Here is a 72,089-nt window from a genome sequence, read left to right as displayed (position 1 = left end):
GGCATAGACATACAAACGAACCTGTAATCCACATTTTAATTCTATTCACTTTGAACTGGCCCTGTAAAAACAAAGGTTTGCAAAGGTATTCTCCACTGATTTCACCAAGTAATCTGAAAACATCAGTTGCAGTAACTTTACCAGGATACATATTGCAGAAACCTAAAACAATTGCATGCTTATGAATGGCGTACTATGAAAACTAAAGGTCCAGACACCCCCAAACAAGCCATAAATTTGAGTTACCTGAGAACTGGGATCTGCCAGTTCAATTATAGTACATAATGGAAACAGTTACAGTATACTATATTTTGAAGAACATTTTAATTTTGTACACCGTAAAATATATAGGATAGATAGATAGATAGATAGATAGATAGATAGATAGATAGATAGATAGATAGATAGATAGATAGATAGATAGATAGATAGATAGATAGAAGCTCGAGGCCCGTACAGCCACCCTAACATAGACAGGCTGAGACACAAATTCCCACACACCACACCTTTATTTACATGAGGGGATGCTTCCTTCACACCCCACAAAAACCACAATGTCCAGAGGAAACAGCACAGTATAAATCAGAAAAGCATAGTCCTTTTTGCCTCCACTCCTCCTCACAAGCTTTGTCCTTCTTCCTTCCAACTCTCTGGCTCCCTCTTGTGAGGTAGCCAGCTCCTTTTGAACTGCACCCGGGAAAACTCCAGGTGGCTCGTTAGTGAGACCCGGAATTACTCCCAGGTGTGGTGGAAGCCCAAAGTAGGTCTCTGCAGCTCCTGTAGCTCCCACAGCTCCCTCTGGTGACATCCTGAAACCCAACAGGGCTGATACCAAGCCCCATATACAGGGCTGTCTTAACAGCATCATAGGCCCCCCGGGCAAAGTAGAACACTGGGGCTCCAGTTTTGATAGCAAAACAGAAACATACATAGGCATCAGAAAAAACGTGTGACGCTATGCTAAAGCCCAGCATGCCCATGCGTTAAGACAGCCCTGCCCACATAGCCCTGTGGGACTCCGAGGGGCTGTTACACCCCACGGGGAATGTAAAACAGCAGTTTGAGGGAGATAATGCCCTTCATCTCCCCCTGTCCATCTATTATGGAGACGTCTGGGTTGGGTAATGGCACCAGCCACCATCCGTCACAATAGATAGATAGATAGATAGATAGATAGATAGATAGATAGATAGATAGATAGATAGATAGATAGATAGATAGATAGATAGATAGATAGATAGATAGATAGATAGATCTGATTACTTCTTTAATTCACTCAGTTCAATTTACTTATCAAGCTATACCTAATATTTTACACATTTAGGAACTGACTATAATTGTAGACCATCTAGGAAAGCTTGGGTCACTTCTATAAAAGGTGGCAGCTTAGCTATTAGCTAAACACATAAGCTTGATGGACTGAATGGGCTCCTTCTTGTTTGTCAACTTTCTTTTGTTCTTATGTTCTTCTGAAGTCCTGACTATCTGTGGTCATAAAAAATCCCTGAGTGTCTTTTGAAAAGATTGGTGTGTTCTCCAATGCCCTGGCTAAGTTGCTCATCATGACCTTCTCCATTCTCGCCCCCTAATCATCCCCCTTACTGGCTAACTCTCTCTCTCTCTCTCTCACTCCTTCACTGCTTAATAGCTGATGTGTGGTGAGTGTTTTGGCACAAAAATGTCTGCCGTTGCATCATCCAGGATTGGTAGTGGTTGAAGTGGTTCCTCAGTGTCTCTGTAAAGCATTTTGAGTGGGTTAGAAGAGTGCTATATAAATATAACTAATTATTACTATTATTACAATACACCTACAAAAAACATTGCAATTGTTCTTAGTATGAAAGGTGCTATATATACCTAATACAAGGCAGACTCGTTACTCACCTTGATTAACTGGTGGACCTTAGCAATTTATAAATCTATAAAGATATGAAAACAGCGTGCAGAACATTGTAACTATGCTGATACGATAAGGCACTATATTAAAAGAAATGGTTACCCGTTCAATGCACACCACTGACTCAGTGAATTCCTTAGCATTGGCTGTGCTCAAGGTGTTACATATGAAATCAAGAAGATGAAGATTCAGTATCTACCTCTGAATGATGTTATTGAACCTGCCAGTCCTTATAGTGTACAAATATGGGAACACTTGTACTGTACTGCATTTGTAAAGAACAATGCAATTGGCCTCACTGTGAAGAATGCTATATAATTTGAAAGGGAATCAATTTATTATCCGCCACTAACTCACTTCATGATCTGAATGATTTATTTAACTTGCCAGTGGTAAAATTGTACAAATATAAGCACACTTGTTCTATTTTGCACTTCTGAATAATATTACAATTACATTTACTATGTAAGGTGCTATATACAAATAAAATTTGTGAGAAGGAATATGAGTATGTCCTGTCACCCCAATGCTGTCAGGATAGGCACTGACTCTAAATCAACGTAGGTGGATCCAGAAAATAGCCAGGTGGACAGTTTCACTAACAGACTCACCATAATTTTGGTACCGAATGTAAGCTGCTTTTCTATACCAATAGTCACCAGTGCTGCCTATTTATCAATGTAACCACCTAATAATGTTTGGAGGAGGCACGGTGGTGCAGTGCTTAGTGCTGCTGCACTGCAGTTCCAGCCTCCTGGGTCTGAATTCCATCCCCGTCATGCTCTGTGCATGTTCTTCTTGTGTCTTCTTGGTTCTTTACATATAGTATGCAGTTTTTCTCCTGGGTCATAAGCTTGTTCATGTTTGGTCAATTTTGGGTGTGGGGTGTGAATGTGCTCTGTGATGGCCTGGCAACCCATATTGAGGATTAATTCAATTTCCTGTATGGCTCTGAATTCGATCAAGTAGGATCTAGTACACTAATTTTTAATACACATCAATCTTTATTGTCTTGTCTTAGGAAAATAACACTTGAAACGCTTCATGGCTTGGTATCCTCCAAGCCAAAATGTCTTTTAAGTGTTGTGAGAAGGAATGGCGACATTACAAAGTGGTAAATGCTTTACCACCCCAACTTTTTTTTGGAATGTGTTGCAGGACTGAAATGCAGGAATGGATGTATATTAAGAAGTGAAATTAAGTTGACCAGACAAAACATGAAATATCTTGGGTTCAAATAAAAGTCAAAATAAATTTAAGAATCAACTGAATTTTTTTTTTTTTTTTTTGTTATTTGCATTTTCCATGCTCTCACATCTTTTTTCTGATTTGGGGTGGTATTCATGGCTATTTGTAGACCCTGTCACAGATCTAAATACATAAAGGTTCTTTCTGGAGCCTTCATTTGGATGTTTTTTTTGGGGGGAACCAAAAATGATTCCTGTATGACATCGCTCTGAGGAACTGCTTCGGCACCTTTATTTTTAAGAGTGCTATAGGATGCTGGATAAACGAGGCACCAGGACTAACCACTGTGTTGCCAAGTTCCCCGAAAGACATTCTTCAGATTGAAACATGCATACCGTATATACTCGCAGATGAGTTCTCCCGCATATAAGTCCGTACTTATAAGTCGGTACTTATTTTACTGTATACTTTCTGGTATTTTATAATGTCGTTGTATAAGTCAAATGCGGAAAACTCATGCTATTGATCCAAGAGATTATGATATGCTAACACCCACCTGAGAGAGTAACCACGGAGCACACCGCCTTTTTTCTATGTATTGTGCCTACGTGACCACATGGTAATACCCGAACTATTCCGAAGCGACATTTGCACTGTTTTGTGCTTTTTGTATCTCACATCCTGCATACACCTTTATTGTAAGAGCATCCCTTATTCTACGATGGAGCGTTCAATTAGAAGAAAATATGAAGCTGGTTTTAAATTAAAAGACATTGAAGTGGCGAAAGAAAGTGGTAATTGTGCTGCTGCAACAAAATTCGATGCGTTTGAGAAACTGATGTGAAACTGGAGGAGGCAAGAAGATGTAAAATAAAAATGTAAGTGTTGTATTTTTGAACGGTCATATAAGTCGGGGTCTGATTTTATGATCGATTTTTCAGGTTTCAAGACCCGACTTATACGTGAGTATATAAGGTACTTTCATTCTGTACTGGGAAAATTTAAGAGTTATTAGCTCACAGAAGAAGGGCCACATTTCACTAAATATTTTTGCACATGGGTAGCACAGTTTGCGTTGCGTGTCCTACCTATGTGGAGTTTGCATGTTTTCCCTGTACTCCAGTTTCCCTTCACAGTCTAAAGACATACAGGTTAGGTGGATTGGCTATGCTAACTGGCGAGGAAGGCAGGCTCTATTGTAGGCACGGAGCTGGTCAGTTTGACATCCGTGGCAGAGCGACGGGCGCTCAGCAGGCTCCTATCAATAATGGAGAATCCACTGCATCCACTGAACAGTATCATCTCCAGACAGAGGAGGCTTCAGCGACAGACTGCTGTCAATGTCCTGCTTCACTGACAGACTGAGGAGATCGTTCCTCCCCCACATTATGCGACTCTTCAGTTCCACTCAGGGGGGTAAACGTTAACATTATACAAAGTTACTGTCTGTTATACTTGCATTTTTATCACTTTTTAATTTAATATTTTTTTTTTATTAGTATGCTGCTGCTGGAGTATGTGAACTTCCCCTTGGGATTAATAAAGTATCTATCTATCTATCTATCTATCTATCTATCTATCTATCTATCTATCTATCTATCTATCTATCTATCTATCTATCTATCTATCTATCTATCTATCTAACTTGGCCTGTGTGTGTGGGTGTGCGTGTGTGTGTGTGTAATTGTATTCCAACGTAACACACACCCAGTCCAGAGATTTTCCGTGCCTAATGACCAATGCATACTGGGATGGGCTCCAGCTCTCTGCCACCCTGCTCAGGATTAAGCATTCCTAGAAAATGCTATGTTTTTCTTTTTTTTTTGCACATACCTATTTATATCTTGATATCAAGGCAGTTCTTTTATATCTATAAAGCAAATTAAGATTAGTGCAACCAGAGAATGCAAAGATTATACTTCAGTACCAAAGGTGAAATGTATGAGAAGTTTAATTGAGTGTGTGTTATGTTTGAACACAGGTTATGAACTTACCTTGTGAAAAGAAATAGAAAGTTTAACAATATCCTGACGCTTCAAATATTTTTCTTCTTCACTCTTTAGTGATTTTTTTTTTCCCTGTCACATAGCATTGTGTGTGTCTCCAGCATTCCTCGCCATCACACCCTCTACATGTAAGCACAGGCAACAGTATGACAATGACCTTATCCTGCAGGTCCAGAATCATACAACAAATTGTTTGGCACCTCCATCTGATGGCTTTTATTGCTCTGCTGTGAACGTCATTTTATAGCAGCAGGGAAAATGGCTTTTTTTTTTTTTTTTCAATCACTGTGTACATTTCATTTTGAAAACTGCCCCTTAAATTGGTATGCAGTTTCAATTTGGGGGAAAAAAATGACTTTTTAAGAGAAATTAAAAAAAAAGGAGATGGGTGTCGACCATGTCTACTTATCAGCTCGTTTGAAAATGAAAGCTTTAAATGCAGAAGTAATAAGGAGGCAGCACCGAGTGGCATTGGGTGGTCACCGTTAAGTTCATTGGGCTGTTTCAAGCAGGGGGGTATGTGTGATTGATCACAACTGATCCAACTCTTCTTTATTTGTGAGTCATCTTTCACATCACGACATGGAAGATCACTTGGAGTGGAGTGCCAAAGAAAGAAAGAAAGAAAGAAAGAAAGAAAGAAAGAAAGAAAGAAAGAAAGAAAGAAAGAAACCCATGCAATTGGCATCTTGTTTAACAAGACTGATATTTCCCTGCTCTTTCCCTTTTTATTTAAAGCTCTGGTGTTACAAAAAGGCAAAGATGAATCTCTACAGTGGCCTCTGTATTCTTCATCACTGTCTGGGCCTTAGTGGTGGTCTGCCACTTTGCTTAAAGCTGAATACCAGCTGCTAGCCAGAATTATTTTTCATGGAATTCCTTTCGCTTTAAATAAATTGTGGCTTCAACTACTGTGAAGTGCCCTCTCATTCGTCTTCAGGAGACAAGGAATACATAAACCTGCACATGCTGCCATCTTATTATTGTCTTTTCATATTTAGAGTAAGGATTTCTTTAAAGCACATGTTTCTTTTGATGACATATTTATTATTAACCATTTAATACTATATGCACAGTTAAGGGATAACCCCACATACTGTAGCAAGCATTTGGATGTCAGATGTTGATTTTTTTCAGATGACACTTTCATCCAAAGCAACATACAAATCACAGCAGAGTTATTTCTCATTCAAGGTCACATCATTTGCACCCTTGTAAGTTTTATGTCCAATGTATTGGCAAATATGTAGACAAAATATAAATGTGAAAGAACAATAAGAAACAAGAAACAGTTGGAAAAAACCTGAATGCGTGTGTGTGTGTGTTTTAAGCCATGCATGTAAGGATGCATTTTAATTACTTAAATGACTCAAATCATCACCTATATAAATTGCCTATGTCAATGAGCAATACAATGAGCCAATATTGAAATAATTGAATTTTCTCAGAACAATCCTTATATTGCTGATTAACACATTGTAAGTATAGCAATATCAGATGCTAATAATTTCTCTCTAACTAAACTCATAGACAAAATTCATAATAACATTAGTATGTGGTTCTAACAGCCTTTAATTGGATGTTGTGCTTTGGCATTCGCCCAAATGCTGTCAGCTTATTTTGAACAGTTCTGCTAAGCAAAAATTTGTTATTTGTGGAATAAACAGCGTAGAACTAAAAGGGAGAAAGGCACAATGGCATTTTACAGCTTATTATAACATTTAAAGGTTCAGTTTGTGTGCAAATATCATTTTTGTTAATGAGCATTATTTGTGTTTATCATTTGTCTAATGGCAGCAAAGTAATTATTTACATAAATTATAGTAGTCTGCTCTTGAGGTCTTTAAAGGCAATACCATTTTGCCTCTCAAGGCAGTTCTTTACTGCAATTTCCTTATTAATGAACTTTAGTAAAGGGCTTCTCAATAATTGTTTATATGGACCCCAAAGACAGAAGTAGCGTAAGTCATATTGCATTGGGTGTCATTTAATAAAGCTCTTCTAACTGCATTAATAGATTAGCAAATATACTCTCATGTTTGTCTTATTTTACAGGCATAATCACAAAATATAAAACCAAATAGAACTTATTAATTGCATGCATTAATTAACATTGAATATCTGTCTGTTACATAGCACCTGTCTGCAGTATTAATCTAGCTATCTATTATATATTGCAATTACTATCTACCTATTGCTAATTATTTCCAAAGATATCCTCATGAATAAAGTACTAAAATGATGGAAACCAGTTCTATAGATTTTTCTCCTTTGAGATTTGCATTAATTAAATGTAACAAAAGAACATAATGAGAGTGTTGTGTAAAAGGAAACACACACACACACACAAGATTTAAGAAAGAAGATCCTTAATTAGAATTGTAACATATGAAACACATGCATATGCATAAATATATCCATCTACAAGTCTTAGAAAATATTGATTTGATTAAACATCATCTTGCAATAATGAGTTTTTTATAATAGAGATAGATAGATAGATAGATAGATAGATAGATAGATAGATAGATAGATAGATAGATAGATAGATAGATAGATAGATAGATAGATAGATAGATAGATAGGAAAGACACTATATAATAGATAGATAGATAGATAGATAGATAGATAGATAGATAGATAGATAGATAGATAGATAGATAGATAGATAGATAGATAGATAGATAGATAGATAGATAGATAGATAGATAGATAGATAGATAGATCTTTATTTGTCCCCCATGGAGAATTTGTATTTTTACCAAAGCTCTTTAAATAAATAAATACATAAACAGTTAGATAAATGAGTAAATGCATAAATAAACACACACAACCTTTGCTCTGAACATACACTGGAGTTACTATAAAGAAAGAAAATTTCAAAAAAAGAAATGTTCAGACTTGGCAGTCACAGTCACAGTGAATATAATATAAAAGAATAGAATATAATATAATATAACCTGCTTACTGCGGTGGGCTGGTGCCCTGCCCGGGGTTTGTTTCCTGCCTTGTGCCCTGTGTTGGCTGGGATTGGCTCCAGCAGACCCCCGTGACCCTGTAGTTAGGATACAGCGGGTTGGATAATGGATGGATGGATGGATAACCTGTTTATCTAGGGCAGGGTTGTGAGGCAACTGGATTCCATCCCAGCAATCATAGGGCACAAGGCAGGAAAAACACCTGGACAGGGCACCAGTAATAATATAACATGCAATACCCATTTATACATTCATCTGTCTTTCCACATTTATTTAATGTTCATTGTGCAATGATCTTTTAAGTATAATAATATAATATAATATAATATAATATAATATAATATAATATAATATAATATAATATAATATAATATAATATAGTCTTTACAATTATGCACTGCTTTTCTCACTATTCTGCACACTCCACACAGGGAGAACCCAGGACATGAATTGCACTACCACTGCACCAATTAATATAATATATAAGTTTCTATTCTTTCTTAATCCTGAGCAGGCTTGGGGGCTGGAGCCTATCCCAACAAGCATAGGGTAAACAACAGTAACAGTCCCTGGACAGGGTGTCAGTTCATCGCAGTAATCTAATTTAATCTAATGTAATATTCTTGTGACCCTTAATTCAATTAGGTAGTTCTGAGAGCAGATGAGAGAGAAAGATATTATATTTTATTATAATATAATATAATATAATATAATATAATATAATATAATATAATATAATATAATATACCTGTCTGTGTGTCCGTCTGATTACTATGTTTCTGTCATTCCAATAGATGGCGCATCACCAACATTAGAACTGCTTTCATGGATACTAAATGGCATTTAACAGCCGTGTGTATTGCATGGTGCACTGCAAATGTTAACGCTGAGGTCTGCATTGATTACTTACATTTCAGATAGCACAGCTATTATATTATATTATATTATATTATATTATATTATATTATATTATATTATATTATATTATATTATATTAGCATAAATCATGAACAATATAATAAATTACCTGTCTCATTTGCAACTCTTTTATGCTCTTAAAGCCAATTTTCTTATACTTTTAATCCCACTACCTGCAGCCTTTACCGACATAAAAGTGATTTCCAGAGAAGGCATCGACCAGACTTGTTCATTTCTTGTCTTTGGTGTTGTGTTCCAACTAAAACATAATGTACAAGTATTAAACCTGTTTAGTCCAGTTCAGGGTTGCTGGGGAGTGGAGTCTCTCCAAGGAGCACTGGGGTACAAGGCAGGAAATAGCTGTAGACAGGGCAGCAGTCCATCCCGGGTCCACTGCCACACACAGACACACACACACACACCCACACTCACTCACACACTCTGGATCTATTTGGACTCGCCAGTTAACGTAATCTGCATGTGTCTGGAGACGCTGGAAAAACAGTGCCAGGAATACAACCTGCACACAAACAGGAGGAATATCAGAACTCCACTTGCGCCCAGGACGCTGGATCCAAAAGGTGACAGCAGTAAGCACTGCACCTCCATGCAACCCCAACTCAAACATAACTCTTTTTATTATTAGTAGAAAGCATGGCATTTTCATATGCAAAACAATGCATATGGAATTTTGTAAGGCGACATGTTGCCAAATAAACCAGACTTTAGCATCCTTTTTTTAATGGTTTAGTTCCTTTTAGGTCATTCATTTAAGAAAATGTTATGTTTAATGAGCTCTGAAATGTGGTACTTTAATTGCATAAGTTGATTAACTCAAATTCTTGTATTCTCAATCTTTCAACACATAGATTACAGATAATGATACCTGAAAATAGACAGTGAAGAAGAATTTAAATATAGCCTGGTTTGTTAAGATCATGGAGTAAGCTAAATGATATTTTGCTATAAGCAATGCTTGTTGGTTTCTCTTTATGCTGCTCTAATGAAAGCAATATGTGAAATTGTTAGGAAAGAAGAAAGTACCTGACTGCCTTCTGAACAATAAAGGATCAGTTACACATTTTCTTGTTTTTTATTTTTGTTTTTAAATAAACTATACCAAAGGAAAAAAACAAGTAATTTTGCTTGAAGCATATTTAATGGAATGCACAATTAGATTACTTGCCAGCAGCAAGGAAATTTACATCTAATTGACCATGGTTAGAATTGTACCTTAAAATAAAGGAATACTCCCACAGGAGATATAAAATTCAGTCTCAGATGGGCCCCCTACATGAAATGTACGTGCTTTTGTATGCACAGGCCACTTATTCAATTTACCAAATCTCCATTGATGCACGTTTTGTTTTATGGCAGAAGAGAATGCAACAAGAGATGCCCGCTATTAAGTTAAATTAAAGGAATATGGATTCAGACAGTATTAAAATTAATAAGTAATCTGAAAGCTTCGAGTCTCTGAAAAAATGAACCCACCTGGAATACTAGTTGATTAGAAGTTAAATAAGATGACCTAAAATCTAGACTTATGTCAAACGCTTTAACAAGGAGTGAAAAAAAAAAAGATTCAGTATTTTTTGTTCTTTTTTTCTGTTGTCTTTCATGGAAGCCAATACTTTATTCAGTTATAGCAACTTTGCTGGGCTTTTTTTTTCTTGTTAAGTTGTGCTAATTGTACATTTGCTCAGATCTGTTCTTCTGGCTTTATCTGGCAATTTGTAGAAGCGCTGCCTATCACCGGTGAAGAGTGACGTCAACGTCCCCAGAGACAGCAGTGAGAGAATCACCAGAAGAGAAAGAGGACGGCTCCAGGAGGATGAGCTTGGCCCTGGGGGGCTGTTGCAGGGTTGTGTCCCAGAGGAGGGTATAATATGTGGTGAGTGTTGGCAGGAGCCTGTTAGAACAGTTAATACATTTTTACAATGTGCACTCTTTACTCTTAAAGATTAACAATACTCAAACAAAGAGGATCCTCGCATCCTCAAATTCTTTTCTCTTCCAACAAACTTAAATGTATAAGGCACTAGCAAAATACCTGCGCTTCGTAGCGGAGAAGTAGTGTGTTATAGATTTAAAAATGTGTTAAACATTTTAAAAATAACGTAATATGATTGTCAATGTAATTGTTGTACATTTATTTTAGTATTAAGAGTGAATTTGATGATTGAAAAGAGTTTAATTTATGATTGTAAATGTTGTGTATGAGAAATGCATATTTTTAGGATGTAAGGATCTCTTTGTAAACGACGCTTGCAGTTCTGCCCTCGGGCTGTAAAATGACCAAGCTGTCTGCTGAGCTTACTCTTGAGCATGCAACATACAGTTGGCCATGTGAGAAGCAAGGCGAACAATAACAGGCTTGAAGCGGTGGATTAAAGAAGAAGGGAGCAGTGAGCACAACAAACAGCTGAGGAAAGTAAAGAAGTGAGTGAGGAGGCACATGAGCACGGGATGTTGTTAATATATATAGACAGGGAGCCAACCATGTGGTAGGTGCGCAGACTGCGGCCATGCGGAAAAAGGAAGGGGGACTGAGGGCAGCCCTTGTGTGTGTCTGCCGTGAAATAAATCCTCTGTTAACGGAAATAAGGAATGAAACCGCCAAAAGAAGAGGTCAGTTCCGAAAGTTCCTTACAGCATAATGGTGGGAACCGCCAAAAAGAAGACATTATTTCGAAAGTCCGTTACAAGGCATGGTGTGAAATGAAACATACATAAAGTATGTAAGAACATTGTAAAGGATGAGCATGGGAAATTTGGGCTTCCTATGTACATTGGAAGTCACAGAAATAGTGAGGAGTGGTTTCCCCTATCTATATATACTATTTAGAAGTTTCCCCATCTTGGGTCTTGCAACAGGACATGAAACATATACTGCAAGGAATGAGCACACGAAATTTCAGCCTTCCCACCTATACGGAAAGTGGGAGACTTAGTGATGAGTCAGTGAGGGCTTTGCCTTTTATATGTATAGATATTGCTTAAAAGGAAAAAGACCAATTCATAATAATTTTACACAATAAACACAGAACTGTTCAGCCTGGTGACATTGACTTGGACCTGCTGCATGTGGCTGGCAGGCTGGCTGTATGTCTGTAATTTCTTTTGTTTTTAATGAAGAGCGCAAGAAGGGTTAGGCATTTAGTCATCTAGGACATTTACATTAGTTCACCAATGATGTTCTCTATGTAGAGTTTGCATACTTTCCCCATGTCCGGGTTCCTGCCCCCGAAGTATTTTGGTTTGCTGCACAATAAGAACAACAACTTATTGCTTGTATAGCCCAAAATCACACAAGGAATGCCTCAGTCAATTTTATCAGCCACTGTTTTTGACAGCCCGCTGGCTTTGACTCCTTAACAAGACAGGTAGGTTGGCCATGCTATGGGTGTCAAAAAATGGGGTAAATACAATAAACAAAAAAAAAACAGAACACAGGTAATCCTCTTCATAGAGCTACATGGCCAATCTGTCATGGCCTCCTCAGAAAGACAACACAATAGCAGAAACTACTTTGTTCTTGCACAGCACTACTCACCAAGTGCAGGTGCAGTGTGCCGCAACAACTCTCAAGGCAAAATGCAAGAACAAACGATACCACTCACTAAATACAGAACTTGTATATGCCGAAAATTATTCACTCACTTGTGTGCTAAGCACACGGGGCAGTACCATAAATTGTGAGGGTGAAAGTTCTGTGCATGTTTGTCACAACCTCAGCAAGTAATGCAAATCAGATTGTGACATCCCCATTGACTGCTGAAGCACTGTGAGGTAATGCTGAACTTTTGTGCTGGGAACAAATAATTTGCCTATTTATCTTGGAAAAATTTGGCGAACAAGGTCACCAACAAATCCAGCAAATTTCCCATGAAAAACGCTGACCAATATTAGTTAGGGGCACCAGAGAATAAAGTATAAAGTGTATTTCTAGCCTGGCTTCACATATACACTATCACCTAACGTAGCTACAAGTTGAGCCTTGAAGTGACCCCTGAAGTGACAGGGGTTTTCCAATTCATAATAGACAGGGGACTAGCATACAGTATGTTGATACAGCAGAACCATTTTAAATTATATATAAATAAATTTTTGGTCTTGTTTTGGAACACTATTAGAGCCTTTCATTTTATTTTACGTGTATTAATTTTGAGTGAGACACAATAACTAAATAAAAACTATTCCCCATACTATTGCAGTCATGAACATGCTATCTGCCTGGTTTAGAAGGGGCTGGAAGAATGCTTATTCTATAGGACCACAAAGCCCTCCAGAGAGGCCCAAAGCCTTGTCAGGATCAGATCTACACTGTCAGACATGGCACCACAGTGTAAAAGAAATGCGTGAAGCTGATGTTTCCTAAAATGGATTTTCTAGACCTAGCAGGTTTTCATTTTATTGGTTTTTAAAATGCCCATTTTTATGAATAAACACTCATAATGTGTATTTCATGATTTACCTGAGCACTGGCAAATAAGCAGCAGTAAGATTTCAGCAGGCAGAGATCACAGAAAGTAAGAAGTCATTGTCACTGAAACCATACTGACCAGTGCTAACTGGTGGCTCCTTTGTGAATTATTAGTGGTGAAGTTAAAATTTTATTATGCGTCTCTTGAGGTATAAAAGAGAATACTGTGTAGTGTGTGACATGGTAGAACTCGATCAATCAGGTGGACAGATAATCTTTAAAATTTGAGGGGTTTACACTCTACTATATCTTCTCTGCAGCAATGGGCCTGAAAAATCACAGGCTGAAAGTTTGGAAGTGAGTCCAATCACATGAACTGTAAAGTAAGGTGCTACATGCAGATAGGTTATGTATTCCTTGAAAATTTAAGATGAATAGATCTTTTATCACAAGACACAGTGGAATTTACTTTAAAGCCAAAAGATTTAATCAACTCTGAATATTCCAGCAAAAAATCAGTGATAAGAAGTCACCAGTGTAACAACCCGTGACCACAATTAACATTTTTTTAGAAGGTAAAAATGTATTATCAGCTTTGGTAAAATATACAGTGTGACCAGTAAGGAGCATTGCAGCACCCCAAACGCCAGATAAAACCACCACAGCGCAAGTCCCATTACAATAAAAAAGGTTTATTTTCACTAACACCTTAAAAAAGGCTTTGAAAATCACAACATCAACACAGTTCTTCTTCTTCTTCTTCTTCTTCTTCTTCTTCTTCTTCTTCTTCTTCTTCTTCTCTTTTTCTCTCTCCTTCCATTCCTCCAGGCAAGCCTTGTCCCTCTTCCACCTGTCTCCAACTCAACTGGAAGAATTCAAGTGGCTTCTTTTATGTTGCACCGAATGGCGGAAGCACTTCCAGGTCACATGGAAATCCCACGAAACAGGGAGTTCTCCCTGCAGCACCTTCTGGTGGCAACCACGTATGATGACAGGGTTGTCTCTCAGGACTATTAATCTCATGGATCTCTGCGGGTGCCAATACTGGGGCCATGCCAGAGGAGCACTGCAATCTGTTGTACAGGGGAAGGAACTTACCTTGACAGACAACCTCCTTCAGTCCATCCATTAATCTTCCACCATAACTGAAATAATAATCAAGCACTATCATGGCTGGGTTATACCTCCTTCTATAGTGTCCCTCCATGTTTGTCTCCCGAGTAGGTCAGGAATTGCCCTTCATCTCAGTCTGGGTGCCAGTCCATCCCTTAGGGCACTTGCAACAGTATATAGGATTACCTTAAATATACTGGAATGCACGATAAACACATTCTGTTTCTTCTCTTTTTTAAGAACTCCACTGGGCAGATTATACTTTGATGTATGTGATCCCTTGAAAAAAATAACCCGGAAATGCTCATGCAAATAGAAAAAACACTTTGGGCACTTGGGATTTCAGCAGGATAAAAAAAATGGGGGATGTCTGAGTGTGATATTGTGCAGAAGGTCTGGCCATCCCTTTAAGAGAGCCTGAGGACCTCAGAGAAATGATCCGGGCTCATAAGAAAGCATGGCCTCCCGTGGGACTGCATTTTACCGATGAGGAAACAATTCTGCAAATACGGTACCTCTAAAGACACTTGCACTCACATAGCTTCATTTTATGATCTCCTGAGAATTCTGTAAGTTTAACCGTTTCTCAGGGAAATTGTTTTAAGCTCTTTAAGATGAAGTGTACTAATGGACTAAAGCAACTCTTTGAAATATGAGTTCTAACAAAGGCATTTAGAATTGACTGTGAGGGCTCCTTGTGCTTTATTATTATCACTTTCCAAGAAATCATAATTTTATAAAAGTGTAATGATCACAGGCTATTTTTTATTTTTTTCGGCACAAACTATCCTTACATGCTCATCTTATTCCTAGTATCAAAATTAGTTAAATTGTTTGATTGATTGATCAATATTTTAATTCAAGCAATAGGCCAAATATACACTACGCCACACAGATAAAGCATTCAGTTTAACTCCTTCTGTCCAACTTCTTTTCAAATGTGCAGAATATTGTCAGGTGACAAAGCATCTGCCCAGTGGTAAAGAGATGGATGCATTTAAAGCCAAAAACGGGTGCAGCTCAATTTGAAGAAATAGCATCAGACCTCCTCCAAGGGGCACTAGAGTTACCATAATACTGATGCATTTCAGCAATATGGCAAACTCGGGTGATCCCTGAACAACAGGCCTGGACTACAGCAATAAGGCAATGTCACTTCACATACAGAATCTTTGTAACTTCTTTATGTTCAGTTGCTTGAGTGTTGCTGTTTGGTTCAAGTGAATTAACAGTAGCATAACATAACCTTCTCAGGTCTACTTAATCCTATTCAGAGTCATGTAGGACTGAAGTCTACCCTGATAGCCCTGGGCACAAGGAAAGAACCAGACAGGGTCCAGTCAAGGACATCACTATACTTTGCTCAAAAGAGACAAGACCTTGTCCACATTAACAAAGACGTATTTTAACTATCCAATCTACACTGAAACTGCATTTAAACCAACGCAAATAATCATTTCAAAACCTCTGCAAAGTGCATAAACTTGGGTCTTGTGTAGAAGTGTGGGTGGGAAAAAACAGAGCTTTACCGAGGTGTTCATAAGATCAGGTGGTGACGTCAGTTTTGTCCCCTTTACTACAGGGATTGTCCTATTCTAACTTCTCCATATTGGTGGGCAGGTCCTATGGCTGGATCCTTTTCAATATTTGGCTGTATTTATTTTGACAGGACTGACAATCTTGCTTTTCCAAGGCTTTGGCAACCTTATACTCATTTGTACCTCTTAAAAGCAATTATGCTAAAGAAGTCCTTTTTGTTTCTCGTTTTAAATTCACCATTTTGATTTACATCAGGTTTGCTATGCAAACACACTCTCTTCTTGGCTTATATACCATGTATTTCATTTACACTATTGCTTGTTCCTTCATAAACAGTTCTAAATCTGGATTGTCCTAAACTACACCCCCAGTTCCTTAGTTTGAACAACCCTTAACTAACCTACTGATATAGAGAACAGCTCCTGTTGTCGACTTGGTTCATTTACATATACTGTAGCAGCTAGTAAAATATTTCAATCCCACCAATGGGCACTCAGACAAAGGGTACCCCTCTGACATTAAATAACATCTAAAGGTCCCAATGTAGTTAATCATTAAAAGTCTTGTCTAAACATTTGGTTTACAGAATACGACTTCTTATATATAAACTGATATCACAGAACAAAGCACAAAGTTAAATGTTACATATGATCTCATTTCCTAATTTAAAGTGTGCTGGTACAAATAAAGTCAGGATGTCCAAGTTTAACAGGCAGACATTTCCAAGCACTGTTTTTTCTTACAGGAGTGCGAGAGTATGCATGTGTTTGTGCATGTGTTCCCATTCAATCTAACGGAGCTTGAGAGGATCTCCCAGGAAGAACAGGAAAAACTGTCCAAATTCAGAAGTGAAAAGCTTGTAGAGACTTACCCAAGAAGACTCAAAGCTACAAAGGGTCTGAATGCTTATATGAAAGAAAGATTTAGGTTCTTAAAACTATTTGCAAACCTTTCTGAAAACATGTGTTTAGTTTGTCATTATGGGTTACTGGGTGTATATTTATGGACAACATTTTAAATTAAATCTACAATACAGTAAATTGCATAGAAAGTGAAGGGGTCTAAATATTTGCTGAATCCACTGTATGGTGACCAAACTTGAGATTCAAACCAAGGATGCTGAACCAGCTGTTTCAGCATATATCAAGTATAATGCTAATAGTAATTAAGACTTGTAGTTTGCAGGCCATTTCATATTTGTCACAGAGTGCATCACACGACTATCATGATAGTACTTCTAGGAACAGAGACGTTTAAAGAATACAGTAATCCCTCCTCCATTGCGGGGGTTGCGTTCCAGAGCCACCCGCGAAATAAGAAAATCCGCGAAGTAGAAACCATATGTTTATATGGTTATTTTTATATTGTCATGCTTGGGTCACAGATTTGCGCAGAAACACAGGAGGTTGTAGAGAGACAGGAACGTTATTCAAACACTGCAAACAAACATTTGTCTCTTTTTCAAAAGTTTAAACTGTGCTCCATGACAAGACAGAGATGACAGTTCTGTCTCACAATTAAAAGAATGCAAACATATCTTCCTCTTCAAAGGAGTGTGCGTCAGGAGAGAGAGAGAGAGAACAAAGCAAGCAGTCAAAAATCAATAGGGCTGTTTGGCTTTTAAGTATGTGAAGCACCGCCGGTACAAAGCTGTTGAAGGCGGCAGCTCACACCCCCTCCGTCAGGAGCAGGGAGAGAGAGAGACAGAGAAAAACAAAGTCAAAAATCAATACGTGCCCTTTGAGCTTTTAAGTATGCGAAGCACCGTGCAGCATGTCGCTTCAGGAAGCAGCTGCACACAGAAGGTAGCAACGTGAAGATAATCTTTCAGCATTTTTAGACGAGCGTCCCTATCGTCTAGGTGTGCGAACAGCCCCCCTGCTCACACCCCCCTACGTCAGCGCAAGAGAGAGAGAGAGAGAAAGTAAGTTGGGTAGCTTCTCAGCCATCTGCCAATAGCGTCCCTTGTATGAAATCAACTGGGCAAACCAACTGAGGAAGCATGTACCAGAAATTAAAAGACCCATTGTCCTCAGAAATCCGCGAACCAGCAAAAAATCCGCGATATATATTTAAATATGCTTACATATAAAATCTACGATAGAGTGAAGCTGCGAAAGGCGAAGCGCGATATAGCGAGGGATCACTGTAGTAATGATGTATTTATGAACTGGAGAGATCATTTTAAACTTTCAGCAAAATAAATGTGCAGGAGACAAAACAGACCTAATAAAGGATAGATGGTAATGGTTCTAATTTTGGAGATTACTAATGTAATCAGTTTAAATTGCAGAAGAAGGCAATAGAAAGCTTAAAGGAAATCAAAAGACATTACAGTAGAACCTCAGGTCACGACCGTAATTCGTTCCAAAACTCTGGTCGTAACCCGATTTGGTCGTGACCCAAAGTAATTTCCCCCATAGAATTGTATGTAAATACAATTAATCCGTCCCAGACCGTACGAGCTGTATGTAAGTACATATATATATACGCTCACTCCCGCTCTCTCTCTCTCTCACTCACTCGCTCTCTCTCTCTCTCTCTCACTCGCTCGTGCTCTCTCTCTCTTTCTCTCACTCGCTCGCGCTCTCTCTCTCTCTCGCTTGCTACACAGGGAATGCACAGGGAGAGACTGAACACTTGCGGAAATCATCGGCGCATACAAACCGGAAGGGAAACTGGCTTGTTCGTCACCTGAGTGTGTGGTCGTAAACAGACGCAAAAGTTTGGCAAACTTTTTGGTTGTAACCCGAGTTGTACATGGTCCGAGATGTTCGTGACCCGAGGTTCCATAGGTTATATTATGTTTTCAGGGACTAAAATAACATAAAATAATTCACATCTTAACAGTACATAAGAAACAGATAAATGATGTGAATATCTTAAAATCTTAAAGTTTTTACAACAATGTGAGATAATATTTCTATTATGATAACAGATCATTTTAGAGCAATGCATGATTTTTGATACTACTTACAAATTGTTGAATTATTGTCATTCATCTGCATATATTTTTGTATACAAAACATAAATAATATGAAAAAAATGTAAAAAACATATAGGTGGGCTTCAAACTGTTGCTGACTTGCTACCATCTGCACTTCTCTGTATCCACTACTGACTGGTAATCATCAATCAGTGTGGTGTAGTGGTTAAGGAGTCGGACTTCAGTCCCTGAGGTTGTGGGTTCGTATCCTGCTACTGACACTATGTGACCCTGAGCAAGTCACTTGACCTGCCTAGGATCCAATTGCAAAACCAAAAGGAAATGTAAGCACTTGTATTCTAAATGTTGTAAATCACCTTGGATAAAGGCATCAGCCAAATAATTTAATGTAAATTTTGGTTTTCTCCAATTTTTTTTCAAGTAAATTGAACTTTTCTTTGGCGCGGTAAGATATCTCTGGAATATTCTGATTTCAAAACTCTGCTGTCTTGTGAAAAAACATGAAAAGTGACTGTTTTCACAAGGGAATAGCAGCTTGATGGACAAAAGGTCTGTGTTCTCATTTGTTCAGAAAAAAGAGGACAAAATCTGAGTTAATGAGGACATAATATTTGGGGAAATGCAGGAAGCATCTTGGGAGAGTCCTGCCAACTGGTGATAAGGGTATCACTTTTTTGTCTGCCCAATCCACAACCAAGAAGCTGTCAGCTGAGAAGTTGAATTAAGATCTAACAACATCTACTCTGTAATAAAACACTAAATTAACGTATTCAGTCCCTCACAGCAATCTGATCGGTAAGTTCAGCCCTGGTGTGACTGGTCAGTTTGGCTTTGGTGGCACAATCAAAAAAGGAAATACAAGTTTGAGACCATGCTGTTGGGTAGCATTTTGGTGAAAGGAAATGGGAGACTTGAGAGGCTTGACATAAAGTTGATCAAAACAAAGTACAGAGATACCCTTAATGAAAATCTACTCCAGAGCACTCCTGGACCTCAGACTGGAACAAAAGTCCCCCTTCCAGAAGTACAATAACCCTAAGCACAAAGCAGGCACACACAAGAGTGACTTAGGAAAACCCTGGAAATGTCCTTGAGGGGTCCAGCCAATGCTCAGACTTGAACCTTCAAACATCTCTGGAGGGACATGAAAACAGCTGTCCGCTGATGGTCTCCATCTAACCAGATCAAGTTTTAAAGGATCTGTAGAGAAGAATGGAAGATAATCCACTAAGTGTGCAAAGCTCATTGTGTCAAACCCTAGAAGCCTTCAGGCTGGATTTGCTGCCAAAGGGGCTTCAATAAAGTACTGAGTAAAGGGACTGAATACTTGTGACAGTGAGATATTTCATTGTTTTTATTTTTTAGAAACTTGCAAAAATTCCTAAAATTTTGTATAAACTTGTGGAGAAAAAATTAATTTAAACGATTTTAGCACACCATAACAAAATGTGTACAAAGTGAAGAAGCTGGAGTACTTTCTAAATAGTACCCCAACTCTTTAAATGTGTTTTTGTGCCTACTTTACAACAGTTGGATATTGATGGCATTTTTTTTCAATGCTTTTATTCTATAAAAGTGCTCACTTTAAAATATGCAAATTAAAATAAGAATCCAATTCTAGTTTAATCACTTGATTAAATAAAAATGAAAAGCATAAATCGATATTCATGCAATACTGAATTAGACCATTTAGAAAACACACATTAATCCTTTGAATTCTAACAGCCTTTGAATTTAGGCTCCTTTAAAGTATTTACATTGTCATATAAAGACAGTTTTAAATTATGTTTATAAGAATGAGAGGTAAGTTTTAAAGAAGAATATATTTTAATTACATCTGCAATCATGCAATTTCCAAAGTTTGCCCCACAATAATAATAAAACAAAACTTTATAATGAAAAACGAAATGGATTGCTGGTAGTTCAAAGTAATTGAAAACATGCAGTATCTGAAGAGTTAGCATACCCTTCAAATAGGGTATATTTTATAAAAAAAACCCAAAAAAACATTTAGTCTAAATGTCTGTCAGATGTTTGTAAAAGACATAATAAATAGAGTCATGGGAAAACGGTAAATCTACCCTCTTTAAATTCGGTGGTTTTAAATAGCAGGAAGTAATTAAGAGTCAAAGTCCAAACATTTCTAAATCTAACCCAGGGTGACAAACAGCACAGAATAGTTTTTAATATGTCATTAGACAGTATATTCCACCAAGAATAACCCACCATGAAGAGGCCAAGTGTGAAGAAGAAAGTACCCTCTGCAAGTTCCGTATGAACGAAGAAGGTAACTGGACCCAAGTACTGCTTTTTGAGTAGGTGGCACTTTTGGTTACCATCTTGATGTAGAAGCAGAACCTTTGGGAGTTTGATCTGGTGTTTTCACCCTTGTGATGAAAAAAAAATTCAGAAGCGATTGCTGCTACTCTTCAGTCCAGGAAATCACTGGTACAGTAAATTATTTAAATCCCACAGTTCAACAGTATGAAGAATTATTTACAAACAGAGAAGCCTCAAGACAGTTGCCAATCTTCCCACCACCACCACCAACAACTACTTTTATCCAAATATGAGACTGCAGGATGCTACAGCAAATCACAAATATCCCTAAAAGCATGTCAAGTGATCCATAAGCCTCTGGTAACATGCTAAATTTCAAATTTCATGACACAACAATCAGAAATAAGACTGAAAATGCATGGATGCCATTGAAGGGTAAAATGATTAAAGGCCCTTACCCCCCAAAAACAAGATGACTGAAGCAACAATCTCTAGAAAGTTGACACCAAAATGGAGTTGTGTGGTCTTTATGTCCAACACAGTGTGTGTTAGTTATTGTATATTACATGTGATGACGTAGAATTTTCTTCCTGAACAGTTTTGGCTATATCTTATGGATTGTGGCCTGATGATCACAAATATTGCCTTTTAACTTTCCTATCATGTATACTGTAGATTTTATTGCAATATATATTTGTAATTTCCTGTCATACTATAAGTATACATATACAACAGCTACAACTGGAACATCCGTGATGATGGCACTGCTACTTGGAATGCAGCTCGGATATAATGAGACCTGTTGTTTAATTTTTAGCTGTGCTAAGGGGTCTCATCACACATTAAAAAAAACGGGCCTATCCATAAGCATTTGGCTCCTGGGCAGTAAAGTGTGGCACATAAACCACTTGTCGCCCCATCAAAGATATTTTTGCCTTTTCTTCATATAAAACACGGACTGATAAAAAATTTTGTGAAGCAATAAACAAGGGTGAAGGATTTTGATAATTTTTACACAAATAAATGATGCCAAGATATGTTGCTGAAAATACTTACTAAATAAAAAAAAGATTCTTGAGCCATTGCTATATATAAGAACTCCAAAAAGGGGATGTCATTAATTTACACCAATAGGTGGAGCACCCACCTGCCTTGTTCAATGCATCATGGCAGACAGAAGACATCTAACAGAAAGCTTCCTTTTATCAGGTAGGTTTTTTTGATATATAACTAGCCTTCTACCGTAAAACAGAACAAAGTTTACAAATCAATAAACAAACAGATATCGCTAGCTAAGCGGAGGCAAGATACACACAGAAACGTGGCCAGAGATAGACCGACTCGAACGGAGGATGGCTCATGAGTGAGGAGGGCCCTGCCCGGCTCCCCACTGCTGACGTCACGCTTACCCCTCCCCTCGGCCCGCAGCCGTTCTCTTGGCATAAAAAAACCCAATCTAAATCTTTTAAGTAGTTCCCTCGTGAAAAGCGAACAGACATACAGACAGATAGACATTTGAATATATATATATATATATATATATATATATATATATATATATATATATATATATATATATATATATATATATATACAGAGAGAGAGAGAGAGATGGCTACAAAGCATTTCAAACATAACAATCAGCATACAGATAAATGGTGTAATCCAGACACACACTCTTCCATTAAGTATTATGTCAAGTCCCAAACTAGTTAAACATATTAAAAGTCATGAGTGGATACTTGGTTAAATGAAATACGATTTTTCATATATAAACTGTTATCAGGGATCTAAATATAAAGTTAAATATTATATATGATCACTCTGAGGTGCACTGGTATCTGGAAGGTTGCTGGTTCAAATCCCATTACTGCCTGGAGGGGTCCTACTCCGTTGGGTCCTTCAGCAAGGCTCATAACCTGAAAGTTGCTCCATGGGTGTTCCCTGCACTCTGATCCCCAAAGGTGTGAAAAGACAATTTCCCCTTAATAAATAAATAGAATTCCCCAAAAATTTTCTAATTTAAATGTACTGATGCAATGTAGCCCGGATGACCTAGTTAAACAGGTAAGCAGTTTCAAAAACAGTTTCTCTTAACCTTTTTTGTTGGTCAACAAATAAGACACATCATCAATGACAAGCAGTTTGAAGATCTCCTAATGGGGCTGGAGGAAATCACATGGAAGGCACTCAAGTATGTTTTTGCACCAAACTATGTCCTGATGGTGGACAACAGGCTTCAATCATACAAAACCACAGAGTGCAACATGTTGTTAAAGTTTCTAAAGATTTGTTTTCTGCATTCACAATTGGATTTCTCCTCTGCTATCTTGCTATAGTCAGTGACAAACATGGTGAAAGGTTTTACCAGAACATTGTAACGATGGGAAAGTGGTATCAGGGCAAGTGGAATTGGGCTGAATGGCCTGTTCTCATCTAGATTGTTCTAATGTTTTAATGTTTAATGTTCTAATCCATCAGTTTTGGGTGACTGTTGTTGAACACTGAAATGAGAAGCATCAGATGCTGAGTAGACACGAAAATCAACAGCAAAACAGGCATCACTGAAGTAAGTTAATGCAGTATGTCAGCATTGTTAAGGGATTGAACAAGCTAAATTCAGTAAAAGTTCATTTCACATTTCTCCAAATTTGTACATGATGGAGTTAATCTGAAATTACAATATGTTTGTGTTCAGCGTTAAGCCATGTATCATAATCATGAACATTTTTTAAGGAAGCTGTGGATCCCAGGTGTGCGTACAGCAGCCCTAACCCAACACAGACAGGTAGAGACATGAGTTTGCAACACAGCACATGTTTATTCACGTAGGGAAGCGCTTTTTCTCTGCTCCCCACAGCACAGTACACAAAGCACCAAATGCACAGTCCAACACAAAAGCCTTTCCTTCTTCTTCTTTCTCTGCCTCCACTCCTCTCCTGCAAGCTTCGTCCACCTCCTTCCAACTCAGGCTCCCTGAGTAGTGGTGGCTGGGTCCTTTTATAGGACACCTGGAAGGACTCCAAGTGACCAGGTGACCCCTGGTGGTGGCCACAGGCCCCAGCAGGGTTGAGCTTCCATGCTCCAAACCTGTGGCCCTGCTGCAAGTCTCTAGTGTTCCAGGGGAGATAGTGTCCAGAATAGGTTCTCTCCTATGGTCATTCAATGATTGAGGTGACCCAGCCGGGTAAGAGTCCTGGTGGTCCGCCACAAAGCAGAACATTTAAAAGAAAATTGCTGCCTAATGTTATTATAGCACCAAATCCTTGCAAAAGTATTTAGATCTTTTGAAAGGTTTCAAGCCTTGATGGATTTTAAGTGATCCTTACTCACCATGTAACATCACATAATACTCTAAAGCCATCTGAATCCAACTGAGTGCTGCAGGGGGCTATTGCTTGTCCTGACTGCTTCAGGTGTGGTACAAAGTACAAGGGTTCCAGTCCATCACTTACACACCCTCAACCTGCATTTCCTCCGGGTTATGGTAGGATAACCAAACTACTCTGAGATAAACCCATGTAGACACAAGGAGATTTCACAAAGACAACATCAGGGCATGGGATCAGATCTGAACCCAGGATGCTGGATCTGTAAAGCAGTACCACCAACCATTGCACCACTATGCCATCCCATCTTCATCTAATCTGTACTTTTATTACCAGATAGATAGATAGATAGATAGATAGATAGATAGATAGATAGATAGATAGATAGATAGATAGATAGATAGATAGATAGATAGATACTTTTTTAATTCCAAGGGGAAATTCACATACTCCAGCAGCAGTATACTGATAAAGAAAATATTAAATTAAAGAGTGATAACAATGCAGGTATACAGACAGACAATATCTTTGTATAATGTTAACGTTTACCCACCTGGGTGGTATTGAAGAGTCGCATAATGTGGGGGAGGAACGATCTCCTCAGTCTGTCAGTGGAGCAGGAGAGTGACAGCAGTCTGTCGCTGAAGCTACTCCTCTGTCTGGAGATGACACTGTTTAGTGGATGCAGTGGATTCTCCATAATTGATAGGAGCCTGCTGAGCACCCGTCGCTCTGCCACAGATGTCAAACTGTCCAGCTCCATGCCTACAATAGAGCCTGCCTTCCTCAGTAAGGCACCAGTAAGGAAAACATAAAATAAATTTACTGTATTTCTTAACATTCCTTAAACATGCTCAAAACAAGAATATTTCCAACTGTGCAACTCCAACGTGTAATAATCCAAATAGCATCATTTGATTTGTGCCTCTTAAAGTTAATAAAATGTAAGCATTTCAAAGTTTTCAAGGTTTTCAAGTGTAAATCAGGCACTGACCACACATTTAACTAAAATTTCTAAAAACAGAAGCCAGAGGTTCAAGAAAATATGAGAACATTAACAGTTTGACAGATATCTTGGAAAGGCTCATGAGAATCTTCTAAGGATGGTAATCTGAAATATTATATACAGGAAGGCAGTTTTTTTTTTTTTTTCTTTAAAAGAAGCATTTCTTGAATGTAATGGACTGGCACTCTATCCAGAACTGGCTCTTGCCCTGTGCCCAGTAATGCCAGTATAGACCAACTCCATTTGACCCTGAACTGTAGCCAGTGGGTTATAAATATTAAGCTATTTTATTCTTGTCATTCAATAATCAAGCAAAAAAGAGGACACCACCTCACTGATATGAAAAATGTCAATTCAAAGACAAATGAATCTTAACAGAAATAAAATTAATCCTTAAAGACAAAAAAGTAAAAACCTCAATCAGGGAGATGGTGATCGCTGAATATGAAGCTGTTCTTGATATTCTGCTGCAGTCATCTTATTAGCGGCTGCCAATAATGTGCAACGCATTACTGTCATCTAACATTTAAATGGAACTTTTTAGTGAAGCCATTACTTTTGGTCAGGGTTTCTAAGTGCAACATATGAATTCATTTAAAGAGACAAACTGTTTGCCCAAAACAGACTGCTGAGAATCAGCATGCAGCAGCTTCTCAAGTAATTCAATTTAATGGATCTGTTGTACAGGAAAATGGAGATTTTAGGTGAATGGCAATAGTATCATGTCTAAGAGTCTAATGCTGTGAGATACTAAATATGATTAAAATAAATGTATTGTCTGAATTAAATTAACTTACATAAGCATAATTGCATTACAGGTAATAGTTAAAAAAGTCATAGGACAAATGCTTTTTACTAAATGTTTCTATTTCAGTCTTCAATTAAAGATTCCTATTGACAAGTACCTTAATTAAATAAAAATCCTGCTCTTCTGGGGTCAAAAAAGTGTAAATATAGAGAATCAAAAATCTAAAACTACAGCATCTGTGTAATAACTTAATGGAAGAAAATACTAAATACTGAATCTTGAAAAAAAAGAAAAGTTAATTTTCGTAAAATGTTTCCTTCGTGGGAGCAGTGGCCTCTGTTATTTCATGTAGCAAACTTTAACAAATACTTTTCATATTACAAAGAAATTAAGCATGTTAACATGCCTAAGAATACTGTATATAGTAACAATATAAAAAACCAGAATGTACTGTATGTCTGTTTGTATGTTCGATATTCAATTCTACATTCTACAATTCTAAGTCTATACCTATATAGTTTATTTCCAGAGTCCTACATCTCCTTGCGTAAAAAAGTTCTTCCTGCTTCAGTTTTTAAATGCACTTCCCCTTAATTTCCAATGATGTCCTCGAGTATGTGATTTATCCTTAAGCAGAAAGAATGTTGCTGGATCTACTTTATCAATGCCTTTGAGGATTTTATATACCCGGATTAGGTCCCCACACATCCATTCATTATCCAACCCGCTATATCCTAACTGCAGGGTCACAGGGGTCTGCTGGCGCCAATCCCAGCCAATACAGGGCGCAAGGCAGGAAACAAACCCCAGGCAGGGCGCCTGCCCACCACAGAGCTTGAGACTAAACAGGTTTAATTCTCTGCGTCCATCACAGTAGGCCATGTCCTTAAGTCCTGGGACACACTGGTCCTCTGCACAGCTTCAAGTGCTGCTATGTCTTTCTGTACTGTAGTGACCAGAACTGCACATAGTACTCCAGATGTGGTCTCACTAGTGTATTATATAATTTAAGCATAACATCCCTTGAGTTAAATTCAACAGTTTTTATGATATAATATTTTATTTGCCTTTCAATTGCTTCTGTGCATTGCTTAGTCGATGAAAATGTTGTGTCAACATAAACCCCTGAATCATTTTCAAAGGATGTTCACTTTGTGCATATGTAGCACTTTGCACTTTTTCTTCTGCATTTTCCAGGAGTTTGCCCAATGCAGAAGTTAGTCCAAGTCTTAGGATGGACGGAACAGCAAACAATAACAACAGGGTCACCATTTAAAACACATAAAAGTTTGCTTTCTTTCTTTAACCCAGTCTCCTAATATTCCCAGGCAACAGCAGGTACTTCAGCTAGTATTCTGTATAGTCACCAGATAAAAAATGGTCCAGTGACAATAAGAAGTGGACTGAAGCCCTCAGTCGGTCTGTTCCTGCCTTATATCTTATGCTGTCTCTGACTCTCAACACCCTAATTTGGAGAATGTATGTAGTGCTATAATAATAATCCATATAATCAGAAATTGGCATGAGTGAGTTCAAAAATGATGCAATAGTTATACTAATAATTGAATAATTGGGAGCCTACGTGTCTCTTGGCAGTAGATGAGTGTGTATAGGTATTTAATTATTTTTAGTGCATTTGCAAAATTATGAAAAGCACCTATTGTTGTTGTCATGCCTAAATAGGTCTTTTTGGGTTATTACATATTGAAAGTTATCCCAAGCTGGGTTTTTACATGGAGGATTCTATTTTTTATAATTACTGAAACTGTAAATGTTTCTTTTAATTTACATAATATCCATTGTTTATGCAATGCTCTAAAGAGGAGCCACATGATCAATTTAGTCACATCTAGTGATTTCAAGGCAAAAATGGTGTTGCTTGCTTAACTTGCCACCCCTCAGTGGATAATTCTAACAATGTCTCTGAAGAACTCTAGTGTTGCTGTTGTAAGCAGGCCCCAGTGTCAGGTATTTGAACTCGTTAGACATCCTCTGTTTTGTCGTGTCCTTCTGGTATTGAGTATTGTTATTATATTTATTAATACTTATTGTATTAAGTATGTGAATTTCCCCTTGGGATTAATAAAGTATCTATCTATCTATCTATCTATCTATCTATCTATCTATCTATCTATCTATCTATCTATCTATCTATCTATCTATCTATCTATCTATCTATCTATCTATCTCTTTGCCATTCCGGTTACGGCCTGCCTGTTTCACCATGGGTTGGGTGTGTTTTACATCTCCTGGTCACCTTTTGAGCTTCCCAGTAATCCTGATATGTCGGTCTCGTAATAGTCTGTCTGCCTGTTTGTCCACCTCAAACAACTCAACTCATAATGAAAAGCTTTTGTTGAAACTTAATACACTTATTCTTCATTGGAATGTGTTAGGAACATTGAATTTTCTTCAGATATCTCAATCAGAGAATTCTTTATTAATTTTTAAAATTTGAAAACCCTCATTTAAAAACAAAATGGGGAAATTCTGTCCAGGCTTATCTACTAATTAATTTACTATTTCAAATGTGCTTTGAATAAAGTTATTTTAGCTTGTACATTTTCATGTTTCCCAAGTCTGATAGCCAATCCTGATGGCAAAACAGATTCTGAAAACATGTTATTGAAACACCAGCAGAATCTCGCACACTAGCAGTAACTTGCCATTTTATTCATGTGCATGAATACCAATTCACTTCTTCTGCTGCTTGAAGTCATACCAGGAAACTTAAAAAAAAATTTGTAACCATAAAAATTTTTATCACTCTATAATTTAATATTGTTTTTTATCAGTATGCTGCTGAAGGAGTATGTGAATTTCCCCTTGGGATTAATAAAGTATCTATCTATCTCTCTATCTATCTATTGTAAAAGATTAAGAGTCTCCGTGACCCCTTGAACCCTTGGATCAGACGTCAGACACCAGATAAAAGTCCAATTATTATTTATTATATAATAATAATGTGCACCAAGCACCCTCCACTCCACAATACTCATATAATTAATCAATAATAAACACAATAACCAATAATCCTCCACACTCCCAGACACTTCGCCACCCTTCCTCCCAGCTCAGCTCAGTGTACTGGGCTTCCCAGAGTCCTTTTATACACCCTGACCCGGAGGTGTTCCCATTCAACAGTCCACAGTTCCTTTTCCCTTCCGGGTCAGGGTAAACAGTCCTTTTTTTCAACCCGGGAGCACATCGTTTCTTCCTGTCACATGACCGTGACGTACTCCCGGGTTATAGGGCACATGCGAGCCTACGAGCCCTCCTACAGCGACGCCTGGTGGCCCCCAAGGTATCCAGCAGGGCTGTGTATAAAAACTACATAGTCCATGAGGCCCTGCTGGAACTCGGGGCATGTCCACGCTGCTGGGAGAGCTCCTCTTGGCGGCCTGGGGGTGAGGGCCGGAGAAAGAAGCCGGCAATCCACCACAATTCCCCCCCCCTTAGCGAAGCCAACTGGGGCGAAGCTACCAGCCCCGCGAGGGACGTCCACCTCCAGGAGAACGCATCATCCGGACCTTGGCTACTTTGTCTAGATCCCCCGGCGAACCTTGGGGGAACGGTGTATCTTCTTTCCCACCGCTCCCCTGTCCTCCGGGGACAACTTCACCACACGTGGCCCGGTTGCCGATAGTTGTAGCACCGCCAACGTCCTCCTGGTGGCCTCTCTTCCCGAGACCTGAAACATCTCGGGAATTCGGTCAGCTCCACCTTCTCCTCCGCCAAGGAGGGGTTAATGGCTGCTTTGCTGCTCTCTGCCCTTTTCTTTAATATGTCAGGAGACCCTCGTTTTAATTCGGGGATCTCCTGCTTTCTCTGGGGCTTGTGCACAGCGTGAGGCTCTCTATGGAAAAGAGAGAGCCTCTTTGCTGTTTGCACACCCGTTGTCCTATGCATTAATGGAGGCGGCGTCATTAGTACCACATCGCTCCGGGTAACAGCACTGTCCAGCCGGCCCGGTTCGATTGGCACTTCCTCCGCCCCTTCAGTAACCAACGGCAACTCCTTTATCACGCGGGTCGGGCTCTTAAGGTCCGCATCAGTCCAGAGTGGCGTCTGATACCGCCGCCCCGGTTCTATCGGACAGTTGCCCGACCACTCCGTCATTGTGCCACAGTCTACTGTCGGATTCACAGTGCTTTGGCAACCGCTACTTATTAAACGCGGTGCCGGCTCACACTGCGTCCCCTTATTATATACAATACGGGCAGGACTCACCTGTATTCCCGCATCGATCACCGGAGGAGCTTCTCGCCCCAGTCGCCGTAGGAATCCCTGCAGTCCCTTTAGTGGCTCCTCGGCCGTAGCTCTCAGCTCCTCCACATGAGCCTTCAGTTCCTCCAGACCCTGGAAGAAAGTGTAAAGGGGCGCGAGACATTTCTCGAGCTCCCATAAGTCTATAAAGTTAATTGTTTCGGCCGGAGGCAAAGACACTTCCTTGTTTTGATCACCTGTCGACCGGGAACCAATGAGCACATCCGCTCCTGGCACGTGCTCTGCTGGGCTTCGCGAAGGCTCCTGGGGATTTGAGTCCCGCATTTTAGACGGCCTGGGTGCTGCTACCGGCCGAGAGCCAATGTGCACGTTCGTTGTCGGCACGTGCTCTGCGGGGCTTCGCGGAGGCTTTTGGGAAATGGAATCCGAAGAGGAACGGGTAGCCTCAAGCGGCTGACTGCGATCTGCCGCTTTTAATTTGTCGGCAGACCGCTCAGTCACCTCCTGCTCCTCTTTTTTTAATTTTGGCGCTGCTTCGCTCGCCGCCCCCTTCCCTTTCAGGGAGCTCAGACCTGTCGGGGAACAACTGACCTCACCGAAGGCTCCGAACTGACCGTATCGTTCCCGGCATCCATCGCGCGAGGTCACGTGGTCCTTGTCCTCGAATGGGCTTGTAGATTGTCGACTCCTAGCCTGGCCTGCCTTCTGTGTAACGCGGCCATCTTGCCAAGGTATGAGGAAGGCATCCGACGCACCGTCTGCTTTCTGGAGGCATGCCTCTGTAAAACAGGAATAAAATGTACCCGAAACTTTGGGCGTTTTCCCGGTACATACCTCCAGATGTGGTAGCGATGTCCCCAATCCGTTCAGGGATTCCGGCGCGGCTGATGGCTGACAGCAACCCTGCTGTTGCGCCCTTCGGGCTTGTTCAGCCTTTATCGGCTCTCGGTCCTCCTCACACCCAGTCAGATACGTCCAGGTCAATTCGGAGTCTGTCATAGCCTTCACCCAGTCGGGACTGCCCTTCTTTCCAGTTTTCTTCCCCATCGCGGTCTGCTGTATCTTAAAGCTCACGGAGTATGGTGAACTTTTCTGTGCGTCCTGACGCTGTCTTCTTGGGGTTCTCTTTCCACAGAAATTTGTTTAATTTCAGGTCCTCTGCCAAAACTGAACGGCCAGAGAATCCTGCCGACTACGCCACTGTAAAAGATTAAGAGTCTCCGTGACCCCTTGAACCCTTGGATCAGACGTCAGACACCAGATAAAAGTCCAATTATTATTTATTATATAATAATAATGTGCACCAAGCACCCTCCACTCCACAATACTCATATAATTAATCAATAATAAACACAATAACCAATAATCCTCCACACTCCCAGACATTTCGCCACCCTTCCTCCCAGCTCAGCTCAGTGTACTGGGCTTCCCAGAGTCCTTTTATACACCCTGACCCGGAGGTGTTCCCATTCAACAGTCCACAGTTCCTTTTCCCTTCCGGGTCAGGGTAAACAGTCCTTTTTTTCAACCCAGGAGCACATCGTTTCTTCCTGTCACATGACCGTGACGTACTCCCGGGTTATAAGGCACATGCGAGCCTACGAGCCCCCCTACAGCGACGCCTGGTGGCCCCCAAGGTATCCAGCAGGGCTGTGTATAAAAACTACATAGTCCATGAGGCCCTGCTGGAACTCGGGGCATGTCCACGCTGCTGGGAGAGCTCCTCCTGGCGGCCTGGGGGTGAGGGCCGGAGAAAGAAGCCGGCAATCCACCACACTGTCTATCTATGAAAAGATGCCGTATGTTATATTGTCCCAACTGTGAATTCATCACACCTGACAATGGGGTTTCTTAATTATTCCAACTGTCAGAAAGTTCTTAAGAATACTTGGAAAAAATCCATGATCTATTCATTAAAGGACAGATAATTCTTCTGTATCGATTCCTGGTCCAAGCGAGAAGGCAGTGATGCATACAATGAAAACAGCTTGTGAAATAGGGTTACAGCAATTTCATGTGTTCTTGACTCATCTGAAGTAATTGCAAAGCTTATTGGGATGGAGCGTGTTGGCTCCATGCTCCCACTCTTGTTGGGGAGCCTCTTGAACTTGACACCGTCGATAGTCGTAACTGGGATGAGCCAGGCAGGTGAGGACAAGCACACACAGAGCAAGGGGATGATGAAAAAGTGTTCTATTGTTTTTTATTAAAGATCAAAAAGTGTTCAGAAGTACAGTGCTCAAAAAGTTCAATAAATAAATAATCCAATAAAATAAAGATGCTAGTGAATGATAAAATTAGTGAAACAATCCATTAAAGTGAAGTTAAAAACAACTGCAGGAAGCTGTCCATTAAAACATGAGTGCTCTTGCCATCTGTTAACTGATGTCTCCTCAGCTAAGGAGAACGCCTACACAACAGACACAGCCGTCCATCATCCTGCGGTCATCCGGTCCAGGTTCCTGCCATTTCCATTGCTCAACAAGAGGGCCCCCAATCCGGTCCCAGGCTTGGGTCCTTCCCATCCATGGACACAGAAAGGCTCTCCATGTGAACCTGTTTCACTCACTCCCGCTGCCTTCCCAGACTTATGTGGCGAGCACCACACCTCCTGGTCGCTCCAGCTCTCTGAATCACTCACCACCACCACCGCAGCTCCGAGCACCAGCCACATGCTCTCTCCATGGCTCTCCACCTCATGGCTGTCTGTCTGCCTCCTCTCACACTTGAGCTCACTCTCGCGCTCCTGCAACAGCTTTTGCTTGCCTCTTGCCTGTTTCACGCTACTTCTTTTAACCTCTGATCTCTCTGTCGATCTTCTCTTTGTGTTTTCTTTTCCTTTCTTATCCTGACTTCCCCTTTTATATGCTGGTTACAGGTGAAGTCTACTGACCACCCTCACAAGGCACCACACAGACAGACCTCTCACAAATCAGGAGATGAGCTGTCTCCTCAGCAGATCGTTCGTACCTCTTCCACTCCCCAGTGTGAGCGCATCCAATTATTTGGACCCACTATACCATACTCTGGAAGTACAATCTATAATGATCCAAAGTATGCCATAGAAGTTATCATTTTTAGGCCACTTGCATGTTCTCTTAATAATGGCCAGTTCCTCTGTTTTGTGTTTCCTATAATTCTCATCTTTATAAACGTATATCTTGTTTCTTCTTTCTTGCCTTTTTAAATGATGTATATTGCCCTTTTGGTAATAATCAAAATACCAAGGCTGCCCCAAGCTGTTTATGTTCCATTAAATTAACTCTGTGGATCTTATTTATTTATTTGGATCCAATCTTTATTTTTGCAGTTATAACCTATATTGGACTTGACTGTAATTTATCATATTGCATTCTGTAAATTGTGATTGACTTTGTAATTTATATTTTAGCTGTAAACTTGTTACAGCACTCTGAGACTGTACCAAGTGAAGAGAACTATAAAGTAATAAATTGATGCCACTTTTTTAACCATTGCTGTTAATGGTGCTTGACTCTTCTTTTTTTGCTTTGCATTGCCAGCACTGTGGCATTACAACTGTTGTATACTGTGACAGATAGGGGGCGCTATCACTCCCTTGAACCCTCTGATCAGGCGCCAGACACCAGATAAAAGTCCAAATTATTATTTTGTTAGGACAATAATGTGCACCAAGCACCCTCCACTTCACTATACTCATAAATCACTACAATAATCAATAAACAATAAGAATCCTCCACTCCCAGACGCGCTGCCACCCCTCCTCCCGACTCAGCTTCCCTGTCTGGGATTTCCCAGAGCCCTTTATAGTCCTTGACCCGGAAGTGCTTCTGAACCCTCAGTCCATGTGACTTCCTAGCACTTCCGGGTCAGATCAAAACTCTTCATTTTCATCCCGGAAGTACGTCATTTCTTCTGTCCATGTGACTGAGACATCCTTCCGGGGTGTAGGGAAAATAGTCCTTAATCCTCCCTGCAGCATCCTCTGGTGGCCCCCATGGTATCCAGCAGGGCTGTGAATAAACACTCCATTGTCCATGATTCCCTGCTGGCATTCGGGGCACTTCCACGCTACAGGGAGGGCTCCATCTGGTGGCTGGGATGAATGGCCGGCCGTATTCCACAATACTTTTGTGGAGTGTTTTGCTACAGAAAGCCCCAGCACTGTTGAGCCATTTATTCAGACTCTGGAAGCCACTTGCTACGCTGTTGTAATGGCCCACCTGGTGTTGTGTTTATTGACATGCTGTTTCATGTGCTTGTGTTGTGACACCAACTTTGTTAATTGGACTTTGTGCTGTATGATCTAATTGTATCACCAGAAATGGGCTGGAGTGGGGATGGGATCCATGTATGGATGAAATAGTGGGTATGTTAGGCTTACCTAAATAATATTGGCAGGCATGGAGAGAGATGTGAGGAGATTGTTAGTTCTGTTTTGTTGAATTGTTTGGAGAAGTTACATGAAGTATATACTTCCTCGTGTGGATAGGGAGCTGTTTTGTGTTAGGCAGTGTCAACGATAGACAAATAAAGGAGCCAAAAAAAGGCTTGGGGCAGCCACCTGTATAATATTGTTGGCTGCAAATGGATAAATTAGTTGTACAGATGTGTACAGGTTTGAGTCCAACACAGAACTCACCTGAGAGTGTCAAGATTGCAGTTTTAAATGCAAGCAGAAGAAGTGACATCATCAATGGGGCCAGAAGTGGAAGTGGTGTCGTCAGGACTGGAACCGGAAGTTATGTTATCAATGGGGTCAGGACCGGAAGTGAGGTTATCAGGGCCATGTGGAATTTCCTGTAACTGGTCTGCAGAGAAGTGAGATAAAGAGTCAGTGTACTCACCACCCCCTGGTCTGGCATGGAATTAATCTCATTCAGGCCCTTTAGCTGCCTCCTATGCGCACATGTCTGACAACAGTTAGCTAGTCGCTAGTTTATTTTATGTATTTATTTCAATTTCATGCTTCCTTCTGTCTTACCAACTGCAAACTTAACAATCACTTCCTAGGTAGGGAAGTTATTTTAATGTACGCAACTTGCAACTTAAAACTTTCAAATCAGGTTATATAAGTGCCTGCAGGTTTTGCTATTCATTAGTGGAGAAAGCACTGTGCTCCATTTAATAGCCAGTCCATTACCAGTCCTCATTCTTTATAACTCTAACTAATAAAATTTTAAAGACTTTGAAATGATTCTTGGTATTGAAGCAAGTTTCTACATAAACTCCCAACTCTGCCACCCTCATTCTACACTGTTCTTTTTACAAGACTGATTTAAATTTGCTGAGCTCTTTTTTATTTTCTTAACCCCTCCCTCATCATTCAGAGTCTAGAGTCAATTGCAGTTTTATTTCCCTGTCATGTGCCTCCTCTTTTACAGTTGCCTCCCTTGTTCTTATTTTCCTGTATGACCAGAGATGTAATGTCACAATGTTTTATTTCCAACTGATTACATCTGCCCATTGGAATTTTAACTCTTCTCTATTCCAAAATGAAGATGCTTGCCAAAATGCTGTGTATAAACTAGACCAATTTATTGCTATGAATTTTGGATCTGTGATCAGTCCTGTGTTTGTCTAGCTTCCTATAATGGGCACCATTCACAATTTCTCAAATTCAATTTGCCAGGTGGTTGGCTTATTTGAAAAAGCTAAGTATTTCTGAACTTAAGTTGAGTATCTTATATTTAAAGAGCAGGTATTCTTGGGTGTGTGTCAATAATGACCTCCCATCAGAATGGAACAAAATGGTGTGCTTCTTTAAAGGGATGAATTTGTGATTCCTCACACATAAATGAATTGTACTTGTGTGATGTGATTTGTTTGCTTCTGCTTTGTTAATGAAAATAAGAGTGAGACTCAACCAATAAACCTATAAACATTTCTTGTTCAGAATTTTCTGAAAATTCTGGTCCTTCTCCCTATAATGGTAATTATTTTCTGGAAGGTCTGGCCATCCATGTGCTTACTGATAAAAGAGCTTCCCTACTACAGCAATTCCCCACTTTTCACTGACTGAACTTGCTAAGTTTTTGACATCTACAGATAAAGGTAGGTCATCAGGGTCTGATGAGCTACCTCCTGAGCTTTGTTGGTTATCTAAACCACTTTTAAGATGTTAAAATACTTCCATCACTTCTACAAAAATTAATTTCTGTTTTTTGGCCAGGCGCTAACTCAGCTGTGGAATGGCCAATAGGTGGAGGCAGCTTGATGGCCGAGGTATCCAGGACTCTGAACAAATCCAAATCGTATTATGTGATATTTTCTACTGTTGAATTCTGCTCTGTACTTATAATATTTTTATTGCACTATTATATTGCACTAGCTGTGTAAGCCCATGCTGTAAATAAACTATTGAAATTGTCAGAAAAAGAATTCAGGTAATTGAAATGTCAAGTAATTGAAAGAAATTACTCTGGGCATCTCTCATCGCTTGTGTATTAGCAGTTAAGTGACTTTGTCTTTCTTTGGAGGTTTAGTTTTTACCGATGTGTTCACCTTGCTTGTGTATTAGCGGCGGGAGGAAAAGTAAAAGAGATATAGTTTTGCCGATGTGCTCGCCTCACTTCTGTATTAGTGGCTAAGAGAGTGACTCTATCTTCGGAGGTTTCATTTTGCCAACGTGCTGGCCTCGTTTGCATATCCTCAGAGGTGGAGCCCTTACCCCGAATCCACCTCTCACTTCTGGGCCAGACAGACACACACACTTCCATGTGTAGACATTTATATATAAGTTTGAGGAATACTTGTGTTCTGTTCTGTGTATTGTATTGTATTTATTTTGACACTTACTGCACACCCAACCTACCTGGAAAGGGGTCTCTCTTTGAACTACCTTTCCCAAGGTTTCTTCCATTTCTTTTCTCAACAAGGGTTTATTTGGGAGTTTTTGTTTGTTTTCTTAGAGAGTCATTGTTGGGGGGCTGTCAAAAGGCAGGGCCTGTTAAAGGCCATTGCGGCACTTCTTGTGTGATTTTGAGCTATACAAAAAAAAATTATATTGTATTGTATTGTACTTATTTTAAAACAATGAAAGGAAACCTTGAATATTAGATCAACTGCCTAATTTCATTGATAACCCTGTTACAAAGCTCCTGATAAACCTTCTTTCCCTGTGTTTGCGTTTATGTTTATATTATGTTTATGTTGTGTCAACATAACCCCTTAAATCCATTTGAGAAATTTCTTCCTATAGGACCGTGTCTCCCATCTTGTTGATGTTTCTTTAGCCCACATGTAGCACTTTTCTACATTAAACTGCTTTTTCCAGGTGTTTGTCCAGTTCTGAAGCCTGTGCAGGTAATTTTGAATTATTTTTGTTGCCTCCTCAGTGGCTGCCATCCCTCCAATTTTAGTGTCATCTGCGAATTTGACAAGTTTTACTAACTATACCAGAATCAATGTCATTAATATAAATCAGAAAAAGTAATGTTCCAAGAACAGACCCCTGAGGGACTCCCCTGATGTTCTCACTCCATGTGGAACATTCTCCTCTTATATGTACTCTTTGTCTCCTGCCGGTTAACCAACTAGAGATACAGTTTTGTAAGTTACCTCTGATGCTTACAGTTTCTAGTTGCAGAATTAATCTTTGGTGTGGCACTGTATCAAATGCTTTTTGAAAGTCTAGGTAAATTATGCCATATGCTTTGTTTTTTTCAACTATTCTGGTTGGTTTTCTAAAATATCTAAATGATTGGTTTGGCAGGAGCTTTCTATTATAAACATATGCTAGTTGTTGTTTATAATATTATTTTCTCGTTTATTTCTTATTATAGTTTACTTAATTTTGCATTAAACCGAAATAAGACTAATTGGTCTGGATCCATTTTGACTCCCTTCTTGAAGATTGGAGTCACATTTTCAACTTTCCAGCCCTCAGGTACTTCTCCTTTCAGAAGTGACTGCTGAAATATGCCTAATAATGGATAAAGATGATCTTTTCATTTCTTTCAATACAATCTGTAAAGTCCCATCAGGTCCAGGGGTTTTATTAGTCTTCAAATGCTTCTATTTCTTCTGTTTTAAAATCTATGAACTCATAGTTTGGTTTTACTTCTGCACAAGGCATTCCACTTGTTTCTTCCTTTATAAATACTTGAGTGAAATATTTGTTCAATTCATTTGCTATTTCCTTCTCATTCTCAATGATTTCTCCATTCATGTCCCTAAGGTTTCTTAAATTCTCTTTTATCATCTTTTTACTGGAGTAGTACTGAAAAAATAGTTTGTTGTTCATTTTGGCTTCTTTAGCAATTTTGTTTCAAATACTTTTTTTTGATATTTTGCTGTAGTTTCCCATATTCCTCTGTATCATCTGGCTTTTTAAAATTTTCTTGTTCAGTGGTCTTTTCAATTCTACTTTTTTAAATAATACTCTTATTTATCCATTTTGGCCAATTCTTTGTTCTTTTTTGTTTTATTGCTTTGTGGAATAAACTTATTTTGAGCCTGAATCTCAACTCTCATTTATAGTTGCTGGGTTTTGCTTTCCCATTCTGTGTTTTGTAGATACTTCCTCATGTTATAAGTCTTTGTTTTGGTGTACATTTGTGTGTTTTCAAAGAATATCTCAAAATTGACCATATTGTGATCACTGTTACTTAAAGTATCAGAAACTAATGTTTTTGTTACTCTGTCTTTACTGTTTCAAAAGGTGAGATCTAGAAAGGCATCTCCACATATTGGACCTGAGACAAACTGGGAGAAAAAGCAGTCATCTGCTATCTGCACCATTTCAGTTTCCTCTTTTCTATTCCCAATAGGGACTTCCCAATCAATATTCAGAAAGTTAAAATCACTCATGGCCACTACATCTTCTTTATTGCACATATATCTCATTTGATTAAATAATGTTATTGTCTAACATATTAGAATTTGGTGGCCTGTAGCAAACAGCAATAACAAGATCTCTGTCTTTCCTTACTAGCTTAAACCACAGTGGCTGCATTTCCATTGTGGTTACGCGCAAAATAGAAGCGATACTTCTGAAGTCGACAAAACACAAATACGACTTGTCTGTGTTTCCATTGGGTGATTTAATGTGAATAAACTTTGTTTTATCACCTGAAATTAAAAATGAAGACCAACATGGGTGTTGGTGCTGTTATTTCAACTATGTCTACAATCGCTGTATTCATTTTTAATTAGAGAGACAACAGTGAGTGAATACAATAAAGGGCAGGCAGAATCCACATATTAGGGATTTCTTTGAAATTGTCCACTGTGGGTACAAATTTTTTGGATGAGCAGCTCAACATTCATGGAATTATGCAGCACAATAGGTCCTCTTGTGTCCCCTGTATACACAAGGGAGCCAGTCCTGACAGAGAAGCACATAGCCATCGTGCTTTATAAACTGCTTACCTGTGCGGAGTACAGGAATGTTGCTGAGACTTTTGGGGTGAACAAAACCACCGTTCACAAGTGTGTATATGGGGTGTGTAAGGCCATATGCTGCAAAAGGCAATTCATCATTTTACCTGATGTAGAAGAGGCTTGGCATTTTTCACAGCACAATTATGAGGCATAGAAAATACCTCAGGTGTATGGTGCGATCGATGGCTCACATATCGTGCACCAAGTGACAAGTATCGGGATTATGTTAACAGGAAAGGATGGACATCTATTTCTCTGCAGGTAGTCGATGAGAGGTTAATGATTAGGGACATTTGTTTTGGGTCACCAAGTAGTGCTCACGACACTGCTGTATTCATCACATCACATTTGCACAAGTATTTGAAAATGTACATCATCATGTGACGTAAATGAGAAAAATGTGTTTCCACTGCAGTTTTACGAATTATTGCTTTGTCGAATCATCTGAAAAACCACGTCAAGTGAGTGTAAAAACTTTTTTGTGAATTTTCAAAATCCACGTGTTTTCATTACCGTTTTTTTGTTTTGCAATTTCAAAATGTACATTAATAAGGTTAATGGAAACGCGGACATAGATTCTGACATGTTTCCTCCTTCCAACTTGAGGATGTGAGCCTGAATATTATTTTTCACATATAGTGCCACACCCCCTCCTTTCCTTCCTTGTTTGTCTCTCCTGAAGCACGTGTACCCACTAATATATTCTTCTCTTTCACTCTCATTTAGCCATGACTGTGTAATTCCTACAATATCATTGCCTCTAGCTCATGCATTTTATTTCTAATACTTTTTGCATTAAGGAGTAAACATTTTAAACGAGGAAAGTTATTTTTTGTGTTTTTTTCTTCAGTTACATTTTACTATATTTTCTCATGTATAGTTCTCTTTAGTGAGTAAAAGCACATAACAATATAATATTTACTGTATATACAAAAATACACAAATTTCATACTCATTTCATAGTAAAACAGAACTGAATATAAATAGTCACATTAGCATCATAATTGAGTTCACAACAGAGGAGAGGTAAACAAAAACTCCACTTGACAGGATCCTTAGATTAGGGGTCATTAAAAATGGAGTTAGGAAAACTGTCTGTTCTCTTCTTCCATGGCATTCTAAAATATCCTACGCTTGTGCTGAAGTGCATAACTTTAAAAACTGAATTGTAATGATAAACAGTATCATGAATTGGAGTCACAGTCATAGCAAAAAGATTATGAGGCCTCCAAAAAGCCTTCACAGGCCATCTATGCCTGTCGGGATTAGGCCTCACTCAATAGGCTTGACTCCTAACAAGTACAGGGCTGCTTTGGCCTACACAAGACTAAAGGGGTGGAAGCTTCAAAATTAAACTTTGAAGTATCAGAGTTGCCTGTCAAAGAAAGGAATCAGTAAAAAAATCCAGAGTCTTTATAAATAAATATTTATTTCAAAATCAAAAAAATGCCTCAAAGATGCCAAAAGTGTTACCTAAAAATGCAGTCCTCAACAAACAAGTTTATCAATACACATTCCATTAGAAAAAAAACAGTATGAGAGCAAAAAATAATAAAATAATCCAGAAAACCCAACAAGATATGCAGTACTCACAACAACTCTAACAGACCTTCAGTGTACCATGTCTGCGGTCTCCTCTGTCTTTGACACAAATAGCCAGAGGGAGGGCTCAGACATAGTCATGTCAGGATGGCTCCTCCCCTTGGGGCTCCACCCACAAGGACCAGAGAACATAAGCCAACTTGAAGATACAGTACATAATTCACTAATAAACAAAAAAAAAAACAGGGATAATTAATTAATAAACAAACGAACGGGGGTACCAATTTGATGGGGAGGCATATTAGTAGGTTAGTCGAGGATTATTTAAACTAGGATACAGAGGTGTAGGGAGTTTAGGACTGTACATGGAGAAACAAACAATAGTGTAAAAATAAAAATGCATGGTAATGTGAAGCCTTACCCAACATTTAAATGCAAAAGTAAAATAAGTAACACATTAAAAATAGTTTGTCTGTAATCTTTTTAGTTAGCCATTAAAACACTTGAAGTATCAAAAATAAATGAAGTGAGTTGGAGTTGTATGTTGAGGAGTATAATTATGATATTATGACATGGCTAAATACACATTTTTTAGGAAGGATAGACAGAACAGAAAAGGAGATGGGGTTGCTGTTTAAGTGAAACAGAATTTAAATGCAAGTCCTCTTCAGTTGGACAATGAGCTCCATCTTGGTGAGGACATGTGGCTTGGCCTGGAAAGGATTAGGGAAAGATACCTTATTTTAGGAATGTATTGTACACTGTCCAATGCAGAAAATAATTTCAATGCACATCTTTTTGGTAATATTAAAAAGGAAAGTTTACAGAGGGATAATATTCTATGTGACTTTAACTACCTGAATATTAACTGAGATAACACAAGAGCAGGGGTTTTTAGAAGTAATCAGTGACTATTTTTTAAACACAGTATGTTAAAGCACCAATGTTAGAGGAAGCCTGGCAGGATTTCATATTTTGTAATAATCAGGGTAGAATTGAGGGTGTAGAGGTGATAGACCCACTGGGGACAAGTGACCATAATATAATACAGTTCTCAGTGTTTTGGAAGAGTGCGGATGCAAAAACTGAAACTGTTAAGTTTAATTTTGATAGGGTAAATGTTGAGCAGATGTGGCAAAATCTAAGGAGGACAGAGTGGGATAAGCTTTTAATTGTGGAGACAGTCGAGGAGCAGTGAAACAGGTTTAAAAATGTTTACATGTAATGCAGGACAGATACATACCTAAATTTGGAGTTAGTAGGAAATTTTTAAAAACTTCACAGTGGGTTGGTAAAGAGTTAAAAAAAGAAGCTGCAAAGGAAAAAACAGCTGTATAAGGCATAAAAGACTAACAACACCAAAGTGAATCGTAGGGTGTATGAGAACATGAGGGCAACCATTAAGCAGGACATTAGGGAAGCTAAATGATAGTTTGAGAGAAATACAGCCGATAAGAGATTCTTTCATTATTTTAGTTGTAAAAGAACAATCAAGGAGAAGATGAAGTGCATCAGGAATAGTAACTGTCAGGTTCGGGAGAATATACAGGTACAGCACATTGCTGCACTCACCACACAATGAAACAGCTCAGGATCCCAGTTGGCAACCCCCCAGGTAGACACATGGTCCAGTCCCACCCCTGGGAAATCAAATCTAACTGCCACAGCCAGGTGTTATGTGAGTGTCCTCCTGGTGAGGTTCAACTGCTCAATCCTCAACAATGAGAATCCAGCGAGCTGGATCACCCTCTGGGAATCACAACACATGGCTGTAGTGCCACAACTGTTGCTTCCTCATGATGCAGATAATATGCCTCCTTCAGGACTCCGTGAGCAACCACTCAGTCAAATCAGCACAACAAAGTCAAACCAGCAGTACCCAAGGATTCCCTGAAGAGACAGAGTACTGAATGAGTCAAGTTTCATCTCAGGTCACTGGATAGTGCCCATGTCTTGCAACCATATAGCAAAACAGGAAGCAGTAGGACTCTAAATACTTGGACCTTCGTTCTTTCTGCACCACACACCCCTTTCCAGCAACCTCATGTCACCCCATGTTCTCCCTATCCATCTACTGACTTCATAGGAAGAGTCACCAGAGACATGAATGTCACTGCTGAGGTAAGTAAATGTCTCAACAAGGTCGACATTCTCCTTGCAGACAGACACACTGCTGATGGCTGTGCCCAAGAGGTCATTAAAGGCATGGATCTTGGTTTTTATCCAGGGCACTCGCAAGCCCAGACATGCAGACTCCTCTCTCAGTCTCTCAAGAGAGTCGATTAGAGCCTCCATTGAATCTGTGAAGACCACAGCATTATCGGTAAAGTCAAGGTCAGAGAATCTTTCTTCACCAACAGATGCCCCATAGCCAGAGGACCCCATGATCCTGCACAACACCCAGTCCATGCAAGCACTGAGCAGAGTAGAAGCAAGAACACGCCCCTGATGGACCCCAGAATCAACTGGGAAAAAAGCAGAGATTCTGCCTCCACTCTGCAAAGCACTCACAGTACCAGTGCACAGTACACAGTGTACATGATATCCAGCAACTTCTGGAGCATCCTGCTAAAGTCTTAAGATGTCCCGCAGAGCAGCTTGATCAACTCAGTCATACACTTTATGAAAATCAACAAAGGCTGCAAAGAAACTCTGCCGATATTCGCATTTGCACTCAATGAGAACCCTCACTACCAGGATGTGGTTGATGGTGGACCATCTTAGGCGTAAAACCAGACTGCTGCAGTTGCTGGTAGGTGAGCAAGTGATCACAAATTCTATTGAGAATGATCCTAGCAAGGACCTTACCCGGCACCAAGATCAGTATTTTCCCCCTATAGTTACCACAATCAAGATGATCATCCTTCCCTTTCCAAATAGGGATGATGCCCGTTCCCTAAATGGAAACAAAGATTGCTTGCCTTATCACCAGCTTGCAGAAGCTCACCCCAGATACCAAAGATGCATGCAACCTTCCCCATCTTCAGCTGGTTCACCACCTGTGTAATTTCAGTGAGATTGGGTGGTTCACAGCTATTTGGAGGATCAGCCTCAAGAACTGTGGACCCAGTGATATCCAGCATCCTAGGCAGAGGATCAGCTTTAAACAGCTGCTTAAAGTAGCTAGCCCAGCAGGTCACAACTGCAGCAACATCCATAAGGACTGTTCCATCACCCGCCCTGACAACAACTCTCTGAGAAACAGTCAGATGTGTGTAATTCTTCGATACCTCTATAAGAAGGATGTGGGTCACTTGACAATAGATTGTGTGTCACTTGCTCAAAGATTCCTCTAAAAAATACCTCCCTATCTGCACCTCACAGCTGTTCTCTCAGTACAGACTGGAGTTGCCATCAAGCCATGTGCTGTGACTCTTCTCAATGGTATCCAGGGTGACCTGCAAGATGAAACACCATCTTCTAGGAATCCCAGGCAACACCAACACAACCCTCAGCAGCCATCAGAGTCTTGTCATGGAAGGTCTCCCACATTACATTAGGATTAGCAGTCTCACCCAAGTCTGCAGGTTCCTCACACAAACTGTGTACAAACTCTTTAGAAACTCGTCTTAAGGAGGTTAGTGAGCACATATATAAACCCTTGACACATATTTTTAGGAAGTCACTGTGCACTGCGGAAAATCTGAAGGACTGAAAAATGGCAAATATTTTCCCATTATATAAGAAGGGTGATCATGCAGATCCAAGCAACTATCAAAGTGGAGCTTATGATATTATTTATCTTGACTTTCAAAAAGCATTTGATCCAGGGTGACCTGCAAGATGAAACACCATCTTCTAGGAATCCCAGGCAACACCAACACAACCCTCAGCAGCCATCAGAGTCTTGTCATGGAAGGTCTCCCACATTACATTAGGATTAGCAGTCTCACCCAAGTCTGCAGGTTCCTCACACAAACTGTGTACAAACTCTTTAGAAACTCGTCTTAAGGAGGTTAGTGAGCACATATATAAACCCTTGACACATATTTTTAGGAAGTCACTGTGCACTGCGGAAAATCTGAAGGACTGAAAAATGGCAAATATTTTCCCATTATATAAGAAGGGTGATCATGCAGATCCAAGCAACTATCAAAGTGGAGCTTATGATATTATTTATCTTGACTTTCAAAAAGCATTTGATAAGATGCCATATAAGAGGTTGGACATCAAACTAAAAGAAATGGGAGTTCGGGGTGTGGTGTGTAGATGGGTGCAAAATTGACTCAGACACAGAAAACAGAGGGTTATCATACAAGGAACCTTATCGTAACTTGCTGATGTTAGCAGTGGTGTTCCACAGTGGTCAGTGCTATGGCCGATGATATTTTTAATATATATAAATGATTTGGATAGGAATATAAATAACAAGCTGGTTAAGTTTGCAGATGATACCAAACTAAGTGGATTGGCAGATAATATACAGAATCAGTTGAGTCATTACAGAAGGACTTGGACAACATACTGGTTTGGGCAGATTTGTGGCAGATGAAATTTAATGTCAGTAATTGTGAGGCATTACACATAGGAAGTAAAAATGTTAGGTTTGAATACACAATGGGAGGTCTGAAAATCAAAAGTATGAGAAGGATTTAGGAGTTGTAGAGGACTCGACACTGTTATCTTCCAGACAGTGTTCAGAGGCCATTAAGAAGGCTAACAGAATATCAGGTTATATAGCGCCTTGATGTGTGGAGTACAAGTCACAGGAGGTTCTGCTCAAGCTTTATAACACACTGGTGAGGCCTCATCTGGAGTCCTGTGTGCAGTTGTGGTCTCAGGGCTGCAAAAAGCACATAGCAGCGCTAGAAAAGGTCCAGAGAAAAACAACTAGGCTGATTCCATGGCTACAAGGGATGAATTATGATTAAAGATTAAAAGAGCTGAGCCTTTTTAGTTTAAGCAAACAAAGACTAAAAGGAGACATGATTAAAGTGTTTAAAATTATGAAGGGAATTAGTACAGTTGATTGAGACTGTTACTTTAAAGTGAGTTCATCAAGGACATGAGGACAGAGTTGGAAAGTTGTTAAGGGTAAATTTTGCAAAAACATTAGTAAGTTTTTCTTCATACAGAGAACCACAGACACTAGGAATAAGCTACCAAGTAGTCCGGTAGACGGTAGGACTTCAGGGACTTTTAAATATTGACTTGTTTTTTAACAGAAGTAAGTAGATAGGACTGGGGAGCTTGGCTGGGCTGAATGGCCTGTTATAGCCTTGATTGTTCTAACAAAAATGTAATTGAAAGACAACAAGAAGACTCTAAACATCTAAATACACTGTAAATTAACACAAAAAAGCAGATTAAATCCATTTAAATTCCCATATTTTTCTATATTTCTCATATACCATATATCATATATGATATTCCATTAGGCAGAAGTAGCAGCTTGGTAATATTGCAGGGGAACAACAGGATGGCACAAAGACAACTCAAGGGTGGGAGTGCCTTTCCATTTACTTATCTTGTTTAGTCAATAATGTCTTTGGGCCCTTGTGTTTAGCATTTCCATCACTAATTAGTGGCATTTATCCTTCCACACTTGGCTGAAATCTTCTTGTTCATTAACAACTACTGGCCTAAAAAGGAGCTTAGCTTGGATATTCAAGAAGTGCTTATGGTCTGGTCTGGGCTGGGCTGTACAGGCATCACTCAGTGCTTTTACATGCATTTCAATAACCCAGTTATTCACATAAATGTGATTTGTAAAATGCCATGTAAACCCTTTTTCAGTTATATAAACTGGCCTTTGAGACACCTGGTTGAAAGAGGTAATTTTTTCCACGAATAAGCTGTCGCCATGTAAACCCTTAACTGAGTTACTGTTTAGAAGTTTTGTAGCCTGCACATGTATTTGCTTTACACACGCTTCAGCCACCACATATAGAATACATTTCCACAGGCAAATTTTCAGCAATCGCATTATTCCTTCTCCTGGCTGAAATAATCTTTCTCAGTTTTTCAGAAACCGTTAAATTTTTGAACTGAACGTACAGTGCTAAACTCAGCCACACAATCTCAACAGCAGTAGGGTAACATGTTAAAAGTAATGTGTGTTACGTAGTCTGATTACTTTAAAAAAGTAACCTATCGCGATATTTATTGAAGTAAAATGCCTGTGTTATTATTATTCCAGCAGTACTGGGTGTAAGGCATGAATTGCACATATCAGGTCCTTTGCAGGGCTCAATTTCAGAGCCAAGCAGTAAAGCATTGTGGGAATAGAAACCTATAAATAAAGCATCAATCTGGCTACACATACAGTATTTATAAAGTACAAGGAAATGATCACAGGTGCCATGCTTATTTTTAGATTCATGGTGGCCAATAATGACTTTAACTCTTTTTTGCACAGTTTAATGACGTTGGAGCATTTTGTCAAAGGTGAACTCCAGACAATTACTTGCCCATTTAAACATGGATTTGAAAGAAACCAGTTCTCTGCCTTAATCTGGTTATTCAGCTTAATCCAGTTTTATGTGTGCGTGTAAACACACTCAACAAGACATACAGGCTGAGCCAACAATGGATTTGTATAAGCCTGGGCAGCTTTCATGGCCTTCCAAGTCCACAGTGCAAACCTAGATTCATATCAACCATTTTCTGAACCTGTTTATTTTACTACCGGGTCACACAAGAAGCAGAACCCTATCCCAAAGGCATCAGGTACAACTCAGAAACACACCATCAACGGAAAGCCAGCTTCTCACATGGGACAACTATAGTATGCTGGCAGTCATATTCACAAAGTAGGCCAATTTAAGGTTGCCAATTATGTTAAGGTGAATGTAAATTTGGCAAGCTATTTAGTTAAATGATCAGTAGTGGTTATTGAGAAGTTCATCATTACAGTTTTCTTTAGGAACAAATCCAGTTTTTCTCTTTCCAACCTAGTTTTTTTCCATGGGTAAACATACCTGAAGCTATTTTTCACTGCAGGTAATGACAGTGTTGTCATCATTTATAACCTGTAAGGAAACAAACTGAAACTGCAGTTTTTCTGCTCAGCGTAGTTATGACTTTCCTTCTATATATGTCCGTATACAGTGAAAAAAATTGGGAAAACACTAATTTACTTCCTCTAAATTTAAATGGGTCTCCAATTATAATTATTCTTGTTACAAATTAGGACTGTTGTTTTGGCTGATTCTTGAATTCAGCTGCATTTTATTCTTATAATCTGATTACGGACACCTTTTGTTTTAATAAAGGCACCCCAGCCAACCTTTGCAAAGTGAAGTTTGACCAAGTTTGGTTTCTCATGTTGCTGGAATGACCAAAGCCTTGACAAGCCTGTGTAAGGATAAGTGGGAGCAGAAAATAGATGGATGGTGTAATTGTGAATTAATAGTGAGAAATGTGACTTTTGTTTTAATATATGCCCTGTGTCCAATTAATCAGAGATAACTTCAGGTTACACATAGGTACTTGAATATGTGCATCACCTTGTGCAAATAGAACAGAAACTGAAATAGAATGATGTAATTGTTTTGTTTTCCATATTTCTAGTTATCTAAAACTACCCATTTGTAGATTATATACAATAGTTGCAAAATCATTACAAATATAAAACACAACATCAAAGGAAGGCTTTCAGTCAGAAATGGAAGAACAGAAAGTATTAAAAATCATCAGTAATTGTGATGTGCTGGGCAAATAATTGTATTTGTAGATTTAAATAATCACTTTAGTGTCATTGTTAAACAATAAGAAAACTAAACCTTAAGACATGGAGTGAATAAATAAGACCACCCTTTCTTGGTAACACCCTCACATTGGCTTTCTGCACTTTTAAGGGATATTGTTCGTGCAGCATGACATTCTGAAGCTGGCTTCTGCCATGCGGTTTGGGTGAATAGTCTCAATGCATGAGACATATTGCACAATAAAAATTAATTCAAATGAACCTTATAGGCACATGAAGTGACGTGAAGCATAACGAGAATGAATGCAACCATCCAAAGATTAGATTATTTATACAGTAAATATTTATAATGGGAAGTAAACTGATGTTAATATAAAAAAAGGTCCAAAATCTAAGTTGTGATCGAAAACCAGGAAAATGGTGGTTTTAAGTGAAAGCAATATTAACACACAGATCAGAATTCTTTTAAAAATAAACAAATAATAACAGTATTCCCTTCTTTCCTTCTACAAAACATATTGCTTGAAAAGAGGCCATTCCACTGAGATAGCTCTACAAACTGTAGATAATGCATTACGGCTCTCTAGTGCTACCAACATGTCATCTGTCCTCATCCTTCTAGATCTTTCTTCTGTCCTTTGACACAACCAAAGTTTGAATCCTGCCTCATGTTCAGATCCCACCATAACGGTGCATTAGACAGGGGTGTCTCAAGAACTGGTGCTGGGTCCTCTCCCCTTCTCTTTGTAAACCACCCCACTAGGCCCTATCATCCAGTCTCATGTTTTCTCATATCAGTGCTACAGCTCATGAAACACAGCTGTGCCTGTCATTCCCTCCAGTGGACCATATGGAGTCATCTCAAATCTTAGCATGTCTCACTGATATCTCAACATGGATGAAGGTGCACCATCTCCAGCTCAACCCAGCAAAGACAGAGCTCCTTGTTATCCCAGCCTGCCTATCTATTTAACTCACTGTTTCTGTTCAGTTTGACTCTTTATTACTAATACCTGCCAAGCTAGTAAGCAACTTTTGGGTTATGATCACTGACCAGGTATCTTTCACTGACTACATCGCATTTGTTCCTCACTAATACAAATGTGTTCTGTATAACATCTGCATAATCTGGCCGTATCTGCAGAGTATGCTGCACGACTCCTAGGTTGAACAATGGTCTTGTCACATCTGGGGCTACCTACATGTGCTACCAAGCCACTGAGGATGATACAAAATGCAGCAGGCCACCTTATATTCAATGACTTGAGATGTGCACATGTCACTCATCTTTTCATATCACTACATTGGCTCACTGTAGGTTATATTAGGTTCAAATCCTTAATGCTTGCCTACAGAGTAGTCATTGAGTCAGCACCCATGTATATGGACGCACTTGTGAGGTCCTAAGCTCCATCTCACCCAATCATGTCTGCTAGTGAACAGCATCTGGTGATGCCACTTCAGTGTGGCATCAAGTGGAATGAGCTACCCACCTCCATATGAGCGTCTGACTCCCTTGGTTTAGAAGTGTTTGAAGACTTGTTCTGTGCATACCTGTCAATTGATAATGGCTTTGTTAGATTCTTGTGAGTAAGGAAAGATTAACTAGTACTGCGTCATCCTGTTTGATTTAGAGCTGTTCCCTTGTGATTGTCAATCTTGTATCCTTGTCCTACAAAACTTTTTTCCTAAAAATTCTCCAGACTGATATACAGTATATATTGTTCTCTTTTGTAAGTCACTTTGGATAAGAGTGTTTGCTTGTAAATTTAATGCAAATGTAAAAAAGTAAGGGTCAAAGCCAAAAATACAAAGTAAAGTACAAGCAAGTCAAAAACAAAATTCCAATTTTGTAGTATTTAGCCAGTTCTAAATGTGTGTTTTGTATGGTTTGGGCTTTTTGAATGTAGGGATTCCATTAAGGGTGTTTTTTTTGCTTTATCTTATTGTTTTACATATTTTATTTGTCACATGATACCATGTTAGTCTTTCACGTTGTTGTGGGCGCTACAATTAGTGACATCACTGGTACTTCCAACATAAATATGGTGGCATGCGGCAGGTTGAGACCTATTGATTAATATTCCACAGCACTTCTAATTTTTTCTAATATGAAACAATAGTTAGTTAATTTCTCATGTAGGCCCTATTGTTAGGATTTTGTGTTTGGCTTTTATCTTCGTTCTGTTTTTGATGACCCTTTGGTTTTGGTTGCTTGACATGGGCTAGTTCCTGACTATGTCTTTATTATCCCTTTAGCATCCTTGGCATCTGCTCATTTTATTCCCGGCTCACAATAAATCTGGTCTCACGTCTAGTGATCATAATAATTTTAAATTGTTTTTGGAAGATGCATAACACCTCTGTTATTCTGGAGCTTTCTCTTGAGGAATAGTGGATGTTCTGAGTTGCTGGCATATTTTATAGTTGTAGCTTGATGACATCACTTGTTACATCAGTTATACGGCAAGACAATGGAAAACAAAAGAAAAAATTTCAATGCAATAACAGCACAAAACAGCTCTAGTGAATTCCTAATGGCAGGTAGTTAAACATGGAAACAGATATCAGAAAAAAGGCCAAAATCTGAAAAGGGAAAACCAAAATAGTGAACAGATCCAGAACAAAAAAAATAAGCAAAATGAGAAAATTGGTAGGTCAGCATAAGAGTTAAACACTAAAACAGTAAAAAAAAAACACTCATCAACCAAAGGGAGTTCAAGACAGAGATGTTGGCAATTCAAGAATGCAAGAAAACAAAAATTCTGCCCGAGATCTATCTTTTTATATTACTGCGCCCCACCATCATGTGACTGTTGCATAATGAAAGATTGTCCACATGGAGTCAGAGGCTGTCATTGCAGATGCAATCAGTTTGAGACTATAGGGGTCAGAGTCTATCAAAGCAGCATCAGGGGGAAGACAGGAAACAGCCTTAGATGGGATGCTAGTCTGGCACCCTCACACACATACCCATGGTCAGTCAGGCAGGGGCAATTTGTGCACATGTCTTGGATATGTAGCAAGAAAGCTGGAGTACCCAAAGGATACCCCGTAAAGACATGAGGTAATATGAAAAAACCACAGTCTTCTGGAGCTGTGAGGGGCAGCAAATCCACCACACAGACAGGCCACCAAATGCAATGAATCAGCATTCATGTATCAAGAAGCTTTCATGGCTTAAAATTCCTTCACCACTCCACCACACTTAATTATTTACTCATGAAAAACATACGCTATGTATTTTCTTGAATGTAGGTTCATTACAAATGAAGATTTAATCAACTTTTGTTTATTTATTTCAAAATTTCATTGGTTAATAGCAAAAGGCACATTTATCATTAATTAAACTTAATATTTTAAATTGGAAAACTTATGATTTTGATCATAAAAAACTATATTTTAGCAATTAAATATACAGTGAGCTTTATTCCAACTTAATGAGAGCAATTAATGTTTTAATCTTATGTAAAGTGTTAGTGTTTTCCAATTAAATTAATTTTAATCATGACTAATTCTTTAAGTATCAGATTTACAACTTAGTTTGTATTTTTTAATGAATCAAAAACAAACATTTTAATTGTAAACGTGTTACTTTTAGACAATTAGATAGGTTTAGATTTGATGGAATTACATTATAACCAAATCATTTTAATTAAAACTTTTATGTATTCTTGAACAAATGTCCTTATTTGAAATTGTTAGTGCTGCATTGTTATATTTTCTATTTATTGTTATTTTTTATTTAAAAGCAAATTAGGATTCCTAAATTTCTACATTATATACACTCATGAATACATTATATATTCATACTTACATATCTGTACCTTTGAATCGACAAAAACTTTGAAGGCAATGCCTAGGTTGATCATTCCACTTTAAGAACATAATATATACTGTAAGATCATTCAGTCCATCACACTCCATCGATTAGCCAACATCTGTATTGTCCCAGTATCTCATCCAGAGCTTTAATGGCTGTCAAGGTTTCCTTCAACTACATGTCATGGTTGGTGCTCCATATTTCCATTTTTTGCTCCTTGTTCTCTGTCTGAAATGCAGTTTCTCTTTCTTTCCACTCGTGTATTCACGTAGGTGAGTTACTGTTTAATCAAGTTCAAGTTCAACTTTATGTTCATAGGCACAGAGTACAATGAAATTCTTACTTGCATGTCTCCTCAGAATAGTGACAATAATGAAATACCAACAAAAACACACATACTTAACAAAGGTATACATAACTTGCAACACATGTTGTTGGAGTGTGTTGAGGGCCCCAAACAAGAAAGTGTAATGGGGATGGATTATGTTCAGGCACATGCACTAAACTCTGTTCCTCTCTTAGCTCAAGAGTGGAACAGGAACAATCCCTAAAGTTACCCTGATAATTTTTTTGTATCTTTTTTTTCATTAGTAGCATTGTTGCTAATAAACAGGGATCTCTAGGTGACCCCAACAATTTCTTGTGTCTTGTCCTGTTCTTCCTGACAATTTGTATACACCAATCAGCCACAACATTAAAGCCACCTAATATTGTGTAGGTCCCCCTTATGCCACCAAAACAGCTCTGACCCATCAAGGCATGGACTCCACAAGACCTGTGAAGGTGTCCTTTGGTATCTGGCAGCAAGACATTAGCAGGAGATTCTTTAAGTCCTATAAGTTGTGAGGTGGGGCCTCCTTTGATTGGACTTGTTTTTCCAGCACATCCCACAGATGCTTGATCAAACTGAGGTCTGGGACATTTGGAGGCCAAGTCAACATCTTCATCTCTTTGTCATGTTCTTCAAACCGTTCCTGGATACATTTTGCTGTGTGGCAGTATGCATTATCCTACTGAAGGAGGCCACTGCCACCAGGGATTGCCATGAAGGGGTGTACGTGGCCTGCCACAATCATTAGTTAGGTGTTACATGTCAAAGTAACATCCATACAAATGGCAGGGTGCAAGGTTTCCCAACAGAACATCTTTGAATAGTGCATCTTGCTGCCATACTCTTCCCCAGGTAAACAACACATAAGTATCCAGCCGTCCACATGAACTAAAAGAAAATGTGATTCATCAGACCAGGCCACCTTCTTCCATTGGTCCATGATACAGTTCTGATACTCACATGTTCATTGTAAGAACGTTTGGTTGTGGTAAGGGGTCAGTATGGCCACTGAGAACAATCTATAGCTATGCAGCCCCATACGCAGCAAGCTGCGATGCTCTATGTGTTCTGACACCTTTTTCTTATGGCCAACATTAAGTGTTTATACAATTTGTGCTACTGTAGCTCTTCTGTAGGATCAGACAAGGTGGACATGGGTGCCCATGACCATGTTGCTGGTTCACCAGTTGTCCATCCTTGGACTATTTTTGGTAGGTACTAACCACTGCATACCGGGAACACCACAAAAGACCTGCCAGTTTGGAGACGCTCTGACCCAGTCATCTAACCATCACAATTTAGCCCTTTTCAAAGTTACTCAGATCCTTACTCTTGCCCATTTTTCCTGCTTTAAACACATCACCTTCAAGAACTGAAAATTCACTTGCTGCATAATGTATACTGGTCCTTGACTGGTGCCTTTGTTATGAAATAATCAATGCTATTCACTTCACTTGTCAGTGATTTTAATATGATTATTATATAATGCTTACTTGCAAGCATTTGTTCATATATATATATATATATATATAACATATTTGTTAAATTAGAGTATTTGTTGTTATGAATGGCTGTTCTGTAAACTCAAGATGTGTGAATTTAGACTATCCCTGAATCTACTGGTGCAAGCGATGCCTGCGAGAATTTTGAAGTCCCCACACAACTCTCTGGTTAAGACTACACAGGTTTAATACTCTGAGCCTGTCAAAACAGAACATGCTCCTTGGTGATAGGACGCACTTGGTTGCACTTCCAATTTTTCAGTGTTTTGATGATTTTTTTTAAAAAAATTTTGTGAATTTTCTGCATATTTTCTTGGATAAATTATGTTTTTTTTTTTGTTTTACATCAGAAAATCCATTTCTGACCTTAGTATTTTGTTAGAAGTCTTCTAAAAAAAATGCGTAATTTTTACCTTTATTTTGCTACTGCATTTTGTTTTATTTTGGGTGTCTTTATTTTCTGTTATTTAGTGTTGTGGTTTCCATGGAGATTTTACCCAGAAGGCATCAGGAGGTACACCATGTGCGATGTCAACATAGTGACCATGTAAAGGTTGGTGCACACATCCCTTAATTATCTGAGCTTGGTGTATTGCGAGTTTTCAGCGTGTTATTCTTTTTGTGTATTTCATGTATTAAAGGATTTAGCTCTGTTTAAAGGTTTTTGATTTTTGGCTCAGCCGTTAGCATTTCTTGAAATATAGTTTTAACTTTCTGCTTATAAAATTGACATGTTTTCTTACTATGTCTCTTTGTCCATCTGTAGAAAGAGCAATCAGTACAATCAATTTCTTAATTAGTTTCTCTGCCCAATTAACCAACCTGAAAGTTTAGTTTTGTATTTTACCTCTGATGCCAACAGTGTCCAGGTTTAAAATTAATATCTGGTGAGGATCTATATCAAAGAATTTCTGAATGTCTAATTATTTTGTATGCTTTGATTTTGTCCAGTTCCCCTATTAAAAAAGGCTAACAGATTGCTTTGGCAGAATCTTCCTCTTATAAACTTTGCTGACTGTTACTGTATTGTGATGCCCCATGCAATGGCACCCTACATAAACATAGCTTGGACTACAGGCATCTGTAGTTGAAATCTAGCAAGCAGAGTGAGAGGGCAGAGACACATAGACGCAAAAACCTGTTCAAGAAAGATACAAAAACTGTTTATTATGTGTGTGCCGAATCATAGCCTTGTGCGTTTCAATAAATCTCTCTCTATATAAAATCAAACGCCTGTCTGTCTGTCCGCTTTTCACAAGAGAACTACTTCACAGATTTAGATCAGTTTTTTTGTTATAATTTGATTGAACATTACAGTTGATTTTGCAGCATCTCTCATTGCGCTACAGTATGTATCATAGTTCACTTGCGGTCCTGATTTATTTGTGTGAATCTGAGAGATACGCAGTGGGACCTTCTCACTCACGCGACAGCCTCAGGGCATGTACCTTATCTCCGCTTAGCTAGCAAACGCGAGAACTAGATCAGGTTTTTTTCTACCATTTGCTTGAACATTCCGGTTGATTGTGTGACTTCTCTCATCGCGCTAAGAACCATAGTTCGCTTGCAGTAGTGATATATTCGTGCTAATCCGAGACAGAGGCTGCGGACCGAGGAGAGGGGGAAACGTGACATCTGGAGTGGGGAGCCAGCAGGGCCCAATTCACTGTCCTGTTTCACTAAAACACAGGCAGAGTCACAGGGGATGGCTAGTTATCAATAAAATCAGTCCTTGTGTACTGAAACAATCAAAAAGTAAAGTGCAATTATAAATGAATAAAGATTAAAAAAAACGTTATTTTGCTCTTTACCCTCCTCAAACTTAGTCAGGTCAATGAGACTTCACTGAACATTTGAACAGGTTACTGACTAGATCACACCACCACTTCACAATTACTGCCTCTTACTCTCGGGACCTTCAGAAGATTTTATTTCGCAGACAATGCCATACCTTCTCTCCCATTATGGGACTATCAGAAGAATATAAGCAAACAAATGAATGCCCTATAGCACATTCTTACCTCCACCTTATTAATAAATCAAAGAACTTCTCCTCAGATGCTGCACCACCTTCATGTTTCAAATGAGAAACGCACCACATAAACAGACACTGATCCCCTCGCTAGCCCTTGCAGCATTTTAAATATCCTGTCCACGCCAGTCCTGGTCAGAGAGCTCTCATATCCTGCCCATATGTTGTATGCTGCAAAGTTTACACCACTGCATTCAATCTCCGAATTACAGTTTCTATATCAATGGGGTATCAAACCTGCACATGCATGCCCTCATGTGGAGTGCAAGGCCCAGTCCTGTTTTCTGAAGCTCACTCAGGTGAAACTCTCTCTCTTCGCACAGCTTCTACTAACTGGCATCTCACCTGTCGCTCTCATTCCACAGGTGACGGAGCACCACCAATGTGTCAGCACCACCCATGAATGCATAAATGATATCAAAGGCCTCTTACGCTCACACATGCTTGTCTGACACCTCTACCTATGGAGTACTCCTGTATAGCAGTCTAGCCATTTATTACAGATCCACCGTTAATGTCTTTTGTTTCTTTCAAAGCTACTGGTAAAATTTTGTCAGGCCTAAGGCTTCAATTAGTCTCAAGCTATCGATGGCCTGAAGCACAGCTGAATTTTAAAATCTGTAAACTCTGGGCTTTTCTAATTCATTCCAAGTATTTTTTTTATAGATAAGAGGCACACAAGGTCAAATAAGGGACATCATGGCTCCCAGTATCCTTTCTCTTAGGCCTTGTGTCCTCTAGTAGGCTAAGGTATTTTCACTATTTTAAAGGAATACTCCACCCAAAAATAATTTCTTTTTTAGTTGTTACCAATGCCATGTAGTTTGCAGTGAGCGCTGAGAAAAAATTTTAATCTCCTCTTTTCACGCAGAAAGGGGATAACAAAGTCTCTGATAGAAAAAAAGTCGTTGGTGACTGACATTATACAGCAGCAAGCAGTATCAAAACATCCACGAAAAAATGGCATGTTACCCACGAGGCATATTCGTCACGTGAAGTCATCCAGTTGTATGCTCACAACATTCTAAACACATGTATTTTTACTAACATATTTTTAAATAAATCACTTATAGAAAATGCTCTCATGAACGAAAATGGAGCATGCTCAAAGGCAAACGAGCATTTGACTTGAAGACCCACATTCTGTTCTAACACTGCATTTCACGTGATTATCGGCAGTGCAAACTTCACTGACAGAAGAGTACAACAAAAGATCTAAAGTTAAAGAAAAGAAGAAAGGAAGAGAATATTCCTTGGATTATCGTGTATTTGAAATGCTTCAACAAGCAGAAGGTCAGTTCACCCGTGTAATTTCACAGACTGCTGCTAAAAAATCTCTTGGTACACCCGTTGTGGATATGAATATAAATATAAGGGAGTGAGGTAAATCTGTAGTTCAAATGATTGTATGTCTAAACACATTCTGTTTTAGAGCTGTTTTTTATTTAAAATATTGTAATAAAAATACATGCATTTGGGATATTCAGATGTGGTTTAATGTGACGCGAGTAATGTGAGACTTTTTTCATGGACATTTTGACATTGTTGTCCAATGGTGGTCACTATAGACTTATATTCTATCAAAAACGTGTTTTTTCTCCGTTCTGCATAAAAACATAAAATATTTTTTTTTCTTCCAACACTACAAACTACATGTTAGAAGGATTATACATCTTGGCTTGCTTGGGAATGCCTGGGAATTCCCCAGGAAGAGCTGGAATCTGTAGCTGGGGACAGAGAAGTCTGGGCTGACCTGCTTGCCTGGCTGCCAACGTGACCTTCAACAGGGAACACGATTTCAGAAAATGAGATGAGATGCGTGAAGTATTCCTTTAATGAGAGATCAACCAAACCTACTGGTGACAGGGTTACTAGCCATTCATTGTCCAGCAGGTGTTTCCAGTGTCTTCCTTGAGTCCTTGATTGTACATATAGACAAATGGAAAGACACTCTGGTGTCCTCCTGGCATTTGAGATGGCATATGAGGTTACCCGCCATCTACCAGTTCTCATTTTTAAGGAGCATATGGTGGAAATGTCAGTCCTAGTTTTACATGTGGGCACTCACATTAGGCCTACCTATGCATCTGCCAAAAGACTGATAGATAGATAGATAGATAGATAGATAGATAGATAGATAGATAGATAGATAGATAGATAGATAGATAGATAGATAGATAGATAGATAGATAGATAGATAGATAGATAAGGCACTTGTGAAGCTCATGGTGTGTACACAGACAGGAATTCCACACAACACACCTTTATTTACACATTGGGGCTCTTCCTTCATTCCCCACAAGAAGACAATGTCCAGACGGCACAGTATAAATCAGCAAAACACTCCTCCTCACAGGCTTTGCCCTTCTTCTTCCTAACTCTGGCCATTGAGTAGTGGAGAATGGCCCCTTTAATAAGGCACCTGGAAGGACTCCAGGTCCCCAACAACCTTCTTCCTAGTGTGGCCTAAGTGCTGCTATACAGGGCCCTGTAAACCTCCGGATGCCCCCTGGTGGTGGCCACAGGGTGCAGCAGGGTTGAGCTTCCATACACCAAACCCGTGGCCCGACTGTAAACCAAGGGGGCTGCCCTCTATCGGTCCTGAAAATACTCTCTCCCCCGGTCCTTCCGTTGTTGGAGTACCCCACACACTATGTGATAGATAGATAGATAGATAGATAGATAGATAGATAGATAGATAGATAGATAGATAGATAGATAGATAGATAGATAGATAGATAGTGTGCTAAAAAAACAGATCAATAAGTTGGCAAATATGCTACAATAGAATAATTCACATGTTTAAAAATTTCATTATGCAGTATTATATTAAATAAGCTTTGAGTAAATATTCTTAAAAGAATGCAAGAGTGCAATAAACAAATTATAAGGCATACATATTAAAAGAAAATAATCAAAATAAATGATTTATATCAAGACACGAGTCCTGAACTATTGTGAACAGATGTATCGCTATGCTTGTAATTAAGATTGTAAAATAACATTGATTATCAAGGAAAGTTGCTTCCAGTTGTAATTATTTCCCTATCTAATACGAAATAGAACTGTATTGACCATTTAAACACACTGGGGTCCTATAACCTAAAAAACATTAAATATAGTTTTATAGATAGATAGATAGATAGATAGATAGATAGATAGATAGATAGATAGATAGATAGATAGATAGATAGATAGATAGATAGATAGATAGATAGACACGCTGCAGGTCACAATGTCCACCTAAGTGGGAGGCAGACCTGAGCCTCCCAATTATCCTAATATCCGGGGCTTCATTGGTATTTATTATATTAAACACCATAAGCCCTGTGACAACCCTGGTTGTATCTGAGCCAATCACTTAATCTTGCATAATGTGCTAAAAGAAGGAGGGAATGACTCGAAAGCTGGCATTTAACAAGTCTATCATTTCACAGCTTTACCTTAAATAATCTCTGTTTCTTTCACAGCATATGGATCTGTTCAAAGTTAAGCCATCTTAAGCGCTTTTTTGACTAAGGGCTGAATTCAATAAATTGCTGTAGGGGTTACTGTATGCCAAAGGTGTTTACCTTGGCTGCACCTGCTCTTGCTCTTCACAGAAGGCTTTCATGCCAGTGGCACCAATGTAGTGTAAATAGCACATTTGTATAAATGAGCTCTGCCAAAGGCTCTGATTTCATTTAAATGAGGCACAATGGCTAAAGTGGATCTGTGTAATGATTATGAGTAACAGGCCCAATATTCTCTAAGCTGCTGGAAAATTAGAACACACTTGGAAATTTGCAGCGTTCATGAAGCAGGTGTTAAACATCTACTGTGATTTCATACACGAAGCTGAAAATATTCCCCATGAGTAGAATAAAAATGTATATGAAGAACTTTTTTAAATCGTACAAAATGCAAATTACTGTGTCAAGTACAATGTAGAACAATGCTGATATTTATATTGTGTCTGCCAGGCACGTCTTTTGTAACAAAAAAAATGAATGGCAGAGGTTTAGAAATCACTAGACAGGAGTCAGCAATGTTAAGCAGGCAGGAGTCAAATGATCGGGTAGAATTTCATAAAGCGAGTTGATTCAAAACTCTGAGTGAAGAACAATCTGTAGGGGTAAATCCCAAATCTTAATTCTTTAATTACTGTCTTTCATTTCAAGAACATTGAGATGGGGATGCATCTACAGCCCCTCTCCCTTAAATAAGATGGTGACTTTTTTGTCAAGGATTGGTGCTGCACAGTAGTAAATCTGCAACCAGCAAACAAAACATTCATTTCCAGAAATCAAAACATGATCAAAAATTCCAGACATGATAAATCATTTGTAGATTCTGATGCACATTTACTCAAGTATAACCAGTGCAAATAAAAAGTTTTCAGTCTTTCAGATACATTTCATATTTTGTTTTGTTACAATGTGATATTTATTTGGCACATTTTTGCCACTTTCCAATATGAAATATTCCATGTGTTAAAGTAAGAATTTTACATATGAACTGCTTTATGAACAACAGAGTTAAAGGAAGTCAGTCTGTCCCAGTGACATCAGTAAAATGGCTGGGACCAACTCTGAGTCGGATACAAGCGTCCACTCAAGCGCACACAACAGGCTAGTTTAGATCTCATCGGCCTAACAGCACGTATGGGAGCATTTAAAGAAAACTTGAGTACATAGAGGACAACCACAAAGACACCATTTGTGAGAGGATTGCATGCCACCGCCTCTTAGAAGGCATGGAATAGCTCAAGTGCTATAAGGCACAAAATAAATGAATTAACCAGGTTAACTAAACTAACAAACAGATAACTGATCATGGTTTAGTTATTTAACTCTCTAGGGTTCACAGGCAGTTTACTGGATTTAAGAGCTGTTATAATTTGGGTTCATTTCAAATTTTTTTCAGGCTTTTTATTTTCCATCACAGGCATGATAATTCCATTTCTGATTATTCCACTTTTATTCCAAGTTATTTAAAGGTGTTTTCACACCTACTTTGTTTGGAGAAGTTTTTCGAAGTTTGGTGTTATTTCCCCCACTCAGGTGCAGACCAAAACAACTGGAGTAAGACGCTTTGCAAAGAGTGGTCTCAGTGGGGTACTAACTGAACCCTGGAGTAGTTCAAATGGCTTTTGAATATGATCTGACACAGGGCCAATCTAACTCCTGGAAATACTGTGCATAATGTGGTCAGCAATTAAGAAAATTCCGTTCATAGCAGAATCTTTCAAAGGTTAACATAAAACATTAAAATCAACATAAAGATAAAAATAAATACACATATAGGTACAAATGTGACACATTTACTGGTCAATCAGTGCAATCCTAGCCCCCTCTGACCCACGCAATTGTACAGCTGTTGAATGAATAAAACAAGCAGAAATTCATTTGTGGTTGAGTGGATCTAAACAAGGAGTCACACTAACTTTGACGTATATACAACAGAATAAAATACATTACAATTTATTTTTATATAGCTCAGAATCACACAAGGTGTGCTGCAATGGGCTGCCTTTTGACAGCCCCCCCCCCACCAGCCTTAACTCTCTAAGAAGACAAGGAAAAACTTCCAAAATACCCTAGAATGGAAAAAAAATGGAAGAAACTTTGGGAAAGGCAATTCAAAGAGAGACCCCTTTCCAGGTAGGTTGGGCGTGCAGTGGGTGTCAACAAAGGGGGGTAAATACAATGCAATACACAGAACAGAACACAAGTAATCCTCAATACAATATAATAGTGCAAAAGAAATATGACAAGTGCAGAGCAGAATTCAACATTAGATATTGTAACATAATAGGATTTGGATTTGTTCAGAGTCCTGGAGACCTCGGCCATCAAGCTGCCTCCCCCTATTGGACATTCCACAGCTTCCTTCTGTGCATTTAGCAAGCGATTCAAGTCAATTTAAGAAGTTAAGACTTTGCTAATTATTTTGACTTAGATTTCTGGTGTGTATTTTTGAGTTTTGGTTATTTGAGGTGGGTGGCTCGGTGGCGCAGTGGTAGCGCTGCTGCCTCGCAGTAAGGAGACCCGGGTTCGCTTCTCGGGTCCTCCCTGCGTGGAGTTTGCATTTTCTCCCCATGTCTGCGTGGGTTTCCTCCAGGTGCTCCGGTTTCCTCCCACAGTCCAAAGATATGCAGGTTAGGTGGATTGGCGATTCCAAATTGGCCCTAGTGTGTGCTTGGTGTGTGGGTGTGTTTGTGTGTGTCCTGTGGTGGGTTGGCACCCTGCCCGGGATTGTTTCCTGCCTTGTGCCCTGTGTTGGCTGGGATTGGCTCCAGCAGACCCCTGTGTTCGGATTCAGCAGGTTGGATAATGGATGGATGGTTATTTGAGGTTCATTATTCTTATGGGTTCTGACTACCGCTTGCCTCGGCAGCATGATTTTTTCTGCTTCATTTTCTGGTTCTTAGTTTATTAGCCCTGTGCTTGCCAATTTTCATCTTAATTGGAATCTATATGGAATGAACTAACCTTTTTCACTTTTTAGTCTGTTGTGTTATATTTACCAAAGTGATTATTGAAGTATATGAGCATATAGAATATGTAGAATAAATATATAACTATATATGATGTAATGGATAGCCACTGCCTTTTTCCCTGGAAAGGACCTGGGGAGCACATATGTACAGGACACTACCTCTCCTGGAGTGCTAGATGTCAGCTCCTCTGAGATGCAGTGGCACCTTGGATTCCTGGAGGGCTCCATGCGAGTTGCAGTTTGGCACAGCCCTATTGGGGATCTGCAGAGCCCTACTTTTGGCTTCCACCAGACCTGGGAGTACTTCCAGATAAGTTTGATGAGCCACCTGAAGTGCTCCCAGGTGCAGCATAAAAGGAGCTGCCTCACCTCACTTGAAGAGCCAGAGTCAAGTGGGAGAGAGACAAAGCTTTCCAGAGGAGAAGTGGAAGCGGAAGGAGGAAGAGAAAAGGAAGAAGGAAAGAAAGTGTTGGTTTACTGTGCTGTGGACTGTTATTGTACTACTGCTTCTCCACTTGGGAATAACACGTGTGTGTTGCAAGTAGTGCCTAGAGTCTGTCTGTGTCAGGGCTGGGTGGCTGGTGCACCCCTGGTGGTCACTATATGTATGTGTATATATATACTAGCTGTTTCCCGCGGCTCTGCCCGCGTAGTAGTAAAAATCAAAAAATAAAAAGGTATCGCTAGCTAAGCAGAGGCAAGTTACGCTCCAAAACACAGAGGTAGACCAACTCCCCACTCCTGACGTCACGCTTCCCCCTCTCCTCGGACCACAGCCTCTGTCTCGGATTAGCACAAATATATCGCTCCTGCAAGAGAACTATGATTCTTAGCGTGATGACAGAAGTTGCAAAATCACCTGGAATGTTAAAGCAAATTCTAGAAAAAAACTCAATCTAAATCTATTAAGTAGTTCTCTCGTTCGCTAGCTAAACGAATGTAAGATAAGCCCAGAGGCTGGCGTGTTGATTAAGGAGGGCCTTGCCCCCCTCCACTCGGTCTGCTGCATCTCTCTCAGATTCATGCAAATAAATTGGTACTGCAAGTGAAATATGATACTTAGCGTGATGAGAAAAGTTGCAAAATGTTCAAGCAAATTATAGAAAAAAAACCCTGTTCTAAATCAGTTAAGTAGTTCCCCTGTGAAAAGCGGACAGACAGACAGACATTGGATTTTATATATATATATTGTGAGACTTGCCCGGACACCATCAGACAGAGACCGCATCTTTATAAAACTGTCATTTATTTTTAGTTCTCCAACACACAACTGTCCCGCACAACACACTGTGCTCCTCACACAAATCACCTTTGTCCCGGGCCTTTCTCTCACTGTCCATGGGCCACCTGTCCTCTCTCTCCAGGAGCTTAGTCCTGCTCCTGCTCCCGACTCCAGCTCCTGATTGGAGGGAGGCAGCCCCTTTTATCCTTACCCGGATGAGCTCCACGTGCTCTGCCTGATGTCACTTCCTGGTGTGGCGGAAGCGTCAGGAGAGCACCTGGAAGACACTCCGGGTGTCCCTGGAAGGATCGTCCTCCAGGAGTGTGGCGGAAGTAAATATGTCCCGGGCTCCATGAGGCTCGGGGCGCCCACTGGCGGTGGATACGGGCCCCAACAGGCTTCAGTCTCCCTGCTTCCCTTCCGTGGCCCTCTTCTGCTCCACGGCGGTTGCCCCCTTGTGGCCCGGAGGACAAATACGCCACCTCTTGGTTCCTCCAGGCGTCCCGGCCGGGTCTGAGCCCCAGCCTCATGCGACACTATATACATATATATATATATATATATACTGTATATATATGTATAGTAAAGGACAACAGGCACAGGCTGGCATTCCACCCAGGATGGTTCATGGTCCATTACCCGGACAAGAGGCCAGTTTGTTGGAAGGACGGGGTAGAATCTTTACACGTCTCCATTTTAAGGAAATTCCGTCTGACCTGGAATTGCCTCCAGCCAGCAGAGTCATGACACCGGAAGTACTCCTGGGTCTACCTTAAATGAAGCCGCTTGTCCTCATCCAAGGTCTGATTTAGGAGGAAATGGATATCAATCGCCAAAAGGAAGGAGAACGAGAGAGAGAAAGGAAGAATTGTTTTGTGAGATTGTTATATCTCATGTGAAGATCTTTGTTGAAATAAATCGTCATTTGAATTCATATTTGTGTTGGGGTTGTTGGCACCCCCTACTGCTAACTATATATATATATATATATATATATATATATATATATATATATACCCACACCCACACACACACACACACTCACACACAGAGTCTTTTTGCTTGTCCTGTTTTATAGCATTACAACCTGGAATTAAAATGGATTTTTAGGGGGTTTAGCACCATTTGATTTACACTTTGAATGGGCAGAATTTTTTTTATTGGTACACAAACAATAAGTCAAAAAAACAGAACTCCTGAGTGTGCATACGTATTCACCCCACCAAAGTCAACTCCTTCAAATTTGGTGGGTTGTGATCATGTACAGCAATTAAGGTCTGGACCTTGACTAGACCATTCCAAGACTTTTAAATGTTCCTGCTTAAACCACTCCAGTGTCACTTGAGCAGTATGTTTAGGGTCATTGTCTTGCTGGAAGGTGAACCCATACACACACACACACAAGCACACACACATAACTATATACTGTATATGTACACAGTATATAAATACACTATGAATATACTATATGTACAGTATATATGGTAATAAATGTGTGTATGGATGTATATATTTATTGTATATGTGCGATCATATGCACATACAGTATGTGTGTGTATTTTGTAGATTCATTTCCACTTCATAGATATTGCCTGAGTGTGCTTTGTGGTTAAGCAAAGAAAACACAACTGTAAATATCACAAACACTCCTACTCTCGCTATCAGCAGGAAGCCTTCTTTTATATTTAATACAGAATACAATGCGTGCAGGGGTTCATCTCTTCTCCTGCACTGACAGACCTTCTCTAAAGAGCATGTGTCCTTCCTAGACTATAAATGAGACTAGCACAGCACAGTGCTTTACCTTTTCAGTGCCATGAATGAGGATCTTTGCATTTGCACAGTTTGTCTTCTACGGTAAGGGGGCTGAAGTGAGAAGGTTGATAAAACTAATGTCTAACGTTAAAGAATTGATTTATACTGTGTCTGCTATGGAGTTTAAATATGTAGGCTTACTTCTTTCTAAATGTTGATCTGTTCCTAGAGTATAGCACATTATAAGGGGATAGGTGAAATATCTCCTAATCAATAGGTTGTATACTAATAGTATAAAAACTAAATGGCTGTACTGAATTTCTGTCATTCTTTTTCTAATAATGGCTCCTTAAGTATTGATAATGAGGGCTTTTACACTGAACTCTGAATTAGCTGATGATCAATACCTACAAAATATAAACCAATGTCAGTGTATTGCATTAGAAATAAATTAAATATGAAAAGGTAACAAATGCAGTCACAATTGGCAGGAATGTCAGAAATAAGTTTCGCCAGATTTACAACTTGTCCACAATTCTTTATTTTCATTAGTTGTAGCATAAAAATAACCTTGTCTCCTGGAATTCACTTTTGGACATTCTATTTTAATCATTTCCTTAATTGTTACCAGAATGATACTTGCCTTTTCAGTTGTTAAAAAAGAATGGTCATGCCAGGCCAAGTGAGTACAGCAGGATATAAGATTTCATTTACAGCATCAAATTGAAGATACCTTCAGGTGGAAGACTTTGCTCTCCCTGACTCAGTCATTAGATATCAGATGGCTCTGTTTGTGTGGTATCCTTATCAGTCCTTCACTTAACTGGCAGCAAGAGGAGGGTGAGGTGTGATGCTCAGTTAATGAAACATGTCCTATAACTGCATGTCCTCTACCTTGGAATAAAAGAGATTGTTCAGTGGAGTATATATAAGCTCAGAAAAACTAACCAGTGTGTATTTGCTTGTGAAAAGATGTGTAATGGGTTACTGGGAACATAACAGTTGACACGCTTTATATGCCGCATTCTAATTCATCTGAATATAGCTTCACTGATGAAGAGAAAGTGTTAATTGTCTGACTTTTACTGATAAACAATTAAATTAAAGGCACCCTATAAAGGAAAGGATTTTAAAAGCATCTTCAAAGACATCACAACTGTCAGAGAAAGAGAGAAGACAACTCTGCCAGATTTGCTATCTAACTGTCCCTCCATTCTTGAGAAACGCATCTGGCTTAAGAAGACAAAGACTGCAATTGTTCAGGTTGTACGGTTGAGGTTTTTCAACTCTATCATAAATGCCTGTTTTTTTGCAAATAAACATAGGTGATGATTGAAATAAAGATGGGGGTGGAATGAAGTGGGCTTATTATTTACTGACATTTAGCAATGATAACAAATGTTAATAATTCATTCAGGTTCTTCCAACAACAATATTTTTTTTGTATAGCCCAAAATCACACAAGGAATGCCTCAATGGGCTTTACAGGTCCTGTTTCTTGACAGCCCCCAAACCTTGACTCTTTAAGAAGACAAGAAAAAACTCCCAAAAAGAAAAACCTTGTAAGGAAGAAAATGGAAAAAATCTTGGGAGACACAATTTAGAGAAAGATCCCCCTTTCCAGGTAGGTTGGGTGTGCAATGGGTGTCAAAACATGGTGTAAATACAACACACAAAATAAAAAAAAAAAAACAGGGTAGTGATTTTTTTTGTGAACAATTTCTTATTATAGGGAATAAGAAAAATGCAGAAAGAAAGAAGGTGTATGAAACTGCAAGAAAATGAGACAAAAAGTCGATGAGAAGGAAGCGGAGAGGAAAGCAATACATATCTTAAGGACTGACCTTTGCTGGAGATAACAGAAAAAAGAAAAGAAGGAAATGAAGAATGAAGAACCTGGCCATTAATACCTGGAATATATGGAGTCTGAAGCCATCAAAGATATCCCCCAGAGTGATAATAACTAAAAGAGACCAATGCAGAAAATAAATGGTCTGGCCACCAATATGTGAAGCATCCTTATAGAATACGAGAGTATTTGAATGCCAAACAGGAATAGAACCTAGGAGCTTTTCTACTTGGTGCCAGGACTTTAAAGCATAAAGAATAAAAGAAACAATTTAGAGAGAAGGGGCTTTAGCCTGAAGGTGGTAAATGGGGGAGTGTGTAGGAAGTGAGGAGAAGTAAGCCTTTGTTCAATGAAAAGTCAACAAGGAAGATTTTCAGCAGCATCAAGGCAGTTCCAGATAGGACTAAAAGTATCAGACCAATGGTAAGATTCCAAGTCAGGATGGGAAAATTCTCCTTCAGATTTGTGTTGAATTAAGGAAATATGCTTAATATAAGGTCTCTTATTATTCCAAAAAAAAAAAATTGGAGAGAAAGGTTCTGACTTTGTGCTCAAAATTGGTAGGATTAGAGAGAGGGGTAGTGATTTGAGTGTGGACTACAATTTCCGTGACTCAGCTACGGTAAACTTTCAAGCAAGCCCTTGCATTCTGTTGGTGTATTTGTGAAGCCATTTCATAGGTAGCTATCTGGGAACGCAGCATCACATCCATGAATCCCGACAGAGGTGCGGCTCTTGGGCAGCTCTTGGCATTTGCTAAGGTATTCTGAAGTTGTAGACCGTTATGGCATCCTGACAGGAGTGACACACACAAGTGCAAAGGCTTCTGGCCTCTGTTAAGGAATGGAAGCTGATGTTGCCAATCTCGACCATTATTAGGGTATTCTTACTTGATGACTGATGAGTGAATGTCACATTGGTAAGTACTGCAGGATATACATGTAAACTGAGGCTAATAATAAACTAGTAACTTATCCACCAATATAAAAAGAACCTTAGAAGTTAAAGTGCCTCTTGTGAACACTTTTTCATGATTAAACACCTCCTCATGAGTGAGTGTACACTGTGTCCAATCTCACATGCGATGCGGTCAGGATAAGTCTATAGCATAATTGGATTAAAAGGGTTGAATAAATAGATGAAAGTAGAGTTTGTCTGCACCGTTTATTACTGTTCAAATCTCTAGCAGATAAACAGATGGCACACTTGCTCTTCTTCAAAACTACCCAATTAATTCTTGTGTTCCACTTCTTAAAGAGGTAGGCAATTACCAATTCACACCTTTTCCAATGAAGACTCCTGTCTCCCTAAGTCTGGGTTTTCTAGAAATGTATTTGGAGCAAGGTTACCATCTCCCCTCCTCCGCTGAATGTATCTGAGTATTTTGTTGAAAATTTAAGTCAGTCTTGTGTTGCACAGGTACTGTATAAGTTTTGGGAAGTGAGTACTCAGCTAAAAATAATTGTGTTTAAGTAAAAAAATAAAAAACTACAGAACCTGCTTCACAAACTATTTACTCTAATTACCATTTAAAATCTGAAGCAATAGCTTCCTTACAATGGTATATGGAATTGTACTCTTTGACCTTGCCAAGTGCATAATGTTGAAATAGTAGTCAATGTGTACCTTGGGGGTATTTGGTTTTGTGGACCCTAAGCAGCTCACAGTGTGTAGGTGTTATGATTAGCAAGTCATCATGGGTCGGGCAGTCAGGAGTGCGTGGACGCTCCCTCCTGTTTTCACTCTTCCACGCTCAAGGCAAGAGGATTCCTAGGAGCTGTGGATGTTGTGGAGAAAAAGGAGAAAGGAAGTTGGATGGGAATGTCTTCTTTGTAAAGATGCCTGTGGCATCTGTTTTGGAAGGAGTTCAAGGTCTGCAGGTCAGAAAATGATAGGCAGCTCTCCTTATAAACAGTATCACGACTATGAAAACAAAGTACATCAGGATGTTGTTCTACTTGAAAGGTGCTATATATAGTCAAATGATGACTGTGAGAGCACAATAGGGGGTCACAACATGCTAAGGTTTAGGTTTGGCAGGTTTTCTTAATACTTACAGTATATCAGATTTTTTCCATTTAATGAGCAAAACTCAGCTGGCCCAGACTGAATGGGTACATCTATAGCTGCATCCTGCACTGACCCTTCTTGCTCCAGCTGGGGGTGAGTTTCACAATTGCACGTATTCTTTCTTCTAACCGTGGATTTGGATTTTTTGATTTGAGATGACCTTGGAGATCATGCATGCACTGAGTTAAAATGGAGGTATTGAAGTGGAAATATCAGCATAGCTTTCATTTGTAATGCCTCCCATGAACTGAAAGATGTATTGCAGGAAATTTGTCATCACATCATCATCATCACCAATTTAATGGTCATTTTCCAAGTTTACATAAAAACATAAGAAATCTGACAATCCAAAGGAGACCATTTAGTCAATCAAGGTCTTTTGTTTAGCTACTAGCTAAACTGTCCCAATATCTCCTCCAGATACTTTTTAAAGATGCTGCTTCAACTACATAGTTTGGCAGTTTGTTCCAGATTCCCACAACTCTTTGTGTAAAGAAGTGCATCCCTGCTCCAGTCCTAAATGGACTTCCCCTTAATTTCCACTGATGTCCTTGAGTACGTGATTCCCTGTTTACTTGAAAGAATTCTGCTGGATTTATATTGTCAATGGCTTTGAGAATTTTGAAGACATGGATTAAGTTCCCAAGCATTCTTCTCTGCCTGAGACTAAATGATCTGAGTCTGTTACAGTAGGACGTGTCCTTAAGTCATGGGATGCACTTGGATGCTCTCCTCTGGACAGCTTCAAGTGCTGCTATGTCTTTATTGTAGTTTGGTGACCAGAACTGAACACAGTACTGCAGATGTGGTCTCACTAGTGCATTATATACAGTAGTCTGAGCATAATGTATCTTGACTTAAATTCAACAGTCTTTACAATATAACCTGAAATGTAATTTTTCTTTTTAATAACTTCTTTGCATTGCTTAAATGATGAAAATGTCTCAAAAGTAAACCCCTAAATCCATTTCAGAGGTTGTTTCCTTCAGCACAATGTTTCCCATCTTGTATTTATAAGTGACATTCCTTTTGCTCACAACTAAAATAAGTGAGAGTTCAGGGTGTTGTTTGTAGATGAGTTCACAATTGGCTCAGGCACAGGAAGCAGAGGGTTATTGTGTGATTATCCCTATAAGAATTGGTTGGCGTTAAAAGTGGTGTTCTATGGGGGGTCATTGCTAGGTCTGCTGCTATTTTTAATATATATATATATATATATATATATATATATATATATATATATATATATATATATAAATAATTTAGATAGGAATGTAAGTAACAAGCTGGTTAAGTTTGCAGATGATACCAAGATAGGTGGATTGGCAGCTGATCTGGAATCCGTTTAATCATTATAGCGGAATTTGGACAGCATACAGGCTTGAATACATAATGGGATGTCTGAAAATCAAAAGTACACCTAACGAGAAGGATTCAGTAGTCATAGTGGACCCGAGACTATCAACTGCTAGACAGTGTTCAGAAGCCATTAAGAAGGATAACAGAATATTCGGTTGTATAGCGCCCTGATGTGTGGATTACAAGTCCAAGGAGGTTCTGCTCAAGCTTTATAACACACTGGTGAGGCCTCATCTGGAGTCCTGTGTGCAGTTTTCATCTCCAGGCTACAAAAAGAACATAGCAGCACTAGAAAAGGTCCAGAGAAGAGCAACTAGGTTGATTCCAGGGCTATAGGGGATGAGTTATGAAGAGAGATTAAAAGAGATGAGCCTTTACAGTTTAAGTAAATGAAGATAAGGAGGAGACGTGACTGAAGTGCTTTATATTATGAAAGGAATTAGTCCAGTGGATCAAGACTGCTACTCTAAAATAAGTTCATCAAGAACACGGGACACAGTTGGAAACTTGT

This window comes from Erpetoichthys calabaricus, chromosome 8 (genome assembly GCF_900747795.2).
Source record: "Erpetoichthys calabaricus chromosome 8, fErpCal1.3, whole genome shotgun sequence".
Taxonomy (NCBI): Eukaryota; Metazoa; Chordata; class Cladistia; order Polypteriformes; family Polypteridae; genus Erpetoichthys; species Erpetoichthys calabaricus.
This window is presented reverse-complemented; position numbering follows the sequence as displayed.